Source organism: Coregonus lavaretus, assembly GCF_964263955.1.
Source record: "Coregonus lavaretus genome assembly, chromosome: 10".
Classification (NCBI taxonomy): domain Eukaryota; kingdom Metazoa; phylum Chordata; class Actinopteri; order Salmoniformes; family Salmonidae; genus Coregonus; species Coregonus lavaretus.
In genome coordinates, this window is record NC_139997.1 from 44632389 (window position 1) to 44692342 (window position 59954).

The window sequence follows — 59954 nt, forward strand, 5'->3', positions numbered from 1 at the left end:
TCTGTATTAACAGCCAGAAGAGGACTGCTTCCTCTCTAGATTTCTTCGTAGGTTCCTGCCTATCTGGGGAGTATTTCTTAGTCACCGTGGCAGCAAAATGTGAATACTGTGTAGACTTTCAATAGGCACTTAATTTGCTCATGGATGCCTTTGTCACCTTCTACCTCTCACTGCTGGTCATGTGTGGGATGTACCACTGCATCTTTCGGGTAGCACACGAACAGGTTAGTGTTTTCTTCGTTAACTTTATTTGTTGTGCGGTAGTACCATTACCAGTTTTAGTAGAGATAATAGTAATTATGCATTTAGCAGTATAATGGTACTGGAATAATGAGTAGTTTTACTGTTGCATCTATTTATTCAGGTTAATAGATACTGTCTTCCATCTGCTGACCTGTTTCTCTAACCTGTCATTATCCACCCATCCAGGTAAGGCCTATCCGAGCTGCCAATGCTTCATTCGCCCGCACAGCATCAGCGGCGGGAGCACAAGGCCACAGTGACACTAGCAGCAGTTCTGGGAGCCTTCATTATCTGCTAGTTCCCCTATTACCAGTGCTTAATTTGTAAATCTGGAGGTCCTGGAGCACAAACACAACGTAGCAGCCAAGTAGCCTACTATCTATGGTGGTGAAACGGACAGCACTCTCCAAGGTGCTAATTAATTCAAGCATGCCCACATACTTCAGTATAGCTGCGGGGCTTACACAAGTCCAAATTTCTTATAGCCTAATTTTCTAGACATCAATGTACAGCAACATTTTTAAAGGACACTGCAGAACACCCGCCATATACACACATACTCAGCTGTGGGGCTTACAAGACCCGAATTTCATATAATTTTCAAGACATCAATGTAGCAGTAGAACAAATATCACAATATCGGAATACAACTTCAAATAAAATAAATCAATGTAGGCTACAGCAGAACACACATATGAGAATATATAGGCCTCCTGCCTATAAGATAATATGAAGCACATTACCTTCACAGCACAGAACAAGTTTGTAAAGGAAAAGAAACGTCCTACCTTAGTTTTCAAAACATCCCACAATGACTTTCCCCATGTCAAGTCCATTTAACTCCTGAGAGTCAACTTCTTGCTGAAAGCCATGAGCGGGTTTCTAAGGCTGTTCTGAAGACTCTGGCTGTAGTGTCTATTTTTTTCTTCATTTTGAGTGTTAACCTGGGTGGCCTCTTTAGCCTTGTCTACATTGATGCCACCAAATGTGCCTTAGTTCAGGCATGTTCAAAAACCTTTTTCTGAGGGCTCTTTGTTGTTTGTTTTTTAACGTCTGATGCATAGGATGTTAATTTACTGTACATTCCACCCACTCTTTTGCTAGTTTAATCCCTCCAGTCGTTTCTAGACCCAAGCTCCCTACCTTTTTGCATGTTGTACAGACCAACTTTGAATTCTGCATGACAAGCCAGGGATTATACGTTTGCTTGTTCTTGAACTGCAAATTGCACCTGCTCCGAGCACTTTGTTGGTGGATGCACAACCCCCCTCCCCCACAGCTCCCCGTCTCCCTCTCCCACTGAGTCTGACTCGCTAGTAGGCCTACTAGATAATGGAGGTGCTGGTGGTGATGCTGAACTGGCGGGATTAGCAGCGCTGCTAGCTAAGGCATCGCCATCATGAACAGTTTGCCCCTCACTCCTCTCCTCCGGCACTGACAGTTCTCTGGCTTGTTCTGGGTTTGATTCACCATCTTTCTCTTAATTTTTGGACTTGAAAAATGTCAAACTGCCTTTTCTTATCCATTTTTAATTTGGCTTTCCCACAATTCAAATTCAGTAGGGAGACGACTAGACTAGGCTATGTGACGTGATTACGTACAGTGCCTTGCAAAAGTATTCATCCCACTTGGCGTTTTTCCTATTTTGTTGCATTACAACCTGTAATTTAAATTGATTTTTATTTGGATTTCATGTATTGGACATACACAACATATTTCAAATTGGTGAAGTGAAATGAAAGAAACTTTTTTCAAAGAATTATAGAAAATAAATAGCGGAAAAGTGGTGCGTGCATATGTATTCACCCCCTTTGCTATGAAGCCCCTAAATAAGATATGGTGCAACCAATTACCTTCAGAAGTCACATAATTAGTTAAATAAAGTCCACCTGTGTGCAATCTAAGTGGCACATGATCTGTCACATGAGCTCAGTATATATACACCTGTTCTGAAAGGCCCCAGAGTTTGCAACACCACTAAGCAAGGGGCACCACCAAGCAAGCGGCACCATGAAGACCAAGGAGCTCTCCAAACAGGTCAGGGACGAAGTTGTGGAGAAGTACAGATCAGGGTTGGGTTATAAAAAAATATCAGAACATCCCACGGAGCACCATTAAATCCATTATTAAAAAATTTAAAGAATATGGCACCACAACAAACCTGCCAAGAGAGGGCCGCCCACCAAATCTCACGGACCAGGCAAGGAGGGCATTAATCAGAGAGGCAACAAAGAGACCAAAGATAACCCTTAAGGAGCTGCAAAGCTCCACAGTGGAGATTGGAGTATCTGTCCATAGGACCACTTTAAGCCATACACTCCACAGAGCTGGGCTTTACAGAAGAGTGGCCAGAAAAAAGCCATTGCTTAAAGAAAAAATTAAGCAAACACGTTTGGTGTTCGCCAAAAGCCATGTGGGAGACTCCCCAAACATATGGAAGAAGGCATTCTGGTCAGATGAGACTAAAATTGAGCTTTTTGGCCATCAAGAAAAATGCTATGTCTGGTGCAAACCCAACACCTCTCATCACCCCGAGAACACCATCCCCACAGTGATGCATGGTGGTGGCAGCATCACGCTGTGGGGATGTTCTTCATCGGCAGGGACTGGCGGATGATGGATGGCGCTAAATACAGGGAAATTCTTTAGGGAAACCTGTTTCAGTCTTCCAGAGATTTGAGACTGGGAGGGAGGTTCACCTTCCAGCAGGACAATGACCCTAAGCATACTGCTAAAGCAACACTTGAGTGGTTTAAGGGGAAACATTTAAATGTCTTGGAATGGCCTAGTCAAAGCCCAGACCTCAATCCAATTGAGAATCTGTGGTATGACTTAAAGATTGCTGTACACCAGCGGAACCCATCCATCTTGAAGGAGCTGGAGCAGTTTTGCCTTGAAGAATGGGCAAAATCATGTGCCAAGCTTATAGAAACATACCCCAAGAGACTTACAGCTGTAATTGCTGCAAAAGGTGGCTCTACAAAGAATTGACTTTGAGGGGGTGAATAGTTATGCACGCTCAAGTTCTGTTTTTTGTCTTATTTCTTGTTTGTTTCACCCCAGAGAATATTTTGCATCTTCAAAGTGGTAGGCATGTTGTGTAAATCATATGATACAAACCCCCCAAAAATCCATTTTAATTCCAGGTTGTAAGGCAACTAAATACGAAAAATGCCAAGGGGGGTGAATACTTTCGCAAGCCACTGTAGGGACATCTTCACTAGCTGACTACCACTACCAAGAACTGTGTCAAGATAAGTTACTTACCCCACTTGCCCTCCCCATAACCTCTATGTACAAATAAGAGACCAGGTCTGGAATCAGTGTGGCAGTATAGGATGATTACACAGAAGGATCACCTTGCTTTTACATGATGGTCTTTCTGGGGGCGGGAGAATAACGAGGAGGCAACTTGATTTAATGCTGATTGCTTTTATTAGAATGTCTACAGTGAAATAATTAATAAATCATGCCGCGAGTGGTACCAGATCCGGGAAAATAGGTGCTTGAACAAACAAAGTCAAATCTGAGAGGTACAGGATCTGGCAGGATCCGGCTCAAATTAAGCACTGCCTATTAATCCTTTATCTGAATGGGCATCGGGGCAGAGACTAACCCTCCTACTACTGCCCACTCTGTGGTGATGTGGCTGGGCTACTTTAACTCCACTGTCAACCCCATCCTATACCCGGCCCTGAACAGGGACTTCTGTAAGGCCCATTGGGAGCTGCTGCGGTGCAGGGGGCCACGGTGTAGACACGTCCACAACTATCTGTTTGTACCTACACAAACAAGTGTATCTCTCTAACGGGCACGGAGACACTCATCTGACCAATGGCCACAGAGACGCCCTCCCCAGGACAATCAGCCGGAGGGGAAGAGCATCACCCTGCAGGAGAGCAATGGCAGCACCATCACTGACCAGACCAGGTAAAATACACTGTTCATCACAGAATAGTAACATACTGGATAGGGATCAGGTAACACATATAGGACACATCATAAAAGTACATCAGACAAACAGTGTTATGTTCTTATTATGTCACCAACAAGAGACCCTCTCTCTGTTTCACGTCCTAGCTCACCTTCTACTACCTGGCGTCTACCTGGTGACAGGTGAGACACAGACACATAACAAAGGTGAGACAAACAGACACAGTCACACTGATGTATGCAGAGGTTTAAAAAGAATTATACAGAAAAAAATCTCCACTGGACAAAAGTGAAGGAGACATACAAACGGTGCAGTTGTGCAACAGCTTGTACACTATGTCTGACTGATATGTCTGATAAGTCATCACCTACTTATAAAACCAAGGAGGGTAAAGGGAACAAACTAAGAAGATAAAGAGAACATAGCCCGAGTCTATATTAACAGTCTGAATAGCTGTGTCCAGGCTGATCATTTCCCCAGCTAACTGATAGAGATGTACAGTCGTGGTCAAAAGTTTTGAGAATGACACAAGTATTGGTCTTCACAAAGTTTGCTGCTTCAGTGTTTTTAGATATTTTTGTCAGATGTTACTATGGTATACTGAAGTATAATTACAAGCATTCCATGTGTCAAAGGCTTTTATTGACAATTACATTAAGTTTATGTAAAGAGTCAATATTTGCAGTGTTGACCCTTCTTTTTCAAGACTTCTGCAATCCGCCCTGGCATGCTGTAAATTAACTTCTGGGCCACATCCTGACTGATGGCAGCCCATAATCAATGCTTGGAGTTTGTCAGAATTTGTGGGTTTTTGTTTGTCCACCCACCTCTTGAGGATTGACCACAAGTTCTCAATGGGATTAAGGTCTGGGGAGTTTCCTGGCCATGGACCCAAAATGTCGATGTTTTGTTCCCCGAGCCACTTAGTTATCACTTTTGCCTTATGGCAAGGTGCTCCATCATGCTGGAAAAGGCATTGTTCGTCACCAAACTGTTCTTGGATGGTTGGGAGAAGTTGCTCTCGGAGGATGTGTTGGTACCATTCTTTATTCATGGCTGTGTTCTTAGGCAAAAATGTGAGTGAGCCCACTCCCTTGGCTGAGAAGCAACCCCACACATGAATGGTCTCAGGATGCTTTACTGTTGGCATGACACAGGACTGATGGTAGCGCTCACCTTGTCTTCTCCGGACAAGCTTTTTTCCGGATGCCCCAACAATCAGTAAGGGGATTCATCAGAGAAAATGACGTTATCCCAGTCCTCAGCAGTCCAATCCCTGTACCTTTTACAGAATATCAGTCTGTCCCTGATGTTTTCCTGGAGAGAAGTGGCTTCCTCGCTGCCCTTCTTGACACCAGGCCATCCTCCAAAAGTATTCGCCTCACTGTGTGTGCAGATGCACTCACACCTGCCTGCTGTCATTCCTGAGCAAGCTCTGCACTGGTGGTGCCCCGATCCCGCAGCTGAATCAACTTTAGGAGACGGTCCTGGCGCGTGCTGGACTTTCTTGGGCGCCCTGAAGCCTTCTTCACAACAATTGAACCTCTCTTGATGATCCGATAAAATGGTTGATTTACAGTGGGGGAAAAAAGTATTTAGTCAGCCACCAATTGTGCAAGTTCTCCCACTTAAAAAGATGAGAGAGGCCTGTAATTTTCATCATAGGTACACGTCAACTATGACAGACAGATTTTTTTTCTCCAGAATTTTTTTAAATTAATTTATTTGTAAATTATGGTGGAAAATAAGTATTTGGTCACCTACAAACAAGCAAGATTTCTGTCTCTCACAGACCTGTAACTTCTTCTTTAAGAGGCTCCTCTGTCCTCCACTCGTTACCTGTATTAATGGCACCTGTTTGAACTTGTTATCAGTATAAAAGACACCTGTCCACAACCTCAAACAGTCACACTCCAAACTCCACTATGGCCAAGACCAAAGAGCTGTCAAAGGACACCAGAAACAAAATTGTAGACCTGCACCAGGCTGGGAAGACTGAATCTGCAGTAGGTAAGCAGCTTGGTTTGAAGACATCAACTGTGGAGGCAATTATTAGGAAATGGAAGACATACAAGACCACTGATAATCTCCCTCGATCTGGGGCTCCACGCAAGATCTCACCCCGTGGGGTCAAAATGATCACAAGAACGGTGAGCAAAAATCCCAGAACCACACGGGGGGACCTAGTGAATGACCTGCAGAGAGCTGGGACCAAAGTAACAAAGCCTACCATCAGTAACACACTACGCCGCCAGGGACTCAAATCCTGAAGTGCCAGACGTGTCCCCCTGCTTAAGCCAGTACATGTCCAGGCCCGTCTGAAGTTTGCGAGAGTGCATTTGGATGATCCAGAAGAGGATTGGGAGAATGTCATATGGTCAGATGAAACCAAAATATAATTTTTTGGTAAAAACTCAACTCATCGTGTTTGGAGGACAAAGAATGCTGAGTTGCATCCAAAGAACACCATACCTACTGTGATGCATGGGGGTGGAAACATCATGCTTTGGGGCTGTTTTTCTGCAAAGGGACCAGGATGACTGATCCGTGTAAAGGAAAGAATGAATGGGGCCATGTATCGTGAGATTTTGAGTGAAAACCTCCTTCCATCAGCAAGGGCATTGAAGATGAAACGTGGCTGGGTCTTTCAGCATGACAATGATCCCAAACACACCGCCCGGGCAACGAAGGAGTGGCTTCGTAAGAAGCATTTCAAGGTCCTGGAGTGGCCTAGCCAGTCTCCAGATCTCAACCCCATAGAAAATCTTTGGAGGGAGTTGAAAGTCCGTGTTGCCCAGCGACAGCCCCAAAACATCACTGCTCTAGAGGAGATCTGCATGGAGGAATGGGCCAAAATACCAGCAACAGTGTGTGAAAACCTTGTGAAGACTTACAGAAAACATTTGACCTGTGTCATTGCCAACAAAGGGTACATAAGAAAGTATTGAGAAACTTTTGTTATTGACCAAATACTTATTTTCCACCATAATTTGCAAATAAATTCATTAAAAATCCTACAATGTGATTTTCTGGAGAAAATAAATCTCATTTTGTCTTTCATAGTTGACGTGTACCTATGATGAAAATTACAGGCCTCTCTCATCTTTTTAAGTGGGAGAACTTGCACAATTGGTGGCTGACTAAATATTTTTTTCCCCACTGTAGCTACCTAGCTAGTTAATTCACTTGCTGACGTTAGCCTAATGTTTATTTCACTATACCTATCCGGTGTATGTGACAATAAACAAATATTTAAAAATTGATAACTTACATGGCTATCTAGCTAGACACAACACCATACATTGCAGCATAGCCAGAAATCGTTGGGCCTACAGAAATATGGGAGGGGTAAAGATACAAATCTCATGCTATGCTATTGTACATATTTTGCCATGAGGTTGAGAGAAAATTTGTTTTAAAGCTAATTTCCTGCAATTCTACACATTTTGCCATGGGGCAGAAAGGAACATGTGCAGTTTTATAGCTAATCTCATGCTATTCTACACGTTGCCATTTGGCTGAGAGAAAATGTTGCATTTTTAAAGCTAATTAAAGCTACAATATAGGTGTGTTGACTGTGATGAAGGCACTGGATTATGAGCTGTCTTGTTTCCTAAATGAAATGAAATGAACAAATGAAGTAGGCAATGTCATGGTGCAAATAACCATAGAAGCACAGTGACATATGCCTCAATGCGGTCATATTCGTGGCTTATTGGGGGTATGGCTGTCAGTTATTTTTGGCCACCCATAACGAGAGTGAATGTCATTCCAGTTCATCTAAATGTCATTCCAGTTAGTCAAGGCTGCTGAGAGGAGGACGGCTCATAATAATGGCTGGAACGGAGCAAATGGAATGGCATCAAACACATGTGTTTGATGTATTTGATACCATTTCACCTATTCCGCTCCAGCCATTACCACGAGCCAGTCCTCCCCAATTAAGGTGCCACCAATGCCCTGTGATTCCAGTGCACGGCTTGCTATGAATTATATCGGATGGTGTTTGCATGTTTAGGTAAAAATACAAAAAATGCCCCATTTGGAACATTGACAAGTAGAGAGCATATACATACATATATGTATATATATACAGTTGAAGTCGGAAGTTTACATACACTTAGGTTGGAGTCATTAAACCTTGTTTTTCAACGACTCCACAAATTTCTTGTTAACAAACTATAGTTTTGGCAAGTCGGTTAGGACATCTACTTTGTGCATGACATAAGAAATATTTCCAACAATTGTTTACAGACAGATTATTTCACTTATAATTCACTGTATCACAATTTCAGTGTGTCAGAAGTTTACATACACCAAGTTGACTGTGCCTTTAAACAGCTTGGAAAATTCCAGAAAAGGATGTCATGGCTTTAGAAGCTTCTGATAGGCTAATTGAAATCCTTTGAGTCAATTGGAGGTGTACCTGTGGATGTATTTCAAGGCCTACCTTCAAACTCAGTGCATCTTTGCTTGACATCATGGGAAAATCAAAAGAAATCAGCCAAGACCTCATTAAACAAATTGTAGACCTCCACAAGTCTGGTTCATCCTTGGGAGCAATTTCCAAACGCCTGAAGGTACCACGTTCATCTGTACAAACAATAGTACGCAAGTATAAACACCATGGGACCATGCAGCCGTCATACAGCTCAGGAAGGAGACGCGTTCTGTCTCCTAGAGATGAACGTATTATGGTGCGAAAAGCTAGACTACGGTTTTCAACTGCACATGGGGACAAAGATCGTACTTTTTCGAGAAATGTCCTCTGGTCTGATGAAACAAAAATATAACTGTTTGGCCATAATGACCATCGCTTTGTTTGGAGCAAAAAGGGGGCTGCTTGCAAGCCGAAGAACACCATCCCAACCGTGAAGCACGGGGGTGGCAGCATCATGTTGTGGGGGTGCTTTGCTGCAGGAGGGACTGGTGCACTTCACAAAATAGATGGCATCATGAGGAAGGAATATTATGTGGATATATTGAAGCAACATCTCAAGACATCAGTCAGGAAGTTAAAGCTTGGTCGCAAATGGGACTTCCAAATGGACAATGACCCCAAGCATACTTCCAAAGTTGTGGCAAAATGGCTTAAAGACAACAAAGTCAAGGTATTGGAGTGGCCATCACAACGCCCTGACCTCAATCCTATAGAACATTTGTGGGCAGAACTGAAAAAGCGTGTGCGAGCAAGGAGGCCTACAAACCTAACTCAGTTATACCAGCTCTGTCAGGAGGAATGGGCCAATATTCACCGAACTTATTGTGGGAAGCTTGTGGAAGGCTACCCGAAATGTTTGACCCAAGTTAAACAATTTAAAGGCAATGCTACCAAATACTAATTGAGTGTATGTAAACTTCTGACCCACTGGGAATGTAATGAAAGAAATAAAAGCTGAAATAAATAATTCTCTCTACTGTTATTCTGACATTTCACATTCTTAAAATAAAGTGGTGATCCTAACTGACCTAAGACAGGGAATTCTTACTAGGATTAAATGTCAGGAATTGTGAAAAATTTAGTTTCAATGTATTTGGCTAAGGTGTATGTAAACTTCCGACTTCAACTGTATATTCACAGTGCATTCGGAAAGTATTCAGACCCCTTGACTTTTTTAAAATGTTGTTACGTTACAGCCTGATTCAAAAATTAATTACATTACATATTTTCCTCATCAATCTACTCACAATACCCCATAATGACGAAGTGAAAATGGGTTTTTAGAAATTGTAATAATAAAAAAATAAAAACAATTATACCTCGTTCACTTAAGTATTCAGACCCTTCGCTATGAGACTCGGAATTGAGCTCAGGTGCATCCTGTTTCCATTGATCATCCTTGAGATGTTACTGCAACGTGATTGGAGTCCACCTGTGGTCAATTCAATTGATTGGACAATATTTGGAAAGGCACACACCTGTCTATATAAGGTCCCACAGTTGACAGTGCATTGATGGTCACTGACAGAGCTCCAGAGTTCCTCTGTGGAGATGGGAGAACCTTCCAGAAGGACAACCATCTCTGGAGCACTCCACCAATCAGGCCTTTATAGTAGAGTGGCCAGATGGAAGCCACTCCTCAGTAAAAGGCACATGACAGCCCACTTGGAGTTTGCTAAAAGGCACCTTAAAGGACTCTCCGACCATGAGAAACAAGATTCTCTGGTCTGATGAAACCAAGATTGAACTCTTTGGCCTGAAAGCCAAGCGTCAACGACCCTAAGCACACAGCCAAGAAAATGCAGGACTGGCTTCGGGACAAGTCTCTGAATGTCCTTGAGTGGCCCAGCCAGAGCCCGGACTTGAACCCGATCGAACATCTCTGGAGAGACCTGAAAATAGCTGTGCAGCAACGCTCCCCATCCAACCTGACAGAACTTGAGAGAATCTGCAGAGAAGAATGGAAGAAACTCCCCAAATACAGGTGGGCCAAGCTTGTAACGTCATACCCAAGAAGACTCGAGGCTGTTCTGAGTAAAGGGTCTGAATACTTATGTAAATGCGTTATTTCAGTGTTTTATTTTTAATACATTTGCAAAAATGTCTAAAAACCTGTTTTTGCTTTGTCATTATGGGGTATTGTTTGTAGATTGTTTTCTTTCCTCGTCAATGTAATCAATTTTAGAATAAGGCTGTAACGTAGCCACTGTGGAAAAAGTCAAGGGGTCTGAATACTTTCCGAATGCACTGTAGGCCTATGCATATGCATAAGCCTCTAATATGCTGTATGGGGGTTAATTAATCATCACCTTAGAAAGCACTGTCCATTTCGTTGTGTTTGGATTTGAAACAACATCCACAACAACCATGTTTTCCACTCAATTTCAACCTGTGGTGAGTTTTAAAAGCATGATACTGTTTTGATGATACTTGTTTGACCTGATTTTCGATTGCATTTGCATTGATGTCAGAGTGGTTAGAGGGACAATAGAGCGCTGAGTACCAGGCCACTAATGACCATTGTTAGCGAGTTGTGGCGGTAATACGTCACCGCAACAGCCCAACACGTGGTCCACTTATATCAGTGCATTCGTAACAACATAACCATTACGAAACTTCTATTCAATCAAATAAGCCTTCCGTACCAAATTTGGCACACTCATTGACCTCCATATAAAAATTCCTCACTTCGTGGACTTATTTTTCGTGGACAGATTTTGGGCAGAGTAAAACCTCTCGCTTCGCATCTTCCTCTCTGGATTAGACCTTGAGTCAATCGTGCCTCAAACATTTTGCTTTAGTTTACATGTTTTCTTTGCTGATCTGGCAAGCAGTATCTGGGATCAGCTGATCACTAGCTAGCTGCTGCTACAAGTCTGAAGTTGCGCTAGGGGCACTCCCACTATTGCCTGGCTACCCAGACTCCTTGCTTCAGCTAAACGCTACACCACGCCCACAGACGTTAGTTTACAGAACAGCAAAATAATTGAGTGTTAGTCTTCAGGCTACTCTCACTATCCTCCTGCTCCTGCTCAGAGACATTTAATTTAATCTATGTTCCAGACCGTCTACAAGGCAATCATGCTGCACAAATAAATACATACATGACTAATCTGGCATGATGTGAGGGGTAGGGATTGTTTGTATGGTACTGGATACATTTGTTTTCAGCAATAGTCCGGTATTTTGTTGGAAACTAACATTTTGTTAGACTTGGAATGATCAGACGTTATGAATTGAATCAAACACTGATTTATTTATTTTCTTATTCTCTCCACCCCACTTCAGCTTAGTATGTCCATGGGTAATACAATTCCATCTCCTGCCATTCCTAGGTTCTGTATGTGCATTATAAGACAGGTAATGGCAGACTTGCACTTTGGCCACATAGTCTGTATTCTGCTTCTGATTCAGTGGTAGGCTTTGTGCAACAAAGGGGGATGACATTATGACATTATTAGTTATCCTTTGTGACATCACAGAAGTCTGTGACAATTTCAGTTGACACAGTGGCACTATTTCACTGACACCAACAAGGTAGGTTTTTAGGGAATTCACAATATGGACACATATTGGTAGATAATACATTCTCTCCATACTTGATCACCATTCTGCACAGTGCCTACATTATCTCAGGCTAAAATAAATAAATATTTTCAGGGACACATCCCACCACCCCCTCCCCAGGAATGATGTTGCCCAGCTTGCAGAACTATGTGGACAGGTTGATGTTTGAGGGCCAGTGTGCAGACTGTGCGTTGGTGAACGTCCGTACCCGCAGGGTGATGGCGGCCACCCCAGGGGGATCACTGGAACACCTGACCCGGCGTGAGATTAGGAGGATACTGGCCAGAGAGAGAGAGGCCATCCAGACACAGGGAGTGAGCCTGGGGGGGCTGCGCTGTACTCTGTTGAGGGACAAAATGGTCACCCCAGGAGAGAGGTCCATGGACCTGCGCACCAAGCAAAGGCCCAGCCGGGGTGTCAGCAGCGAATTCCTCAACCACAAGGCCTATCAGATGGCTGCATGCCTTCGCAATGCAGGATCATCACAACTTGCTTGAATGTACTGCTTACCTGTATGTACTGCTTACCTGAACTATTGCTTGGGACGACATTCCTGTGTCATGGACAATATGGGATTTATGACGGAGTAAACTGAGTTGAAACTGTCTACACTGTGTCCCGTAGTTTGTGACATATTTGTGCTTCTTTAATTGTAGTGACCTAGAATACAGTGACCTAGTATGCAAGACAAGTACACACACACACAAGTCTGTATTGCCGGGTCCCACATTGTCATTACATTATTACATGGTCAGCCACAGACCAGGATAAACAGGCAATGTGACAATAACTGGCAAAAATACAGTTTAAGGGTTAAATGTCAGACACTCAGTTTAACAAGTAGTAAGCTAATTATGCTTGTTGCTTGGAAAACTAGACACCAATAGCAGAGTAAATACGCACCCTGTCAAGAATCTTGGAGAAATGGTTGCATATTGTGTTCATAACTTGCATAATAGCATAACCTGAGTCTAAGGTCAATATACTTTCAGAACAGAATGTATTAGAGACGTGAACAATTAAGGAAGAAATGTGACTCATGCATGCTGTGCCTGAAATTAACATAATGTAGTAGAAATAAAAAAGGGAATATGCTCAAAATATGACTTCAACCTGTCACGCCCTGACTCAGGGGACTCGTATATGTTGAGTCAGGGTGTGTAGTTTCTATGTTGTGTATTTCTATGTTGTAGTTCTAGTATGTCTAGATCTATGTTGGCCGGTGTGGTTCCCAATCAGAGGCAGCTGTCGCTCGTTGTCTCTGATTGGGGACCATACTTAGGCAGCCTATTGGCACTGGTGGGTTGTGGGATCTTGTTCCGTGTTAGGTATGTTGTTTGTGTACCTTGGACTTCACGTGTCGTTTGTTGTTTTGTCGTTGTGTTTATTAGTCAAATAAACATGTATGCATATCACGCTGCGCCTTGGTCCGTCCCGTCGATGAACGAACGTGACAGAAGATCCCACCAAACTAGGACCAAGCAGCGTGCCCAGGAAGAGCGAATAGCCATGTCACAGGTGGGCAAATGGTGGTCATGGGAGGAGATATTTGCGGGGAAAGGGCCATGGGCGAAGGTAGATGCCCAGGCAGGAGAGGTGAAACGGCGGCAACCGTGCCGACGACGGAGACCCGAGAGGCAACGGGGTGGATGACGAGGCTACAGGGGGCTAAAAGGGAGAAGGAAAGCGTAGAGGCACGGCGAGAGGAGCTGGTTAGGCAGCAGAAGGAGCGGGGGTTAATAAAGGAACCCAGTCCCGCTCCTCGCACCAAACAAGTGGTGCGTGTCGCCAGTCCGGTCCGGCCCGTTCCTGCTCCCCGCACTAAGGCAGTGGTGCGCGTCGCCAGCCCGGCCCGGCCTGTTCCTGTCCCTCGCACCAAGCCAGTGCTGCGCGTCGCCAGCCCGGCCCGGCCTGTTCCTGCCCCTCGCACCAAGCCAGTGGTGCGCGTCGCCGGCCCGGCCTGTTCCTGCCCCTCGCACCAAGCCAGTGGTGCGCGTCGCCAGCCCGGCCCGGCCTGTTCCTGCCCCTCGCACCAAGCCAGTGGTGCGCGTCGCCAGCCCGGTCCGGCCTGTTCCTGCCCCTCGCACCAAGCCAGTGGTGCGCGTCGCCAGCCCGGTCCGGCCTGTTCCTGCCCCTCGCACCAAGCCAGTGGTGCGCGTCGCCAGCCCGCCCCGGCCTGTTCCTGCCCCTCGCACCAAGCCAGTGGTGCGCGTCGCCAGGCCAGTCCGGCCTGTTCCTGTCCCTCGCACAAAGCCAGTGGTGCGCGTCGCCAGCCCGGCCCGGCCTGTTCCTGCCCCTCGCACCAAGCCAGTGGTGCGCGTCGCCAGCCCGGTCCGGCCTGTGCCTGCTCCTCGCACCAAGCCAGTGGTGCGTGTGTCCAGTCCGGCACGGCCCGTGCCTGTTCCACCGGTGCCTGGTTCGGCACCGGTCAGCTGCTTTACTCCGGAGCCAGAGCAGTCCGCTCCACCGGTGCCTGATCCAGCTACAGTCAGCTGCTCCACTCCGGAGCCAGAGCAGTCCGCTCCACCGGGGTCCAGTCCAGATCCGGTCAGCGGCTCCACTCCGGAGCCAGAGCAGTCCGCTCCACCGGTGCCCAGTCCAGCTCCGGTCAGCGGCTCCAGTCCGGAGCCTGAGCAGTCCGCTCCACCGGGGTCCAGTCCAGATCCGGTCAGCGTCTCCACTCCGGAGCCAGAGCAGTCCGCTCCACTGGTGCCTAGTCCAGCTCCGGTCAGCGGCTCCAGTCTGGAGCCTGAGGAGTCCGCTCCACCGGTGCCCGGTCCAGCTCCGGTCAGCGGCTCAAGTCCAGACCCAGACGTCAGCCCCTCTCCAGGTTCGGGGTCTCCCACACCAGGGTCCAGACAGGGCTTGGAGTATAGTGGGAGGAAGGAGAGGGGAAGCAACGCGCCGTTGTGTATTTCTATGTTGAAGTTCTAGTATGTCTAGATCTATGTTGGCCGGTGTGGTTCCCAATCAGAGGCAGCGGTCGCTCGTTGTCTCTGATTGGGGACCATACTTAGGCAGCCTATTGGCACTAGTGGGTTGTGGGATCTTGTTCCGTGTTAGGTATGTTGTTTGTGTACCTTGGACTTCACGTGTCGTTTGTTGTTTTGTCGTTGTGTTTATTAGTCAAATAAACATGTATGCATATCACGCTGCGCCTTCGTCCGTCCCGTCGATGAACGAACGTGACACAACCCTTAGTGTTTGACAAGGTGTTTGTCTACAGTGGAGTGTGCTTAAAAGTAAGTAGCTAGCGCAGGCTGACGCTGTACTGGTTATTGAACATAATTGCTTTGAACTACACTAATAACTTCAAACATTTCTATTGGAAAGTTCAATTATGGAAAACCTGTTTGCTAGAGGGTACTCACATGGCCATGGGTAAAGTTGGGTATAGCTGACTGGAGCTCCAGATGTGCGAGTATACACTTCAAGGTACATTTTAAGCACAGTAGGCTCCCACACGTATGAGTTTATAGAGAAGAGCAGCCATCACTGTTCACTTCTATATTTTTTATACAATTTCTGCCAGTTGATTATATATTTTGTCCGTCTTGTTACAGTTTATGGATCTTTGAAATAATGTAATACCATTGTTTACTGTCATGCAAAATGTTTGTAGTTTTCCAGCCAGCTAAATAGAAGATAGGGCACATCTGTTTTGACTCACAGTTTTCACATACAGTACTGTAGGCCTAAACACACACACAGGCACACACATTAGGGATTAACTGATTCCCAGAACTAAGCATTATAGTAAAGTGGATTATTAACAACCTTTTTCTGCTCAAGAAGCAGGACTGCACTGCAGTTACAACCCTAACTTCTCTACACAAACAATCAGAGGATAGAGTGACCATGGCTGGCCTGCCTTAGTTTCCTGACTGTAGCTCTGACGTCAGAGGGGGTGTTTAGAAGGGGGCCCACAGAGCACCCCTGCCTATCTGGGATGGAGCAACAGAGAGGCCGCCTCCTCACCAGCCCCTTCCTTTCCCACAATCAACAGGAAGACTGAGCCGAGTCAGAGCGGAGACCAGAGAGAGAGAGAGGAGCCAAACACTCAGGAGAAGGAGGACGTCTAAGAAGCTGGCAATCTACATTTTACATTTTAGTCATTTAGCAGACGCTCTTATCCAGAGCGACTTACAGTTAGTGAGTGCATACATTTTTCATACTCTAGCACAAAGAAACGAGAAGTCTGACAAAAGGAATGAACATAACAAGTAAGAATCACAGAGAGGTGTAGAAACTCCAGTTAACGTCTCCACACAACGTCAAGGTGGAGAAATCAGACAAGAAAAGTTCCAAATACTGGGAGGGGGAGCTTCCAAAGCAAACTACAAAGGAAAAGCCAAGGTCGTCTAGTATGGCTGGGCAAGTATCCAAGAGCTCAGCACAGCGACTCAGCCGAGACCTGACCTGTTCTATCTGCCTGGATCTCTTCAAGCATCCTGTCTCCCTGCCCTGCGACCACACCTTCTGCCAGGCATGTATCGCTGGCTACTGGACGGGCCCCAGAGGCCAGGTCCAGGGGGGGTCCGGATCCTGTCCCCAGTGCAGGAAGGCGTTCCCTGGCCAGAGCTACCGGCCCAACCGCATCGTGGCTAACATAGTGGAGAGCTACTGCCAGGGCCTGGAGGAGAGTGAGGGACTGCTGGGGGACGTGGGGGTACCAGAGAGGAGCCCTGCCCCTGCTCCTGCCCCACGCTGTGGCCGGCACCGAGAGGAGCTGAAGCTCTACTGTGAGGAGGACCAAGAGCTTTTGTGTCTGGTGTGTGGACTCTCTCAGGAGCACCGGAACCACACCATGGTGTGTGTGCAAGAGGCACAGCAGAGATACAGGGTAAGTCCAAATTCTATTTGACTTGTATTGCCTTTTTACACTCTTACATTTTTCAAAGAATGCTTGTAAAAGGCTTAGCTCTAGGGTTAAAAAACAACTAAGCCAAGGTTCCCAGTTGGAGGGGAAATTGAAGACAGGTGGTGCTATGGACTGAGCAGTAGAATTATGCTTGGGAGTAATTTAAGCAAAAAAAGTTGATTTGATTAAATGTGGCACAAAATAACTTAAAGTGACTTGGCATCAACAACTACAATGTCAATGATTTGTCACAACTTTACATGTCACTTTTTTTCTGTCCGACAAACTGCTCATTATTCTCCCCACATTGTCTGGTTTGGAGGTGCATCTGGCTTGTTTCCCATAACATTCATTTGCCAGCTCACTCCAAGAGCAGATTACTGTATTTACCGTAAGGCCTGGTGTAGAGAACAGAAGGCTGATGCCAACTTAGAGTCATGCTACTGCTTTGTTTTGGCCATGCAGGCGTCTCTCAACAGTTCCATGGACTCTCTGAAAGGGGAGCTGAACACGGCCCTGCAATGTGAGAGAGAGACTGAGGACGAGGTCAAGAAGCTCAAGGTGAGACTCTCTAGTATCTTCACCTGGTAACAATCTATACATTGCACTTAAGCCTTGAGTGTCTCATAAACCTCAACCCTCTCGAACTAACTGCCATTGCTAATGATCCCCCACCCCACACACTTTCTGTCCCCCCAGGAGCACACGGCAGACCTGAAGCAGCGCATCGAGGCCCTGTTCAGCGACCTGCACCAGTTCCTGTACCAGGAAGAGAAGCTGCTTCAGGTGAAGCTGAAGACAGAGGAGCGCAGGGAGCTGATCAGGCTGGACGAACACAAGGCCCTGCTCTGTGTGGAGGTCTGCCGTCTGCAGAGGGCCCTGAATGAGATCGAGGACAAGCTGAGAGAGCAGGACACCTTTACATTGCTGCGGGTGAGAGACAGAGCAGGGCTACTGTTTACCTACTGAAGTTATTCTAGCCTGGTGGAATTTCACATGGGAAGTAACTCAATGAGCATCCTTGATGGGGAATGTGAAAAATACGATAATGAGTTTCACACTGAAAAGTTTTAGGTTAGATTTTATGTTATTTTGCTTGTGCTGTTTGAAAAGAATGTACTGGATGGGAGGACAAAACTAGCTTGCACACTTCTAGACATTTACATCTGCAGTAATAATGTAGAAAGTAACCATTCTAGACATTCTACAGGAAGGTCTTGCTGATAGCAATGAGTAGAGTAGTACTTAATTGATCCCAACTTGGGAAATTCACTCAGCATCATCAATAAATTACAAGGACAAGACCCATATCAATGACAAACACATAAAAGACACACAATGGCCCCCCAGAGTGCAGGGAGGAACCCTTCAGGGTGGAGCACAGGCAGGATGTGGGCCCATGACCTCACTCCTGGTCGATGGTGGGGATAAGGAGATTATAGGGACAGGCTCAGACCCAGGGACTTTCCCCCAACCACTGTGAGATCCCAGAGGGCCGGGATAGCGTGAGCTCAGACAGTGATGTCATGTGGAAAACTGCTTTCTCTCTTTTTACCCACTACCAAAATTAATCAGCACTCTCTCCTCTTTTCCTGTCTCGTCCCAGAATATCAAGACCCTGCTCCAGAGGTGAGAGCGTGGTGGGACGTGGGCCGTTTTAGATTGTTATTCCATAATGGAGTTTTCCTGTTTCTGATATGTATTGTCTGAAGCTTGTGTTGTCTTTGGCAGGCCGTCACCCAAGTTTGAGAAGCCTACTCTCACGGCTCCCAGTCTGTGTGAGGGTCGGTTCGCAGGGCCCCTGCAGTACCGAGTGTGGAAATCACTGAAAGGAAGCATCTACCCAGGTACTGTAAGGCACTCAACTTTACAGTGGAGGCTTGCTGAGGGGAGGACGGCTCATAGTAATGGTTGGAATGGAGTCAATGGAATAGTATCAGTCACATGGAAACCACGTTTGGTACCATTCCATTGACTCCATTCCAGCCATTATTATGAGCTGTCCTCCCCTCAGCAGCCTCCACTGAACCTTTAGTAGAGTGAATTACAATTACAGCACTCATGAGCAATAATTCAGGAGCTTTCAGCAACTATTTTTGCTCTGCAACATACATTAATTGCCCAGAATTTACTACTTGATGGTTGTTCTCTTATTTAAAATGGAAAGTTGAAGTTGAAACTGCTACTGAGAATTATACTCTGTTCACATTGTAACGCTGTGTATCTGTGTCATGGCATTTAAACCATACGATACCTAACTTTACCACCTCGGTTTCCCTTATTCTCAGTTCCGGCCGCCATCACCTTCAACTCGAGCACGGCCAACCCCTGGCTTAGCCTGACCTCCTCCCTCACCTGTGTCCGCTACCAGACCTTCAACCACTCTGTCCAGGACAACCCCAACCGCTTCAATGCTGCATTGTCCCTGTTGGGCAGTCAGGGCTTCACTCATGGCCGCCACTATTGGGAGATCGAGGTCTACAGCAGCACTGTGTGGACCGTGGGTGTGGCTAGAGAGACTGTATCGAGGAAGGGAGTAATCAATGCCTTGCCAGCCAATGGCTTCTGGACCCTGTCCCTGTCCTATGGAATACAGTACATGGCCTGTACATCGCCCCCTACTGTGCTGTCACTGGAGGAGCCTCTGGCTAGGATAGGGGTATATCTGGATTATAAGAGGGGTCTGGTGTCTTTCTACAATGCAGAGAGCATGACACATCTCTATACATTCTGTGAAACCTTCACAGAGACGTTGTATCCCTACTTCAATCTGGGATTCCTGGATAAAGTGCATGAGAATGAGCCCCTCAAAGTCTTCCTTCCCAAAATCTGACAGCCGCGGCACGTATCTATACCCCGCAAAGAGTCGAGCCTTACACTGGTGTGGTGCTAAAATGCCCTCAAAATATAACTGTCAGATAATAAGATACGTAAAAAAACAACTGACACAAAATACTACGGTCATATTGTTTTGAGATGTTAGAAAGAGTAAGTAGTACATTTTAAAACTGTCATCTTGATGTGGGCCAGAGCTTCACCATCAAGGTTTGTTAAATGTTTTTGTTATCATTCTTATGTATGCGCAATAACCTTTTGCAGTATTACAGCGTAAATTGTACCTGACTGCCGTAAACGGAATGATGAATACAAAATTGCCTTATCGTGTACAATGTACAGCAGTTCAGTATTTTGAGACAAAAATGCGCCAACAATTTGAATAAGTAATTTTCAATGCATAATCATAATGTATTTATGAATTTTGGATATCATCAGAATTTCAAACGTACACCTCACGATACCGTTCAAAATAAATAACAATTCGTTTTGTGTCTGTGTTGAAATAGAACCTGTTATTTGATCTGCACAGTCTCAGCAGAAACAGTAACAGGCATAAACACACTTCTGCATGGTGGATTTGTGCATATCAGAGCACAGGAAAGAGGAAACTCACTAAGAGGTCATTTGAAGAGAGTTTTCTGTGTGGTTGTGTCACTCTTTCTTCCTGTGATCCATTTGGCTTAGCCTACAGTACATTGAACCGAGCTGAGTTATGAGTCAAAATGGATGGACCATTTCCTAGAAATCCCTGATAAACCTCTCTATCAGCATCCAGGAGCGGTAACGGAGATGGGTTGGTAACACGGTCCGCAGAACATCACAAGACATTCATAAAATGGAAGCCTGCAACGCAGCAGAGGTTCTAACACAACAACTGGTGAATTACTTGTTTTGTTTCTTTGGGATACAATAAAACAAGTACCACTAGCACCATATCAAGTACCTTAGTAGTACCTGTGGAAACAGTACAATACCATAACATTTAGTGCTACCCACTTTTTACACAGGATCAGCATGTCAGACTTCGAAGTTACATAATCTCCACAAGAGTACATTTCATATGCTCTTCTCCCCTCTCATTTACATATTTAAAGAATATATATTATTCTAAATTTAGTTTTGGAAGGAAACTGGCCTTAACATAATGGCATAGGCCTACGCTATTATCAGTGGAGCAATCTGAGCAGAGTAGCTCCTACAAGGCCTTCCAAGGGCATAAATGATGTATCAATAAGTCATTACTTCATTGGATTTAATAGACTAATCAAGAAAGCGAGGGAGAGAGAGAGAGAGAGCATTTTAAACCTGCACAGTGATGTTTTTTGTATACCATTAGCAGTAGCACTTTGAGGAAAACATTCTCATTCCACCATGCAGGCTGATACAATTACAGTGGGGAAAAAAAGTATTTAGTCAGCCACCAATTGTGCAAGTTCTCCCACTTAAAAGATGAGAGAGGCCTGTAATTTTCATCATAGGTACACGTCAACTGTGTTAGAGCGTGCCGCTTGCAACACCAGGGTTGTGGGTTACAATTCCCACGGGGGATCAGTATGAAAATGTATGCACTCACTACTGTAAGTTGCTCTGGATAAGAGCGTCTGTAAATGTAAAGGAGCACTTTTTATGTGAGGGTATTTTCATACACACATGTTTTACCGTTTAGAAATGAAAGCACTTTATGTATCTAATCCCCTCCCTTTGAATGCATCTTGAGTATTTGGACAAATTCACTTTTAGTGTATTAAATTAGTCAAAAGTTGTATTATTTAGTCCCATATTCCTAGCACCAATAACTACAACAAGCTTGAGATGCATTTGCAGTTTGTTTTAGTTGTGTTTCAGATTATTTCGTGCCCAATAGAAATTAATGGTAAATCATGTATTGTGTCATTTTGAAGTGACTTTCATTATAAATAAGAACATAATTTGTTTCTGAACACTTCTACATTAATGTGGATCCTACCATGATTACGGATAACCATGAATGAATCATTAATAATGACGAGTGAGAAAATTAAAGAGGCATAAATATCATACCCTCCAAAAAATGCTAACCTCCCCTGTTATTGATTATGGTGAGAGGTTAGCATGTTTTGGGGGTATAATCTTTGTGCCTCTAACTTTCCCACTCATTATTCAGGACTGATTCAGGATCATCCGTAATCATGGTAGCATCAACATTAATGTAGAAGTGCTTAGAAACATATTATATTCTTATTTACAATAAAAGTGACTCCAATGACACAATACATTATTTACCATTCATTTCTATTGGGCACAAAATAATCTGAAACACAACCAAAACAAACTGCAAATGGTTCCAACAAGTTTGTAGAGTCACAAGCTTGATGTAGTCATTGTGCGCTAGGAATATTGGAGATTATAATAAAATGTTTGACTACTTTAATACATTATAAGTGCATTTGTCCAAATACTTATGACACCTTCAAATGGGGGGACTAGATAAATTAAGTGCTTTCATTTCTAAACTGTAAAAGAGATATGTATGAAAATACCCTCAAATAAAAAGGTAACATTCTGTACTGTCGCCTCATATAAAACATTTGATCTCAAATCCAAAATGATGGAGTGTAGAGCCAAATTAAGTGTTTTAGCTTCACTGTCCAAATAAATACGTAGGGGAGTCTATATTTGGGACAAATCATAAAAACAATTGGAAAAGAACAGACCACCACCTTACACTATATTTATCTATATTTATTAGCCTTTGAAACGAATAACAACACATGTTCATTTTTCTTGTCCTGCTAACATCAATCATGTGGGGAAAGAAAATATCATCCCTATTCTGCATTGGAGGACCATACTAATTACAACTGTGTGCTCAAAACAAACTCCCCGGTTCTATCCGTTTTTCCTAGTCATCAATGTGCAACCCTCAATGATACACAGTACAGTGCCAAGAATTAAGTCAAAAGTAAATAGACATATTTAGGAACCAAGGCAAGGTGGGAAGGTTAGCTTCCCAAGAAGTTAGGGCTCAGCTGGACTTCAAGTTAGGAGGTGGTCGGGGCACTGGAGAGTATTCCCTAAAACCCTGACCATCCTGTATCCTATACCGTTATACCACCATCCCACTGATCCTTACAGGCCTGTGGGATCCTTTTTGTTATCTTGAGGAAATTACACACTTTTGGGGAATTCAATTCAATTCTCCCCCACATATCCACCCTCTCGTCCACCCTCCCTAATCTAAATGATACAAACTCGAAAACGCTCTCTACTGCTGCATGGCTTGACTCCTTACAGCTGGCTTTGGGCGGAGTGGGGTATGGGGGGTAGCTATCCAAGCCTCTGCTCCTCTTAGGGAACTGGGAGTGTCAACACTTTGGGGTGCACAGTCTGCTCCTCTTAAGTCTTGGTAAAGAGGGGTTCACTTGCTTGTGTGCAATGTGTCTTGGAACTTTGTGCTCGTGTACCGTACATGGAAGCCCTTCTTATTGATGGTGTCATCAGAATGGAACTTTATAACGATGGCATCCCCAGCAGAGTAGATTTCCTCAGGGGGCTGGAAGATCAATAAAAAAAGAGAAAGAGAAAGAGAAAGAGAAAGAGAAAGAGAAAGAGAGAGACTTACACCTCTAAAATGGGTAAGTACGCAAACACCCCTGGCATTTTGTGAAGTGCTACATACAGTAACACTATCTATGTACAGTAGCTGTATGTACAGTCTAGTAGGTGTACTGAAACCTTTGTTCGTCCTTACCCCAGATCCACAGTAGCGGCCAAGCCTTGGGGCCTTAACATCAGCACCGTCAAATAGTTCCATGTAGTCGTAGCCACAGTCTGCCTCTTCCTCAATCTCAAAGGTTTGGAAGATGAGCTCTACTCCGTAGCCCTTTTCAGCGGAGACCACCCACTGGCAGTCAGACGCCCCTGGGTAGTTGTTATCCCCAAACTGGGCGTGGGAGTAAAGATCTTTGGTCTTGACCTCAGCTTTCAGGCTTCCGCCACACTCTGAGAACGCACAGCCACAAAATTAGGGACAGAGCCTCAGAGAAGGAACTCATTGAGATATGGAATGTGCAATTTATCAACAAATAATTATCTGAGAGGCAGTGTTTTTCCTCTACATTCCATGTGGGATTGTGCATCTGAAAAGGCTGACCTATTGTCCCTTTGTTTTCTTAGTTGAAAGAGACCACAAATCACAAACCCAGATGGCAACATGGCCATTGTCACCACCAATCATACTAATGAATTCATATTTAACTCATTTAGGATGAATTCCTTCAGATGAATCATCTCATTATTCAGGGGACCTGACAAAACAATAGATGTTGTCACGCTGCATGCTGAATCACACATTACAAACATAATGTATTGTATGTTAGGGATAATGTAATACCAAGACAAGATGAGAGTCAAAAACCAGAGACATTGACATCAGCATACAAGAAGACATTTGCATCAGTAGACACAGAGCGCTGATCATCAACGATGGAGGTTAACAATGGTCCCAGGATCAAATCCTTTTGGCACATCCTTTTCAACCTACCAGTAATTAGAGTTGTCTTTTGGGAAAACGCAAGTCTTTTTGATTGATCTGAGAGACAAAATGAGCCCTACCTGGATCAAAGGTCTTGGTAAGATGAATGACTACCACTGGTCTGCTGGGGTTTAAGGATGATTTATTATTATTCATATCTTAAATAGGTTATGGCAGTGGATTGACCAGGCCTACATGAAAAAGGTTGAATAATGTATTATACAATCAATATTAGTTGATTATTCTAATTTCTCTGAAATCAAAACAACATGTTAGCAGTTCGCCCATCTCCCTGTATGCACCAATGAGAATTATCCATTTCAATCCTTTTCTTTCTGGTATCACAAAATGCTAGTGCTAATGCCAGTGTATGTGTCGCCCACCTGCACTGTGTGAAGCCTCAAAGCCTCTCTTCTGGACTGAGTTGTCAGAGAAGAAGCGCAGGAACATCTCGTTGCCACTGGAGATGACTGGTGAGGGTTTCTTGATGCCACAGAAGCGTCCCAGACTGGGGGCCCGGCCATCCTTTCCATCGTAGATCTCCAGGTGGTCGTAGGCACACTCCAGATGAGCCTCCATGTCCATCTCATTGAAAGCCTTAAAAGTGGATGTAGATTCAGTGAGGTAGGTGGTGAGCTATTAACAACGGTAAAAATCTACATGAACCTTCTTCCGCTAATGACTATGTACTGTTACAAGGTAAATTATAAGCATAAGAGGTGTCATTAAAACTATGCCAATCCCTACCTAAATGTACATATCTACCCCATTTACCTCGTACACCTGCACATCAACTCAGTACTGGTACCCTGTGTATATAGCCAAGTTATCGTTAGTCATTGAGTATTTATTCCTCGTGTTATTATTTTTCAATTATTTCTCTCTGCATTGTTGGGAAGGCCCATAAGTAAGCATTTCACTGTTAGTCTACACCTGTTGTTTGCGAAGCATGTGACAAATACAATTTGATTTGATCATGACACTAGCAGTAAACATACCATTTTGATGCGGTGGCCTGGGGTGGTGGAGAGGGCCCAGGTACAGGCCTTCTTGCTGGGGTATTTCTCAGGCCAGTTCGGACTGGTGATGGTGCCTGACACACTGCTCACCACATGATCACAGCCAGCTGGAAGAGAAACATTGCTGATTCAATCAGTAATCCAAGAGCACATATCATATCCCCAACTCTTTGATGTCATAAGGCATGTAAAATATGATGTCAAGGGCTGTATGTAAATACTGGATGGATGGATATGGATACGTACATGTATGGACAGAAAGAACTCTATGTAAATGTATGGATAAATTCATTAAAATAAGAGTTATCCTGTACCTTCCTTGCAGTCGTGTTTATTGTCATGCAGCACAAAGCCACTGCGACACTGACAACTGTAGCTCCCAAAGGTGTTGACACACTCGTGTTGGCAGCCTCCATTCTCCTTAGAGCACTCGTCCTTGTCTGCATGGGAACAGAACATTGTCAGATATTGCTAAACCCATCTACAGTAAGCCCTTAGTGACACTATAATGTTTGAGCCTTTGACCATGTGTAAACATACTTTAAATGTATGTTTGTTGCAACCCAAAAAAATTCAAGGCTTACCAGAGAAGAATTGGGCTTTGAAGCCTTTCTTTGACACTGTGTTGTCTGATTTGAACTCAATGCGCATGTTGTTGTATTGGGAGGTGACGGTTTCTGGTTTCTCTGTTCCACAAAACTTCCCATGAAGCCTGGAGTCAGCGGTCAGTCCACTCCTCACCTCCACATAATCATATTTACATACCTGAGGGAAGAAGAGACCACATAGGACGTCAGACACACATCAAGAGGAACTGGATCAAGTACTATGGAATAACTCAAAGTAAACCACAGCACACACACACTGGCTTACTGGACTAGACAAATCATTTCCCTCATGAGGAAAGATCTTCATTGTCACTTTCACTGCGAGGCCATTGTAAATGCCCATTCCTGCCCACTCACAACATTTGTAAGCATTATTGGGTGTTCTCAGGCTATAATGCTTACATCGTTGCCCTCGGTCTCAAAGACATCAAACAGCAGGGTGATGCGGTAATGTGCAGGGGCCACCAGCTGCCAGACACAGTTCTTGTTGGGGGGGTATTCTTTGGGCCAGCCGGGAGTGGTGATGGAGCCATTCAACTTGGTAATGAAGCCTCCACACGCAGCTGCTGGGGGGATACAGAGTTGACATTAGGGAAGGACACGTGGCCACGAGGCAACACACCTCATACCACATCATAACAGTTATAGTTTAGGGAAGGTGGAGAGGTAGGTAAAACTGGTTCACAGTTCAATAAAGTATGAAGCAGGTGAATGTGATTTTTGCTCTGTTGCAAGGTCACAACACTACTCTGAGGTCATAATACTATTCCCTAGGTTTCAATCTGCAACATTAAGTGAAGCTAATAAGAAAGTCAGGTTCTACCTATGTAGTCCTGTTATGAAATATGTACAAGGGTTTAAATCAAAGCTCTACAAAATGAAATAAGCATCCACTAGGTATAGCAATTTCGAATAACCATATTTCGAGTGGCAGAAGGAAATAAAACGCACTTTAGCACTTGCAAGTGACAGGTTTATACCACACAAAGTGAATTCATGTCATCTTGATGCAAAAGGAAGTAAGAAACACCAATTAATGTAACCTCCCATACGGAAAGGTAATATATGGCCATATATGTCCTTATATATATCAAAGAACGAGACAGATATTTAAGCAATAAGGCCCGAGGGTGTGTGGTATATGGCCAATATACCACGGCTAAGGGCTGTTCTTAAGCACGACGCAAAGCGGAGTGCCTGGATACAGCCCTTCGCCGTGGTAAATTGACCATATACAGTGAGGGAAAAAAGTATTTGATCCCCTGCTGATTTTGTACGTTTGTCCACTGACAAAGACATGATCAGTCTATAATTTTAATGGTAGGTTTATTTGAACATTGAGAGACAGAATAACAACAACAAAATCCAGAAAAGCACATGTCAAAAATGTTAAAAATTGATTTGCATTTTAATGAGGGAAATAAGTATTTGACCTCTCTGCAAAACATGACTTAGTACTTGGTGGCAAAACCCTTGTTGGCAATCACAGAGGTCAGATGTTTCTTGTAGTTGGCCACCAGGTTTGCACGCATCTCAGGAGGGATTTTGTCCCACTCCTCTTTGCAGATCTTCTCCAAGTCATTAAGGTTTCGAGGCTGACGTTTGGCAACTCGAACCTTCAGCTCCCTCCACAGATTTTCTATGGGATTAAGGTCTGGAGACTGGCTAGGCCACTCCAGGACCTTAATGTGCTTCTTCTTGAGCCACTCCTTTGTTGCCTTGGCCGTGTGTTTTGGGTCATTGTCATGCTGGAATACCCATCCACGACCCATTTTCAATGCCCTGGCTGAGGGAAGGAGGTTCTCACCCAAGATTTGACTGTACATGGCCCCGTCCATCGTCCCTTTGATGCGGTGAAGTTGTCCTGTCCCCTTAGCAGAAAAACACCCCCAAAGCATAATGTTTCCACCTCCATGTTTGACGGTGGGGATGGTGTTCTTGGGGTCATAGGCAGCATTCCTCCTCCTCCAAACACGGCGAGTTGAGTTGATGCCAAAGAGCTCCTCTGAATCATTCAGATGTTCATTGGCAAACTTCAGATGGCCCTGTATATGTGCTTTCTTGAGCAGGGGGACCTTGCGGGCGCTGCAGGATTTCAGTCCTTCACGGCGTAGTGTGTTACCAATTGTTTTCTTGGTGACTATGGTCCCAGCTGCCTTGAGATCATTGACAAGATCCTCCCGTGTAGTTCTGGGCTGATTCCTCACCGTTCTCATGATCATTGCAACTGAGATCTTGCATGGAGCCCCAGGCCGAGGGAGATTGACAGTTCTTTTGTGTTTCTTCCATTTGCGAATAATTGCACCAACTGTTGTCACCTTCTCACCAAGCTGCGTGAGTGGTATATGGTCTGATATACCACGGCTGTTAGCCAATCAGCATTCAGGGCTCGAACCACCCAGTTTATAATTAAAAATATATGATAATATATTTAAAACTCATATATAAATGTGACATACATTTGAAAATATATGATCATATATTTTAATAACATATCTAAATCTCACACCCACATAGAAAAAATTATAATAATTACATGTATTTTCATCATGCAAAATGTACCCAGAATTTTTTTTTTTATTCAATGTATTTATTGCTTTGAAATGTATTCCAGAAATTATTTTCTTTTTTACATATTTAAAAAACAATACATTTGGGAAACTATGCAGACCACTTGACTTTTTCCACATTTTGTTACATTACAGCCTTATTCTAAAATGGATAAAAAAATTATAATTCTCCTCAATCTACACACAATACCCCATAATGACAAAGCAAAAACAGATTTTTAGAAATGTTTTACGAATAAAAACGTAAATATCACATTTACGTAAGTATTCAGACCCTTTACTCAGTACTTTGTTGAAGCACCTTTGGTAGCGATTACAGCCTCGACTCTTCTTGGGAATGACGCTACATGCTTGGCACACCTGTATATGGGGAGTTTCTCCCATTCTTCTAAGCAGATTCTCTCAAACTCTGTCAGGTTGGATGGGGAGCGTCGCTGCACAGCTAATTTCAGGTCTCTCCGGAGATGTTTGATCGGGTTCAAGTCCGGGCTCTGGCTGGGCCACTCAAGGACATTCAGAGACTTGTCCCAAAGCCACTCCTGTGTTGTCTTGGTTGTGTGTTTAGGGTCGTTGTCCTGTTGCAAGGTGAAACTTCGCCCCAGTCTGAGGCCCTGAGCGCTCTGGAGCAGGTTTTCATCAAGGATCTCTCTGTACTTTGCTCCGTTCATCTTTCCCTCGATCATGACTAGTCTCCCAGTCCCTGCCGCTGAAAAACATCCCCACAGCATGATACTGCCACCACCATGCTTCACCATAGGGATGGTGCCAGGTTTCCTCCAGACGTGACACTTGGCATTCAGGCCAAAGAGTTCAATCTTGGTTTCATCAGACCAGATAATCTTGTTTCTCATGGTCTGAGTTCTTTAGGTGCCTTTTGGCAAACTCCAAGCGGGCTGTCATGTACGTTTTACTGAGGAGTGGCTTCCGTCTGGCCACTCTACCATAAAGGCCTGATTGTTGGAGTGCTGCAGAGATGGTTGTCCTTCTGGAAGGTTCTCCCATCTCCACAGAGGAACTCTGGAGCTCTGTCAGAGTCACCATCTGGTTCTTGGTCACCTCCCTGACCAAGGCCCTTTTCACAATTAATGACATTTAATCCTAGTAAAAATTCCCTATCTTAGGTCACCACTTTATTTTAAGAATGTGAAATGTCAGAATAATAGTAGAGATAATTATTTATTTCAGCTTTTATTTCTTTCATCACATTCCCATTGGGTCAGTAGTTTACATACACTCAATTAGTATTTGGTAGCATTGCCTTTAAATTGTTTAACTTGGGTCAAATGTTTCAGGTAGCCTTCCACTAGCTTCCCACAATAAGTTGGGTGAATTTTGGCCCATTCCTCCTGACAGAGCTGGTGTAACTGAGTTAGGTTTGTAGGCCTCCTTGCTCGCACACGCTTTTTCAGTTCTGCCCACACATTTTCTATAGAATTGAGGTCAGGGCGTTGTGAAGGCCACTCCAATACCTTGACTTTGTTGTCCTTAAGCCATTTTGCCACAACTTTGGAAGTATGCTTGGGGTCATTGTCCATTTGGAAGACCCATTTGCGACCAAGCTTTAACTTCCTGACTGATGTCTTGAGATGTTGCTTCAATATATCCACATAATATTCCTTCCTCATGATGCCATCTATTTTGTGAAGTGCACCAGTCCCTCCTGCAGCAAAGCACCCCCACAGCATGATGCTGCCACCCCCGTGCTTCACGGTTGGGATGGTGTCCTTCGGCTTGCAAGCACCCCCCTTTTTCTTCCAAACATAACGATGGTCATTATGGCCAAACAGTTCTATTTTTGTTTCATCAGACCAGAGGACATTTCTCCAAAAAGTACGATCTTTGTCCCCATGTGCAGTTGCAAACCGTAGTCTGGCTTTTCTATGGCGGTTTTGGGGCAGTGGATTCTTCCTTGCTGAGTGGCCTTTCAGGTTATGTCGATATAGGACTCGTTTTACTGTGGATATATATACTTTTGTACCTGTTTCCTCCAGCATCTTCACAAGGTCATTTGCTGTTGTTCTGGGATTGATTTGCACTTTTCGCACCAAAGTACTTTCTCTCTAGCAGACAGAACGCGTCTCCTTCCTGAGCGGTATGACAGCTGTGTGGTCCCATGGTGTTTATACTTGCGTACTATTGTTTGTACAGATGAACGTGGTACCTTCAGGCGTTTGGAAATTGCTCCCAAGGATGAACCAGACTTGTGGAGGTCTACAAAACATTTGCTGAGGTCTTGGGTGATTTCTTTTGATTTTCCTATGATGTCAAGCAAAGAGGCGCTGAGTCTGAAGGTAGGCCTTAAAATACATCCACAGGTACTCCTCCAATTGACTAAATGATGTCAATTAGCCTATCAGAAGCTTCTAAAGCCATGACATCACAAGCTGTTTAAAGGCACAGTCAACTTAATGTATGTAAACGTCTGACCCACTGGAATTGTGATACAGTGAATTATAAGTTAAATAATCTGTCTGTAAACAATTGTTGGAAAAATTACTTGTGTCATGCACAAAGTAGATGTCCTAACCGACTTGCCAAAACTATAGTTTGTTAACAAGACATTTGTGGAGTGGTTGAAAAACGAGTTCAACTGTACCTAAATGTGTGGATACATATATGGGCAAATATGTTTCCACCATATACAGTGGGGAGAACAAGTATTTGATACACTGCCGATTTTGCAGGTTTTCCTACTTACAAAGCATGTAGAGGTCTGTAATTTTTATCATAAGTACACTTCAACTGTGAGAGACGGAATCTAAAACAAAAATCCAGAAAATCACATTGTATGATTTTTAAGCAATTAATTTGTATTTTATTGCATGACATAAGTATTTGATCACCTACCAACCAGTAAGAATTCCATCTCTCACAGACCTGTTAGTTTTTCTTTAAGAAGCCCTCCTGTTCTCCACTCATTACCTGTATTAACTGCACCTGTTTGAACTCGTTACCTGTATAAAAGACACCTGTCCACACACTCAATCAAACAGACTCCAACCTCTCCACAATGGCCAAGACCAGAGAGCTGTGTAAGGACATCAGGGATAAAATTGTAGACCTGCACAAGGCTGGGATGGGCTACAGGACAATAGGCAAGCAGCTTGGTGAGAAGGCAACAACTGTTGGTGCAATTATTAGAAAATGGAAGAAGTTCAAGATGACGGTCAATCACACTCGGTCTGGGGCTCCATGCAAGATCTCACCTCGTGGGGCATCAATGATCATGAGGAAGGTGAGGGATCAGCCCAGAACTACACGGCAGGCCCTGGTCAATGACCTGAAGAGAGCTGCGACCACAGTCTCAAAGAAAACCATTAGTAACACACTACGCCATCATGGATTAAAATCCTGCAGCGCACGCAAGGTCCCCCTGCTCAAGCCAGCGCATGTCCAGGCCCGTCTGAAGTTTGCCAATGACCATCTGGATGATCCAGAGGAGGAATGGGAGAAGGTCATGTGGTCTGATGAGACAAAAATAGAGCTTTTTGGTCTAAAATCCACTCGCCGTGTTTGGAGGAAGAAGAAGGATGAGTACAACCCCAAGAACACCATCCCAACCATGAAGCATGGAGGTGGAAACATCATTCTTTGGGGATGCTTTTCTGCAAAGGGGACAGGACGACTGCACCGTATTGAGGGGAGGATGGATGGGGCCATGTATCGCGAGATCTTGGCCAACAACCTCCTTCCCTCAGTAAGAGCATTGAAGATGGGTCGTGGCTGGGTCTTCCAGCATGACAACGACCCGAAACACACAGCCAGGGCAACTAAGGAGTGGCTCCGTAAGAAGCATCTCAAGGTCCTGGAGTGGCCTAGCCAGTCTCCAGACCTGAACCCAATAGAAAATCTTTGGAGGGAGCTGAAAGTCCGTATTGCCCAGCGACAGCCCCAAAACCTGAAGGATCTGGAGAAGGTCTGTATGGAGGAGTGGGCCAAAATCCCTGCTGCAGTGTGTGCAAACCTGGTCAAGACCTACAGGAAACGTATGATCTCTGTAATTGCAAACAAAGGTTTCTGTACCAAATATTAAGTTCTGCTTTTCTGATGTATCAAATACTTATGTCATGCAATAAAATGCAAATTATTTACTTAAAAATCATACAATGTGATTTTCTGGATTTTTGTTTTAGATTCCGTCTCTCATATTTGAAGTGTACCTATGATAAAAATTATAGACCTCTACATGCTTTGTAAGTAGGAAAACCTGCAAAATCGGCAGTGTATCAAATACTTGTTCTCCCCACTGTATGTCCATATAAAACATAAGTAATATACATATACCTGTATTGCCATATATAACTTTTCCATATGGGCTCAGATGCCCATTAAAGCTTGATGGAGAGCTTTTCATAATGTACAGGTCTTGTTTCTCTGAAATGTGTGAAAATACTCTTTGCATGTATCCTAGCTTTTTCTAAATCCATTTAGCGCCTCCTTGTTCTTAATAGACCAGCGATGAAGTGGTCTGACTGTAATAAAAACACACTTTCCTCCGATAAAGGATGATTAAACCATTGTTGAGGTGGCAGAAGACACTGAGTATATAAATCAGTGTGTGTCTGGAGGCTCCTTAGCTGTCTGTAATGTGAATGTAGCCTACAGAGGATGAAGACATACAGTACTAAGCACTAGTCTGCATACAATGGGCACCATTTCTCCATCCTCCAACCATGACTGAAGTTCCACAGTAAGCATCTGGCACATTGATGTCCAAGTGATAAAGAATATCAACATTTAGTTAGAAGACAGATGAGTGCTTTTCAGCTACACTGGTGTCAATATTGGGATATTTTTCTCCTTCTGAGAAGCTCATTATTCAATTATGACAATAGCACAGATGGTTATTTTGTGATGTGAGACTGTGGATTGAGTTGTCTATAACCTTGAGACTGTCCAATGAGTGGGATGGTGAAGTTGTGTGATTCATACTACATGGATGGTGTTTTTAGGAGATGGATAAGTAATCACCCCATGCACTCACCCTCACAGCTGCGTCTGTCTGAGGCGAGCTCAAAGCCAGGGTCACAGGCGCATCGGTAGCTTCCCAGGGTATTCACACAGCGCTGCTCACAGCGCCCATTATCAGGCTTAGAACACTCGTCCATCTCTACCACCCACAGACGCCAGTGTGATATGCAATTAAGAAGGAGAAAGGAACCGTAAGAAACCATCAGTTCTACTGCACATTGTATAACTACTTCCACTTCCTTCCCTTTGTATGTTCATCATAGTCAACTTCTTGCAAGCACAGACGTCGTCGTAATATGCCATGATGAAAGAAGAATGAGAACATTTAGCAAAGCATTCTAGGAAACCATCAATTCTACATCCTTCCCTTTGTATTTTCAGTCCACAGAAATAAAGAGTTCATCATATACTCCATCTATTTCACCCAGAGGTCATGACATCCCATGAAGGAAGAAAGAGAAAATGTAGCAAAACATTTCTAAGAAACCATCAGTTCCACTTCCCTCCCATTGAAGTAGTGTACCCTATTAGTCCACAGAAAAAACAAGTACATCATAAAGCAAATGGCCAAAGTAAAGCTATTAAAATGTTGAATTACACACAGGTGCACTGGATATGCACTGGATATGCACTGGATATGCACCTGGATATGCACCTGGATATGCACCTGTGTGTAAATAAACATTTTAATAACTTTACTAGCCTTCCATGTAAAGCCCACAAATACTAAGTATATCAAATTAACTTATATGAGGAGGAAGACACAACTCTAGTTTATCAATTCAAAATGCCCTCTTTTACTGTCCATCATCAGATAAGATGTGCAAAAATATACAGCTGAATAAAATATGACAATTTAAACTGACAAACGAGAGTTGTGCCTAATTTCCCTCATTTATACTCAAGGTCGCTGTCTCACCCAAAAACTGTATAAAAATAAAAAGTCTCATACCTTGGAACATTTTCAAAATAATAATGATGTAACCCAAAATGTACCAGCAATTGTCAAGTGATGTCAATGTGAAGGCCTGGGATACAGTTTAATTATCAGAAGATGGTTGCACAGATGTGAATGTGAACTCCTATATTATTAAGCATAATTCTTCCCTGGTACCACATTTTATAAAGGATTTTTGTGCCAAATATTACCCAATCCTGTGTCATCATTAGCACTAGTCACAGATGGACAATATTCTTGACCTCTGACCTTTGAAGAAGGTGGCAGCAAATCCGGCCTTGTTCACTGATCCATCAGACACAAATTTCATCCAAAGCTGCTTGGAGCTGCTCTTGATGTCGTCTGGTTTTTCGTGGCCACAGAAGCGGCCCAGCAGTGGACTGCTCTCTGAGTTCCCGTCTCTCACTTCCAGGTAGTCATAGGCACAGCTGTCATGCCTCTCAATCTATGGTAGAGATAAGGCAAGGAACATTGGGGAGGACGTTGACACAGGATGCCCAACTGTCCTACAAACTCACAGCTCATCTACAGTGAGGGAAAAAGGTATTAGATCCCCTGCTGATTTTGTACGTTTGCCCACTGACAAAGAAATGATCAGTCTATAATTTTAATGGTAGGTTTATTTGAACAGTGAGAGACAGAATAAATAAAAAAATCCAAAAAAACGCATGACAAAATTTTTATACATTGATTTGCATTTTAATGAGGGAAATAAGTATTTGACCCCCTCTCAATCAGAAAGATTTCTGGCTCCCAGGTGTCTTTTATACAGGTAACGAGCTGAGATTAGAAGCACACTCTTAAAGGGAGTGCTCCTAATCTCAGTTTGTTACCTGTATAAAAGACACCTGTCCACAGAAGCAATCAATCAATCAGATTCCAAACTCTCCACCATGGCCAAGACCAAAGAGCTCTCCAAGGATGTCAGGGACAAGATTGTAGACCTACACAAGGCTGGAATGGGCTACAAGACCATCGCCAAGCAGCTTGGTGGGAAGGTGACAACAGTTGGTGCGACTATTCGCAAATGGAAGAAACACAAAAGAACTGTCAATCTCCCTCGGCCTGGGGCTCCATGCAAGATCTCACCTCGTGGAGTTGCAATGATCATGAGAACGGTGAGGAATCAGTCAGAACTACACGGGAGGATCTTGTCAATGATTTCAAGGCAACTGGGACCATAGTCACCAAGAAAACTATTGGTAACATACTATGCCGTGAAGGACTGAAATCCTGCAGCGCACGCAAGGTCCCCCTGCTCAAGAAAGCACATATACATGCCCGTCTGAAGTTTGCCAATGAAAATCTGAATGATTCAGAGGAGAACTGGGTGAAAGTGTTGTGGTCAGATGAGACCAAAATGGAGCTCTTTGGCATCAACTCAACTCGTCGTGTTTGGAGGAGGAGGAATGCTGACTATGACCCCAAGAACACCATCCCCACCATCAAACATAGAGGTGGAAACATTATGCTTTGGGGGTGTTTTTCTGCTAAGGGGACAGGACAACTTCAACGCATCAAAGGGACGATGGACGGGCCATGTACCGTCAAATCTTGGGTGAGAACCTCCTTCCCTCAGCCAGGGCATTGAAAATGGGTCGTGGATGGGTATTCCAGCATGACAATGACCCAAAACACACGGCCAAGGCAACAAAGGAGTGGCTCAAGAAGTAGCACATTAAGGTCCTGGAGTGGCCTAGCCAGTCTCCAGACCTTAATCCCATAGAAAATCTGTGGAGGGAGCTGAAGGTTTGAGTTGCCAAACGTCAGCCTCGAAACCTTAATGTCTTGGAGAAGATCTGCAAAGAGGAGTGGGACAAAATCCCTCCTGAGATGTGTGCAAACCTGGTGGCCAACTTCAAGAAACGTCTGACCTCTGTGATTGCCAACAAGGGTTTTGCCACCAAGTACTAAGACATGTTTTGCAGAGGGGTCAAATACTTATTTGCCTCTTTAAAATGCAAATCAATTTATAACATTTTTGACATGCGTTTTTCTGGATTTTTTTGTTGTTATTCTGTCTCTCACTGTTCAAATAAACCTACCATTAAAATTATAGACTGATCAATTCCTTGTCAGTGGGCAAACGTACTAAATCAGCAGGGGATCAAATACTTTTTTCCCTCACTGTATGTCGGTTTTAAATATGATTATTTCAAACCGACATAGCAGTATCCTCCTATAAGTGATAAAGAAGAAGTCTCCATCACGTCCATCATCTCCAAGTATCTGGACTTTATGATTGGCAGCAAGATGATGTGCTGCTGTCATCCCAGATTGAATGCAAATTATTCCTTCTGCTCAGCAGTATCTGGGTGTCTCATACAAGTACAGGATTGAGTGAAAATTACATTCCACTTCCCTTTCCACCTCACAGCCTTTACCTCAAATGACTGGAAGGAGAGGCCCACATGGAAATCCTGCGCTACTGTGATCTTCCACACGCACACTTTGTTGGGTCGGTAGTCGTCAGGGTAGTTGGGTGACTGGATCTGGCCATTGTCCCTGTTCACCTCTCCCCCACAGATGGCTGGTGAGAGAGGGAAGGAGAGGGAGGGGGTTACACCTTCCATGAATTCTTCCAACAACAATATCAACTTCCCCCTTTTCCCCTTCTTTTGAGATCATGAGAATATAGTGGTAAGCATGAGTTTTCTGTGTATAGAGTTTACGTAATTAGAATTTTGCAGAAAACTAAGGCTTTTTTCAAACACTAAAAAATGAAAAATATATTATATATATATATATATATATATATATATATATATATATATATATATATATATATATATATATATATATGCAGATATATATAAACCAAATATAAACAATATGGTCTATGGTGAAATGGCTGATGTTACCTTCATACACGGCTGAGAAGCCCTTGCCCACCCAGTTGCTGCTGCTCCTGAACTCTATCCATAGCCGACTGTCCGTGGAAACGATTGGGCCAGGTAGACTGTCCCCACAGTAACGGCCTGATGCAAAACATAAAACAAAAACACAACAACAACTCCAGGGTAATGACTAATAACACTGAGGCAGGCAGCTCTTAGGCCGGGATTCATTCTGATCTGCATTAGATCCACCTTATTGTGCGATTTACATTTAAAGGTCATTTCCGAGTGTGCCGACAAAAACAAAGTTTACTGTGAATGCGGTCTCCGTGAACGAGGGAACATTGCCTTTAAAAGGTGCCTAGCAGAAAAGGGGCGATTGAATCCGAGGCATAGTTTATCACTATTACACAGACAGCTGGCGATGTCTGATCTTTATGCATCAGTCTATTATTCTGAACATATTGTACATTCTAACCATTCTGTTCTGCTCTAGGATTTCAAAATCTCAGGTGAACATTGACTTAATTGGATGTTTTCTGAAAGAGTTATTGGCAGATGTAGATAGCAGGCCTCTCTGGAGAGTTCTCTATGGATGGCTTTTACTCTAAATCTTCTTCCATGTAAAGACCTTTCAGAGGGGCTTTTCTCCCGAACCCGTCTCGGACCTCCACATGGTCATACCAGCACAAGTGACTCCTGTAGAGGTCCATGGCGGTAACGTTCAGAATTATCTGTGAGAGAGAGACAGACAGAGAGACAGACATGCAGGCAGACAGAAATGAAGATGGGGAGAGATAAAAGAAAGAAAGGAGTTTTTTACAATTCTAAACAAAAAGACTGTAGCCAATAGCCTGACTGCCCATCCACATCGCTCAGGTCAAACGCCCACAAGCATTTCTTCTCGAGCGATCGATAGAGCAGTGGAATTAAATTCAGGATGAGTTGTCAGGCAATGTAGCCAATGCACCTCACTTGAATCCAACCAGAACTATCCTCCCCTTCGTTATAGGATATGGTATATTTGCTGTCAAGTGAACTGATTAGAGGTTGCAAAGTTTACCAGTAAACTACCAGAATTGTGGAATCTTTCAAGGATTTTATGTAATCTATCACAATAGCTCTAGTGGCTCTTTTGGGTACTTCAGATTAGGCGTCTGTAATCATCTCTGGCCTTCTGTGTGGCTTTATCAATTTAAATATATCAAATAATTAAATAAAATGATTTAAAAAAGTAAAATATAATGAGCTGTAAAACATTGTCCTAAATATAAACCAGCAACTTAGTGAATATCACTGGTGTTTTATATGAGGGTTTCTGCATGGAATATCATTTTTATTTTAATTTACAAACTTGATTTATTTTGCTATGTCAATATGTATTTGTTGTCAATGTTTTAGTGTCAAACTGGTGGCAGTTGTGAAAAAAGTCAATAGTTGGAAGAGTTGCAGAGTTAATTGAAAATAATGCCATTGTTGATTAAATACTTTTTCCATTAATTAGGCTATTTTCTCTTCAACCATATGGTATATCTACTAGAAACTCATGGACAATATGTGACTAGTTTCAGGAAACTAGGCATATGTCGCACGTCACTACTTCACAAGAGCGGCATTTGAACGTAAACATACATTTTTTTTATCAAAATGCGTTTTTTGGCAGAAATGCCTTCTGGAACATGTGACCTTTCATGTGCCTTAATAACAAACATGTATTCCATCCATAAATACGAATACAATTGTTACATTACGAGCCTAGTTGGTTTAGCCACGGAAAAAGACAGGAACCTTCCCGCTAGCCATGATTGGCTGACATAATGCATGGGCTGGATATGTTTGAATTGGTTTGCCATTTATTTAACTAGGCAAGTCAGTTAAGAACAAATTCTTATTTACAATGACGGCCTACACCGGCCAAACCCAGACGACGCTGGGCCAATTGTGCGCCGCCCTATGGGACTCCCAATCAGGGCCGGTTGTGATACAGCCTGGAATCGAACCAGGGGGTCTGTAGTGACGCCTCAAGCACTGAGATGCAGTGCCTTAGACCGCTGTGCCACTCAGGAGCCCATGTAGCATGCTTCTGTCTATAACGTGAGCTGTTCAGTATGTGTTGACAGTCCTTTCTACCGCACCGTTTTTGAAAGATATAACGTTAGCCATCGAGAACTACAAAAGTTTTGCTACTTCTCTCAACAACATTGAAGCCCTGAATTTAACAGGTGCTATCGACAGATCAGTTAGAAAAAGTGATGGGCTAATTTCTGCACACGCCACGGAGTTAAATGGTTCCAGTCTGCCATGAAGCGTTCATCCATGTATACGGGTAAGAGTCTAGCCACCTTTTCAGATATAAGTTTCTAATTTAGTCAGAAAGTCGTTTTTATTGCAAGTTAAATCGTACTGTTAGTTAGCTAGCAAACATTAGCTTGCTGGCTCGATAGCTAACGTTACGTGTACGATCTGTGTAGTAATATTATTCGAATCAGAAAATCATTTGCATTGCTAGTTTGTTGGCTTTAGCTACCTGCAGATTCATACTACAGCTATCACAATGTTTGTATTGGTAGTAGTATGAGTTGGGATTATGCCGGTTCATTGTTTAGCTAGTTTGTCTAAACAAAAGACTCCATTTCGGCCAGATTATTACATGACCCATCAAATTAGCCAGGTGTGTCTGGGGGTGATTATGGCCATCTATTGTATTTCATGAACATGTGTACATGTCTAGACAATAGTGACCCATCCACTTAGCTAGATGTGGCTGGGGGGTGGTTATAGCATTTCCTTCACATGACCCATCAATTTAGACAAGTGTTTCGGGTAAGCGTCATCTAATAACGATAAAATATTTATAAACTATTTTTATCTGGACACTTTCTGTTTTTGATATTGCTGCTATGCAAGTAACCATTTCACTGTACCTCTTACACCTTCTGTATCCTCTGCATGTGACAAAGAAACTTTGTTATAGTGTGTGTTTACCACATGGCCTCACGTGAATCCTTAAAGAGATGGGTGGGGCTAAGGCTTAAGAGGGAGTGAACGATGCTGAATATGTGTAGACAAAGAAGAGCTCTCCAGTAGGTGTACCAAAACATTCAAGGGCCATTTTCTCAAAAGTGGGGTTAAATGTTTATCAACTTTCAAAGCAGAATTACTTTCCCAACTTTGTTCCTCAACTGCAGTGTATGATATACCAGTTTCTAGCTCTGAGTCTCTACTTTTATCAAATGTAAAAAACACAATTTCAAATGTTGCTACATAAGACCGAATCGAGGCGGTCGGTCACATATGGACACAGATATAATAAATGAATACAATACATGAATAAAACATTTTTTTTAAAGTTATTCAAATATAAATTACAAAAATTACGATAAATTGCCATATATTTTCTGTTAATTACCAAAATTACTGAAGATTCTGGTAACTTTAGTAAATTACCAGTAGCTTTGCAACCCTAGAACTGATAAAACTCACTGAGAAACTCAGTGTGAACTATTTCCACAAGACAGAGTTTGATGGCTAGCCCTTGGATGTTTTCAACCCACCTTCTCTCCAGGTGTGACAGAGATCCTCCAGATACAGTGGACATAGGCTGCATATCCATTGGGATAACCAGGAGAGGAGAAGTTTCCACTACTGTCCTGTAGGCTGTCCCCACACCCTGCCCACAAAATATGGTAAAAAAAGAAATGGACTCAAAACACACCACAGGAATGGCATAAGCTACAATAGAGAAAGAAGGCAGTGTGCAAAAACAAACCATTGCTGGGTTTCAAAAAGACAAGCTTTCGTTTCGGAAGTCTCAACATACTGTAGATTTCCCTTAGCCTCAAAAAGGAGGCACAATACCAAGCACTTGAATGGTTGCTGATTTATTGGTTGTTGAATTGTAATAACGTTGGCCATTCCTGTGGCTTGAGTTCTCCAGATTACAACAATAAACTGAATTCCAATTTTTGGAAACAAAGAACCAATCAATCTCCTTTCGACCATGACAATGCAATTCCATTCATCTACTAATGTCTCAGCTTTGTCATCATGGTCTTGTCTTCAGAAAAATAAACACAGTAATCATTAGTCGTCATCTTTTGAATCGGCAGGGGTGGTAGTAGTCAGACCTTGTGCAGGGTTTATCAGCATGTTCTCTCAGACATTTCACATGGTGAGAATCCTACACTCTTAGAAACAAAAGTGCTATCTAGAAGCTAAAAGGGTTCTTTGGCTGTCCCCATAGGAGAACCCTTTGAAGAACCCTTTTGGGTTCCAGGTAAAATGGAAGGGTTCTACCTGGAACCCAAAAGGGTTCTACCTGGAACCAAAAAGGGTGCTCCTATGGGGACAGCCGAAGAACCAGCAGTCAGGGGGCCTGCCAAGTCGGATATGTCTTACTTGTACACTTGTAGAGTTTGCGAGCTTGTGTGATGTCCCCTTTGCTCAGCCTTGTCCTCTGGCCAATGGGTGGCCTGACTCCATTGACATCATAGCGAGGTAGAATGGTGTCTAAGAAGATGCCTCTGTAGTTCAGACACAAACAGAAACACACAGGGTCAATAAGAGAGACCTACACCTATTCTCTCTTTGCAGAACTTAAGTTTTCATTTGTATTAAGATGGACAAGAAGAAACTTTGGTTTTACCGCAAAAATTCAAAACCATTCATCTTAGATATTACCATCATTAACAACAGTTCAATCGAGTACAGGCTTAACTAAATGAACAGCAAAGACAGAATGCAATATGACATTTAATTAAATAGTTTGGGGAATGGCCTCATCTCTGAGGGAAGATCCTCAGCACCAGATGATGTGATGGCAGGTAGCCATGTTGGCATCGAACCCCAAAACTGTTGCTGAAAAAGCAAGTGAGAGAACGAGGGTAAGTTGACATACAAATACATCCCAAGATTTGGTTGGTTGAGAGAGAGGAAGGTGATAATTGCCAGAGTGAACCCATGGGTTAAACAACAAGCGTGAGTAATGTGCATTATTGTGCTTATACAGATGTAGGATCTTAATTTGATCACTCCTTTGTTGCTGATACACTTGAGGTAAAAAAAACCGCTTCTCTCTGGTCCAGCTGTACATTTCGATGAAACATGGTGAAGGCCCAAAATTGCCTACCATGGAAGCCTGTGTTTCAGAAATAAGGAAGTGGATGGCGGCAAATGTTTTACTTTTAAACTCGGACAAAACAGAGATGCTAGTTCTACGTCCAAAGAAACAAAGAGATCTGCTGTTTGATCTCTCTCTTTCTCTCGCTCTCTCTCTCAGCAAACTGGCTCCAATTAAGATCCTACATCTGTAGGTTAAGGTAAATAGGTGAATCACATTCCGCACATGGCTAATAGGAAAGAGGAGAAGAAACAAGACGCTATGCTGATGATGATACATTTGTATTCATTCCCACTATGCCCGTAGCCTTCCTGATTAAACTTTCGTAAACTACATTTCCACTGGAAAAGCAGTCATGAGTTGGGACAGCTGAGGAGTATGCCATAATAAGATATTTTCACATGGGGTTCCTGTTTGACACTTTGCTACTTTATTGAACTCCCTTTCTGTCCCCCAGCAGCCAGTTGGGGAGCTCACCATCACCCAGTTCCCATGGCGATGCACCCTTGAATGGCAGGCATGTGCAAACAGAGTGTTCTGAACGAGGGCTTTAGGCTGTGCCAAAGGGCTCTGTGGAGCCCATCCCTGAATGCCAGAGAACAAGGCCACTCCAGCCCAGATTGTCACATACAAAGAACCAACTGGCAGCCCTATATTTACCTTGGCCCGCCTCCACGACCCTGGCCTGCAAAGTGTTGGTGGAGGTAAAAAAGTAAAACACAGAAAAAGCAACAGGGTAACACCATGCACGAGACTAAAATGAAAAGACGTCTGTCTTCTGCGAAATCATGCCAATCCCAATCAGGACCCAATCCCCATGGCTTCCCATGGTTATTTGCAGGATAACTATGTGCAAAGTGTTAGTTTTGCTGGAAGACAATCAGTTCCTGACTGTGACATTGTTATTCTAACATGTATACTAATAAGAGGATTTATCATGCACAGGGGGAGGGGGATGCCTTTAAAAAAAAATGCAAATATGATCAATTTACATAACTTAATAAATGGCACTATTCATTTATTGTATACCAGACAACTAATATGCAGATTCTTTGGAGATGCTTAGTGCATAACATGTCTATTCGACCTGACTAGATTGTCAGGGGAAAAGCAAAGTACTTGTGTGAATAATACTTAACTGAAGGCCAGAATACATTAAATGTAGATCCTGAGGAGTAGAATGTCCAACCAGACAGTACCCAATGGACCAAACAGAGCCTTTGATTAATCAGTTGCTTTGTACCAACCTGGAAAAGGTATTCCGTGCGTAATGCATGATGCTGTCAAAGTCGTACATTTCCCCAAGAGAGTCCACCTCCCCTGGCTCCATCTTCAGGAAGTTATACTCTTGTCCTGGGACAAATGGGAAGAATAACAATTTGACCTGTCAGACTCAAATCAGGTATTATTAAATAATGTGACTAAACAGCCAGGCAGCCAGACAGAGACAGACAGAGAGAGAGGGACTTACCTGGCTGGATGTTATCTCTGATAATACTGACATGCTCATCGCGGTCAGGACGTGTATGCTCATGCCAGAAGCCGATCACGTGGCCCAGTTCATGCACAACGATCCCAAACTTGTCACAGTTCTTTCCTATGGAGATGGCCTGGGGACCACCGCCCCTCCTGCCCACGTAGGAGCAACACCTGCAGAGGGAGACACAGTCTTTCAGGGGGATATGCGCTTGGGCGACAGTGGGCCTTTTCCCACGGATTGTGTTTGATTAACATTTACTTCAGTCAATTCAGCCCACAAATAACTTGTTATTACATTTATTGAATTGAAAAACTACCCATTGATTTGTGCTTATTGCTTTTCTTTCAGTTCATAAGTTGACTTTAATTTGTCCCCTGAATTGACTGAATGAAAATGGAATTGACCGTTTACCCCGCACACTTCAATAACCCAGTATGGTCAAACTCTGCAACTGGAGAAATACAATACAGCTCTAGCTCTGTGGTCAGTCACACATGAAAGCCCAGATTTAGAAACTGACGAAAGACTTTGCTCTGAGGCACTATTCCAGGTTTTCTTTTTTGTCACAAGCAATTTGTGACGATCTCAGCTAGTTTTGGAGCGGGGGGGACGTGGCAGTAGGAGGCGCAAAAACACTCAAAACATACAGTAACACGTTGAAAAAAAATAACACAGCACATGCAGGCAACAAAATATGTTTTTATCCTATATTTTACCAGCGGTCACATTTAGATATACATCTCTTTTACAAGTGAGACCTGGCCAAAAAACAGTGTACTTACACACTGTCTAGAATCAAATCCTCTGTATAGAATAACTACCTCACAGCATTGCTCCTAGTCTTTTATTTTTTTATTTTTTTAAAGAGAACAGAATTTCAAACTCCTTTCATATTTGTATTTATTTGTGAAATGACAGGAGCAGAGAAGCTGGGAGAAAGAGGAGCGGGATGCCAAATGCATAGGGCTGATGCGGGGATCGAACCGGCATCTATATGTGGTTCCGAGGATGAGCGTGTTACTGCTAGACTACATATTTGTAGCCAGTGCTAATCGGTCTTAAGCAAAGAATATGAGAAGCAAGCGCAATTAGTCCTGCAGTGTGCAGTACGAACCCTGTCTGAATGGCAGACATTGTGAAAAGGTTTAAGGGCAATGGGGAGGCACGTAGTTGCTGCTCATGGAGATAATCACCAGGTTTGAAACCACAGGAGCTGAAGATATAGGCTAAAATGAAGCGTTCCTGCCTGAAGTGCATTCTTTTGCATAGGAAAAACATATTTTCTGTCAAGGACAGCTTAGCGTAGATGGCCACAACCCAGAAGCAACTGGCAATGTTCTGCTGTGATGGAGCTGTAGGGATCGGTACTGATGAAAATCAGGAGAGAGCTGTAATTTACCAGCAGGGACTTCTAAGTAGTAGGTGCGTGCATTGAGCTTTCCTGGAGAGACAAGAGAAGATTTGGTATCCTAATAGACGGGTTGGTTGTTTAGCAACAAAACCGACGTGGGCGCAACTATGGGGCAAAACAGACGGAGTTGGCTTAGGTTGTTGACAACATGTACACTATATTTCGTCTCCAATGTCTATTGACAACATAAGTTGCACAATGAGAATTTGTCTCTCAAATACATCGTTACAGTTGTTGGTTAGCTAGCTAGCGAATTTTTGCCATATTAGCATTGACGTTCAGTGAAAAGAACAAGATAAAACTAGCTGAAACGAGTCACTTAAAATTCCCCACATCGCAGTTTCTTCTCATTGTTGCTATCTATCTGGCCATCCAGAATCACAACACACGGCCTTCTGCCGCATTGAAGAGTGAGCTTAGTTTTCGTGGCGTTCTCAGCTAAAGCGTCTATAGCCTATTGCAGGGTTCTTCAATCCCGGTCCTGGAGGGCCGAAACACTTCTGTTTTTTATTTCTACCTGGTAGTTAATTGCACTCACCTGGTGTCCCAGGTCTTAATTAGCCCCTGATTAGAAGGAGAGGATGAAAAACAGAGGTGTTTCGGCCCTCCAGGACCGGAATTGAAGAACCCTGGCCTATTGCAACAATGGCCTGTCACTCACCCGCACGGCCGGTAGGTGAAGACTATGTAGCTCTCCTCCGATGTCCTCTCAATGAAGGTCACGCACGTGTGCTTCTCCCAGTGACGCATGGCCTGACGGAATATCGCTCGCTGGCTGCCTAAAAGGGAGGGTGGTCCTTCAAGTGCCCTAATCAAGGACTGCACTGAGAGTCTCAGTGGATTGAATTACTGATGTAGTACATTAGTAGACAGCTTATATGATTGGACATCAAAGACAAACAAATACTTATTTATTCTCTATAATGCTACAAAGTTATGGTATGTAGCTATACTGTAGATATATACAGACTGATGGAGAGACGTTAACAATCAATGAAGCATCTGAAAATCAAGTCAATATAAGGTCTCTCTATCTCCTAGTCAGAACTCACCACTGAAATTCCCACTGATTACGTATGGAATGACCCCATCTGGCCACACCCTCTCTGGTCTGGAGGTGGCAGCCCTCCTCCTGCGACTGAAGCCCTGGCCATAGCTGTCTGGAGACATGTCATTCCTATTGCTCTCACTGGACAACGAACCATTCACTGGAACAAACACATGCAAACAGATATGTAACCCCATGCAGGGTTGAGGTCATTCAATCAAATTTAACTCAATCCCTTCAGAAAACAAATGTAACCCCTCATTTCAAATTCATACATGGTTTTGCAACTCAGATGGCAGTCATATGTGAACACACCCTAAATCGACCCAAATCTTGAATCCTCCATGTCCAGCATGGCTCCTGTACTGTACCTGCATCTGTGTCGTTGAAGGTCTGGATGGACCTCTGAATAACATCCAGAATGCGGTCCACCTTAAACATACGCAGATCCTCCTCATCCAAAGCAATGTCTCCCAGGAAGGCAGCTAGAACAGACACACAGGCACAAACAATAATTCATCCTGCAGCTGAAACGTTTGCTTTTAATGCGATTCACAGTTTGCAAAAAAGTTTGCAAAACTAGAGAGATACTTATTTAGACAGGCAATCAAGACAGAAATGGAAAAAGTGAAAGGGAGACAACTACTGTTTTTGGTAAACCTTTATTTATTTGTACTGAAATATATAGCTACATGGTAGTTGGGAGAACCTGGAAGTAAAGGTGGGGATCTGGTATATTAAAAACATAAACATCTACAGTAACTTAGCATGTACGCATTTGAATTCAGCTGACAGTATATCACCTACAGCATGTAAAGCTGCTGCAGTGCTTTTGGGGTATGTTTTGGTCAGGTCCCTCATTTTTGACATGTGTGAAGCTATGCAGTAAGGCCCACACCCTGCCTGCTGGCTATGGTGTGTGAGCTGATGTGTGATTGGTGCTTCCCTCTCCCCCAACGGGAGGCCCTCAGGGCTCTGATAGCCTACTGTTTGACAAGCACACACAGCTCCTGCATACTGTATGCACTGCAAAATAACCCTCACATACCCACTAACTGTCACGTGTGTGCGCACATAGAGTGCATTCACACTTAAACAGAGATGCCCAATAGAACACAATTATACTGAACAAAAATATAAACGCAACATGCAACAATTTCAAAGATTTTACTGAGTTTCAGTTCATATAGGAAATCAGTCAATTGAAATGAATTCATTAGGCCATAATCTATGGATTTCACATGACTTGGCAGGGGTGCAGCCATGGGTGGGCCTTGGAGGGCATAGGCCCACCCACTTGGCAGCCAGGCCCACCCACTGGGGAGCCAGGCCCAGCCAATCAGAATGAGTTTTACCCACAAAATGGCTTTATTACAGACAGAAATACTCCTCAGCACCGATCCCGCAAGTAAAAGTCGCTCTGGATAAGAGCGTCTGCTAAATGACGAAAATGTAAATGTAAATGTAAAGAAGCTGGATGTGGAGGTCCTGGGCTGGCGTGGTTACATGTGGTCTGTGGTTGTGAGGCCGGTTGGACGTACTGCCAAATTCTCAAATGGCGTTGGAGACGGCTAATGGTAGAGAAATTAACTTTCAATTCTCTGGCAACAGCTCTGATGGACATTCCTGCAGTCAACATGTCAATTGCATGCTCCCTCAAAACTTGAGACATCTGTGGCATTGTGTTGTGGGACAAAACTGCACATTTTAAAGTGGCCTTTTATTTCCCCCAGCACCTGTGTAATGATCATGCTGTTTAATCAGCTTCTTGATATGCCACACCTGTCAGGTGGATGGATTATCTTGGCTAAGGAGAAATGCTCACTAACAGGGATGTAAACAAATATGTGCACAAAATCTGAGAGAATAAGCTTTTTGTGCGTATGCAAAATGTTGGGGATTTGTTATTTCAGCTCATGAAACATGGGACCAACACTTTACATATTGCGTTTATATTTTTGTTCAGTGTACATAAAGGGGTTGAAATATACGTGCTTTCTATATGTGGCCCCTTTTTCCCCATGACATATAGTAATCATATCAATACTTTTTCCAAAAATACATTTATAAATGTGTACTTCCAAATGAAGGAAGATCATGTATACATCCAACTCCACACAAACCTTATGGTCATGTTCCAATACCCACACTACCACATAGATGGGCATGATGGTGTGCAGCAGTGTGCAGATGTAGAGCTGAGAGGCCATACTCTTTGAATACCCAGACAGGCTGCTACTTGTCAGTTAGCGTAACTTGTCAAAGCATAACAATCGGAAGACCTAATTAGCATAGTGGGTTGAGAGAAATTGTTCAGGTAAAAGATTCAATACAACCTGCCATGACAAATCGAGCCTTTAGAGCCATAAAGTGGCTGATGCATGACATGTAGACTGGCAAATGTCAGATGTGATATTCATAGTTCATAATTAGGTAGTCAAAGCAATATGGTAAAGTAGATGTCTTCTGGGAATTTGCTGACTTCTGTCCAGAGGGAATGAGTCTAGTGGGATTAATCTACACTCTGCCTTTTTCTCCCTTTTCCCTTGTGGCTCCCCTCACTCTGTGACATGTTCAAATAAGGTCCATGGAAAATGATATGGAATAGAAAAAAGTTAGCACCTTGATGTAGCTTTCCTTCCACTGATTAAGGTTTATTGAAGCTAACTGCACTCTTATAACCACCTACAATATATTATATAGTTGGGATTGCTATTGCACCATTCAAGCCTTTTGTAAATGGTCCTGTAGGAAGAGAGAACGGTCTCTTGGTGTGGGAGTAAATAAAGAAGTGAGGTTGCCAGGCAATGTAGAACTGAGAGGACGAAGTAGAAGAACAGAATACAGACAGCAGTGGTACAATATCCAGTCCACAGGGGCCAGTGTCTGTGGGTGTTCATTTCCATTTGTTTCTCAGGTTTAAATCAGGCTCTAAATCCAACTCGAAACCATGAGGAAGGAATGAATACATCATCAAGAGGTGTGAATAAAAGTTATTCCAAGAATATGCTCTTTCATATTCCAAGAATATGTTCCTCCAAGAATGGACTTACATGTGTAAGAAAAAGAAGGTTAAATAATAAATAAATAAAAGCCTTTGCAGCTACAAGTGAAGTTACATTCCATGAAAACATATTTCAACTGTATGCTATCCATTCAAATGCAGCCTACAGTATGAGCTAGTGCTGCATGTCTGTACAAGTATTTTGTGTAACAACTGCATTACTGGGCAGTACTAATCATGAATGTTTCTTTGATATGTAATTCAAACTATTGACAAAATTAAACTGCATGATATATCACTAGGAATTCCAGATATCAATATCATTCACTATTCAGGGTCAGTGGTTTCGTTTTGTTTAGTACTTTTGTCATTAATACTGGAAAAAAAATGTTCTTGTAATGTCCTGTGATTTACCGCAATTAAATATCACTTGGGGGGATTTTGATGTATATGATATTAGTTTATTTTGTTACCAGTGCCAAAATCAGTAGAATACAAAATCTTTCTCATATACAGTGCCTTCAGAAAGTATTCACACCCCTTTACTTTTTCAAAATGTTGTTAGGTTACAGCCTGAATTTAAAATTCATTAACTTGAGAAATTGTGTCTACACACAATACCCAATGATGTCATTGTGGAATGGAATTTTGTTTGGAGAAAATGTTCTAAATTATTATTTTTTAAATAAAACTGAAATGTCTTGAGTCAATAAGTATTCAACCCCTTTGTTATGGCAAGCCTAAATAAGTTAAGGAGTAAAAATGTGCTTAACAAATCGCATAATAAGTTGCATGGACTCATTCCGTGTTCAATAATAGTGGTTAACATGATTTTTGAATAAGTACCCCACCTCTGTACCCCACACATACAATAATCTGTAAGGTCCCTTGATCAAACAGTGCATTTCCAGCACAGATTCAACGTCAAAGACCAGGGAGGTTTTACAATGCTTCGCAAAAAAGTGTAAAAAAATATCCCTTTGAGCATGGTGAAGTTTTTAATTAGGCTTTGGATGGTGTATCAATTCACGCAGTCACTACAAAGATACAAGCGTCCTTCCTAACTCAGTTGCCGAAGAGGAAGGAAACAGCTCAGGGATTTCACCATGTCCAATGGTGATTTTAAAACAGTTACAGAGTTTAATGGTTGTGATATGAGAAAACTGAGGATCAACAACATTGTAGTTACTCCACAATTCTAACCTAAATGACAGAGTGAAAAGAAGGAAGCCTGTACAGAATCAAAATATTCCAAAACATGCATCCTGTTTGCAACAAGTAATACTGCTAAAATATTGGCAAAAAAATTAACTTTTGTCCTGAATGCAAAGCGTTATGTTTGGAGAAAATCCAACACAACAGATCACTGAGTACCACTCTTTATATTTTCAAGCATGGTGGTGGCTGCATCATGTTATGGGTATGCTTGTCATCGGCAAGGACTAGAGAGTTTTTTTTAAATAAAAATAAACGGAATACAGCTATAAGCACAGGCAAAATCCTAGAGGAAAACCTGGTTCAGTCTGCTTTCCAACAGACACTGGGAGACGAATTCACCTTTCAGCAGGACAATAACCTAAAATACAAGGCCAAATCTACACTGGAGTTGCAGGAATGTAAAACGTGTAGTGTATTTGAGGTTTAAAAGCCTTTTGAAGTTTGCAATTTCCACTTTGAAATTTCAGACTTGATTTTCCCTTAACAAAAATGTATAAACCCCTACAAAAATGTCAATTAATTATAATCCACATAATAATTCACATTTCCTGTTGCTGCAGGATTATTTTCCTGCTGCAACAATCTGGCTCAAATTAAGATCCTACATCTGTGTATGGGTGATGATGCACCACTTCATGGGGCAAGGGAAAAGTACAGTATGGAGAAGGGAACTTCCAATTCCTGGGTGTATGTAACCCTAACAAAGTACTTCGGCAATAAGCCCTGGTTGTCCCTGCCTTTGAAGCAAAGTCATTCATGCAAAGAGTGACTGTAAACGACTGCAGACCTAGGCCTACAGTGCACAGCACATGCCTTGCAGCCAGTGGGATTTCACCGGCTTCCAACCGAGGACTGCTCTGGCATGGCCTCAATGACCTCTGGTCTCCAGGCAACGGAGAGACGGATAGAAGGAAGAGGACGTAGATGATATTAGGGGGGAGAGGGAAGAAGGGAACAGGACAAAGGAAATAATAAAGAGTGGAGAGGGAAAAGTAAAGATGGGGAAGGTTGGGAGGGTAGAGAGAAGATGAGAGCAACGTGATAGAAAAGAGGTAGAGGACAGGGAAGAAAAAAGGAGAGTTGAAAGATGTGGGGAACCAGATAGTTGAACACAATTGTAAACTGGGTCTCCAAGAAGAGGGAGCCTGTTCAGTACACCACCAATGTATTATGAAATACCAATAAAAAGCATAGAAGTGGTCATATTGGTGCTGTGACCCAAGTTTGATCTATTGATGTCTAGTCTGTTAGCTGCTGGGGTCATTGTGAAGAGGAGGAAGAGGCCAACGACAGTGAAGTATGATGGAGAGGGTTCAGTGAACCACGCTCACGTGATGAGTAACCTTGCCTGAGTGTAAGCTTTCTGAGCACGCTCAGTGGGTTAATACAACCTCAGATGACCTGGGTTCAAACTAGGGTTGAATGGTGGAAACCGGTTCCCGAGATTTACCTAAATTTACCGCACAAAACCACTCCCTTTTCCCGGGATAAATAACTCTGAGAAACCAGTAAATTGTAATAAAATATTATAATAATTTATATGAACATGATGTGAAATGGAACTGTTAAATTATATGCAATGTCTAAATCTGGATTCTCTATATCCTTCTCTCTGGTAACTGCATGATCAATGCTCAGGGTTGGGACCGAGAGCCCATCTCAGTATGTAGACCTATCATCTCAAAATGGTAACTTTTTTTTATTTTGACAGGTAGACCTACATTTGCTGCAGCATAGCCTATGCTATAGTAGTATAAAGACCGAATGTGCGTCTAATTTACACATCTCCATCTGGCTTTCGGGGGTCAGCTTATTTTTTTATTGCAGCTGTAGAGTTTTAAAACACTCATATATCGATGCTTTAAATCAGTGCATGAGCGAGCACTCTCTCGCAGTCTTTCTCTCTCTCCATCAATTCCATTCAAATTGCATCCAAAATAGATAATCCTGTTCAAGATTGATATATAGCCCTATATATAGATGTCTTAGCTTGCGTCTTTCTAAATGCAGTATTAGCCTTATATTTAGCTAATGAATGATGGGTAATGCATAATAAGCTTCTAACTTATAGCCTCTGTCTCTTGCGCAATACACACGCACATTTTACATTTTAGTCATTTAGCAGACGCTCTTATCCATCTTATTTATTCTAAAGATAAGGACAACAAAACTTATTTCATTTAACTGTTGAAAGCGAGGAAGGAATGAAGCACCACTAGAGAGAGAAAGAGGAGGTAGGCTAATAACATTAGGGGAAATATTCTGAAAAATTAGAATCAAATTCGCTATACTTTGTAGGCCACATGTGCTGCACCAGAATCGCATGTTCTCTCTGCTTTATTATGATTTGAACGAGGTGCGTAATTCCAGTCCATATAATACAGTATAATACAATACAGTACAGTATTGCTTGACGCATTGATAAGTTCCTTTCCTGAGGATGGCTCACTCCTCACAGTTCTGGTGACTTTAACCTCCCTTCGTCTGCCTTTGACTCATTTCTCTCTGCCTCCTTCTTTCCACTCCTTTCCTCTTTTGACCTCACCCTCTCACCGTCCCCCCCTACTCACAAGGCAGGCAATACGCTTGACCTCATCTTTACTAGATGCTGTTCATCTACTAATCTCACTGCAACTCCCCTCCAAGTCTCCGACCACTACTTTGTATCCTTTTCTCTCTCGCTCTACTCCAACACTACTCACTCTACCCCTACTCAGATGGTAATGTGCCGTCGCAACCTTCACTCTCTCTCTCTCCCGCTACTCTCTCCTCTTCCATCCTATCATCTCTTCCCTCTGCTAAATCCTTCTCCCTCCGATCTCCTGATTCTGCCTCCTCAACCCTCCTCTCCTCCCTTTCTGCATCTTTTGACTCTCTATGTCCCCTATCCTCCCGGCCGGCTCGGTCCTCCCCTCCTGCTCCGTGGCTTGACGACTCATTGCGAACTCACAGAAGAGGGCTCCGGGCAGCCGAGCGGAAATGGAGGAAAACTAGACTCCCTGCGGACCTGTCATCTTTTCACTCCATCCTCTCTACATTCTTTTCCTCTGTTTCCGCTGCTAAAGCCACTTTCTACCACTCTAAATTTCAATCTCTTCCTCTAACCCTAGGAAGCTCTTTGCCACCTTCTCCTCCCTGCTGAATCCTCCTCCTCCCCTCCCTCCTCCCTCTCTATGGATGACTTCGTCAACCATTTTGAAAAGAAGGTTGACGACATCCAATCCTAATTTATTAAGTCAAATGACACCACTGGTCCTGCTCACACTGCCCTACCCTATGCTTTGACTTTTTTCTCCCCTCTCTCTCCAGATGAAATCTTGCGACTTGTGACGGCCGGCCGCCCAACAACCTGCCCACTTGACCCTATCCCCTCCCCTCTTCTCCAGACCATTTCTGGAGACCTTCTTCCTTACCGCATCTCGCTCATCAACTCATCCTTGACCGCTGGCCATGTCCCTTCCGTCTTCAAGAGAGCGAGAGTTGCACCCCTCCTCAAAAAACCTACACTCGATCCCTACCATGTCAACAACTACAGACCAGTATCCCTTCTTTCTTTTCTCTCCAAAACTCTTGAGCGTGCCGTCTCTAGCCAACTCTCCTGCTATCTCTCTCAGAATGACCTTCTTGATCCAAACCAGTCAGATTTCAAGACTGGTCATTCAACTGAAACTGCTCTTCTCTGTGTCACGGAGGCTCACCGCACTGCTAAAGCTAACTCTCTCTCCTCTGCTCTTATCCTTCTAGACCTATCCGCTGCCTTTGATACTGTGAACCATCAGATCCTCCACTCCACCCTCTCCGAGCTGGGCATCTCCGGCGCTGCTCAGTCTTGGATTGCGTCCTACCTGACAGGTCGCTCCTACCAGGTGGCGTGGTGAGAATCTGTCTCCGCACCACGTGCTCTCACCACTGGTGTCCCCCAGGGCTCAGTTATAGGCCCTCTCCTATTCTCTCTATACACCAAGTCACTTGGCTCTGTCATACCCTCACATGGTCTCTACTATCATTGCTACGCAGATGACACACAATTAATTTTCTCCTTTCCCACTTCTGATAACCAGGTGGCGAATTGCATCTCTGCATGTCTGGCAGACATATCAGTGTGGATGTCGGATCACCACCTCAAACTGAACCTCGGCAAGACGGAGCTGCTCTTCCTCCCGGGGAAGGACTGCCCGCTCCATGATCTCGCAATCACGGTTGACAACTCCATTGTGTCCTCCTCCCAGAGTGCAAAGAACCTTGGCGTGACCCTGGACAACACCCTGTCGTTCTCCGTTAACATCAAAGCGGTGACCCGATCCTGCAGGTTCATGCTCTACAACATTTACAGAGTACAACCCTACCTTACACAGAAAGCGGCACAGGTCCTAATCCAGGCACTTGTCATCTCCCGTCTGGATTACAGCAACTCGCTGTTGGCTGGGCTCCCTGCCTGTGCCATTAAACCTCTACAACTTATCCAGAATGCTGCAGCCCATCTGGTGTTCAACCTTCCCAAGTTCTCTCATGTCACCACGCTCCTCCGCACACTCCACTGGCTTCCAGTTGAGGCTCGCATCTACTACGTGGTCCTCTGTAGCTCAGCTGGTAGAGCACGGCGCTTGTAACGCCAGGGTAGTGGGTTCGATCCCCGGGACCACCCATACACAAAAATGTATGCACGCATGACTGTAAGTCGCTTTGGATAAAAGTGTCTGCTAAATGGCATATTATTATATTATTACTACAAGACCATGGTGCTTGCCTACGGAGCTGTGAGGGGAACGGCACCTCCTTACCTTCAGGTTCAGATCAGACCCTACACCCAAACGAGGGCACTACGTTCATCCACCTCTGGCCTGCTAGCCCCCCTACCTCTACGGAAGCACAGTTCCCGCTCAGCCCAGTCAAAGCTATTCGCTGCTCTGGCACCCCAAAGGTGGAACAAGCTCCCCCACGACGCCAGGACAGCGGAGTCACTGACCACCTTCCGGAGACACTTGAAACCCTACCTCTTTAAGGAATACTTGGAATAGTGTAAAGTAATCCTTCTTCCCCCACCCCCCATAAAAAAAGGGGCTGTCCCACGGGCTATCATAAGTTGAATGCACCAATTTGTAAGTCGCTCTGGATAAGAGCGTCTGCTAAATGATGTAAATGTAAATGTAATACAGTTCACACTCAAAAAGATTAGCCTACTGGAGATTGTTTCAGTTATTTATCCAAGAGAGCATAGCTACATCTATATGCTTTTATGTTTTTATGTCGTGCGTAATGTGCAGTAGCCTATATATCATATAGCTTATATATTGGATAACGGCACAATAATTTGGGCTTTTTTGGGCTTGGGCTCATTAAATGTCTTTAATGTAGGGTTCATAAAATGTATTTAATCAGGTTCAGGTTGCATCAGGCTTGAATTTTCGATCAAAGCTCTATACAAATCAAGACATAGGGCTATTTATATGCATTAAATGCTTTTGAATGACACTTCCGGTTTTGGCAGAAAATACCGGGTTACCCGGGAGAAAAGTGATTTATTCTCGGGATGGAACATTTGTAAATTACTGGGAAAATATTCAACCCTAGTTCAAACCCAGGTGGTTACAAATACATATAGCATTGTGGATAACAGTCGTCTGGCTGAGCAGACCCTTTTGCAAAATGAAGCACCTTGTGTGTTTAAATTGATGGATTCAATTAAAGGGAAATTTCACCTAAGCTCTGCCACTGTATACAGTCCTTACTATATTAACAACATTACGTTTTGTCATAAACATCAAAAATGTCCTCACCACAAGCTAGAACGAGTGCATTTTCATTTCACCGGTAGAATCAGCAAGTTTCGACTTCCTGTGTATTAGTCTGCTTATAGTGTACCACAAGGTCCTGCATTCATAGCAAATGTACGATGCACGATGGGGCCAGAGCAGGAAGCACCGTCTTTCAGAGGCTGAGAAAAAATGTGGCACCTTAACAATGAACATGTCGATAGGAACATCGCTGAAAAACATCCAATGGCTCCATCGAACAAGGACAACCATATAAAGTATACACGCACACAAACGTATAGAACGATTGTCATAACATAGAGGCTTTGTGAAATGCCACAAAGCAGGACTACTTTAATTTTCAGATCTCATCCACCTGGTCAAAACACCGGATGCGGTCACCGGGTGTATCATTCGGTGCGCGAAACCCAGACATGCCTTCTTGGTGGCCAATATGTGTGAGAAACATCTCATTGACCTAGAAGTGCATCGGACACGATCATAACAAACCCAGAGTGATATTAAGGAGAAATGTCCCTTTAAAGCTTTCTCCCCCGTTTTGACTATCATCTTGCCCCCACTTGACATGTTCCATGTCTATTTTTTAAAACAGTTTCATAGCTATTCCAGCCTCCAATTTACAGTAGCTTAGGTACAATGTTATGTCTTATATATATATACAGTGGGGAGAACAAGTATTTGATACACTGCTGATTTTGCAGGTTTTCCTACTTACAAAGCATGTAGAGGTCTGTCATTTTTATCATAGGTACACTTCAACTGTGAGAGACGGAATCTAAAACAAAAATCCAGAAAATCACATTGTATGATTTTTAAGTAATTAATTTGCATTTTATTGCATGACATAAATATTTGATACATCAGAAAAGCAGAACTTAATATTTGGTACAGAAACCTTTGTTTGCAATTACAGAGATCATACGTTTGCTGTAGGTCTTGACCAGGTTTGCACACACTGCAGCAGGGATTTTGGCCCACTCCTCCATACAGACCTTCTCCAGATCCTTCAGGTTTCGGGGCTGTCGCTGGGCAATACGGACTTTCAGCTCCCTCCAAAGATGTTCTATTGGGTTCAGGTCTGGAGACTGGCTAGGCCACTCCAGGACCTTGAGATGCTTCTTACGGAGCCACTCCTTAGTTGCCCTGGCTGTGTGTTTCGGGTCGTTGTCATGCTGGAAGACCCAGCCACGACCCATCTTCAATGCTCTTACTGAGGGAAGGAGGTTGTTGGCCAAGATCTCGCGATACATGGCCCCATCCATCCTCCCCTCAATACGGTGCAGTCGTCCTGTCCCCTTTGCAGAAAAGCATCCCCAAAGAATGATGTTTCCACCTCCATGCTTCACGGTTGGGATGGTGTTCTTGGGGTTGTACTCATCTTTCTTCTTCCTCCAAACACGGCGAGTGGAGTTTAGACCAAAAAGCTCTATTTTTGTCTCATTTTCTGGATCATCCAGGTGGTCATTGGCAAACTTCAGACGGGCCTGGACATGCGCTGGCTTGAGCAGGGGGACTTTGCGTGCGCTGCAGGATTTTAATCCATGACGGCGTAATGTGTTACTAATGGTTTTCTTTGAGACTGTGGTCCCAGCTCTCTTCAGGTCATTGAACAGGTCCTGCCGTGTAGTTCTGGGCTAATCCCTCACCTTCCTCATGATCATTGATGCCCCACGAGGTGAGATCTTGCATGGAGCCCCAGACCGAGGGTGATTGACCGTCATCTTAAACTTCTTCCATTTTCTAATAATTGCGCCAAGAGTTGTTGCCTTCTCACCAAGCTGCTTGCCTATTGTCCTGTAGCCCATCCCAGCCTTGTGCAGGTCTACAATTTTATCCCTGATGTCCTTACACAGCTCTCTGGTCTTGGCCATTGTGGACAGGTTGGAGTCTGTTTGATTGAGTGTGTGGACAGGTGTCTTTTATACAGGTAACGAGTTCAAACAGGTGCAGTTAATACAGGTAATGAGTGGAGAACAGGAGGGCTTCTTAAAGAAAAACTAACAGGTCTGTGAGAGCCGGAATTCTTACTGGTTGGTAGGTGATCAAATACTTATGTCATGCAATAAAATGCAAATGAATTACTTAAAAATCATACAATGTGATTTTCTGGATTTTTGTTTTAGATTCCGTCTCTCACAGTTGAAGTGTACCTATGATAAAAATGACAGACCTCTACATGCTTTGTAAGTAGGAAAACCTGCAAAATCGGCAGTGTATCAAATACTTGTTCTCCCCACTGTATATATATATATATATATATATATATATACACACACACACATACACATAGGTTTAATGACCACTATTGTTCCCAATGTTGTTTAGCACTCCTAGATTCATCAAAAGGCCATGTCCTCTGTCTTTTTCATCATGCCCCAACTTGACATGTTCCATGGCCATTCTATCAAAGTCTTCCATAGCGCTATCCCAGCCTCCTACATACACTACAGTAGGTAAAATAGACAACATGATCTTCACATAACAGAGAACATTGCATTGTATTGAAGCAAGCTCAAAGTGATGCTTGATTGATTAATGGACAAAGGCTTTTCAGCCGTCTGGAATTGACAGCTGTCTGTGTGTTCCATACAATACCCCAAACCCCCCACTGTGGAACAATGGCCCGGCGCACCATGCACGACATGGTTGGCCTTGGCCTCGAGTTTATTATAATTTCTACCGTAATTGATTTCAGTAACTTTACACGCTGTTGCTATACTATGTAAGTGTTGTGCATCACCTTCGAGCGGCGCGCTTGTGAAAACAAGTTCAACTCATTGCCTGTCCCTTTAAATCAACCATCACTTTGGGTTTGCCCAATGTGCAGTCACTGATTATCTATAAATGGAATCCAGATAAAGAAAACTGTAATTAATTATCCCATATAATATGAAAAATAGTAACATTACCAGCTTTGCAGGGATCTTTGTAGTCGATTACTTCTGGGGCGCTTAGGTCAATGAAGTTGCTTGTTTCCACCAAATCCAAATCAACCGTCAGTAAAACGCGGAGACCTGATAGCAGTAACAAATAGCTCGGCATAAAAGTCATATTTTGAAGTTAATAAAAGCAGAGTTTGTGAAAATTAAAAGGAAAGAAAAGAAAGGAAAAGCGGGTAGACAGAGAGGATTTAGGGAAACGCAATCTTTTTTTTTTAGAGGGCGGGTTTATACACACGGTGCTGCCTCTCCACAATGTCTTTATTCTAGATCAGTGATTCGCTAACATACCCGGGCGCCAAGCCAACATCCCATAGAAAAGCTTACAAACTTAGCACACTGGAGGTCATGACACAAAGCAGCACACTGGCCACCAACACAGGCCAATTCAGTCTTTTTTAAATCAACACAATTTTGTAATGCAATCTTGTTGTAAGCTATACTTGTAACATGCCTATTTTTATGTATGAACCCATACAGCCTGGGGGCCGGAGGTATGTGGTTAGGGTTAGGATTTAGATAGGGTTAATTGTTGGAGTTTAGGGTTTCAAAATGATCCAATACTCTGAGTGAACTGAATAAGTAAGCTGCCCCATTTCAC

General features: G+C 43.4%; 3 protein-coding genes and 1 pseudogene across 4 annotated transcripts; 3 read left to right on the forward strand and 1 right to left on the reverse strand.

Moving 5' to 3' along the window:
* Positions 1–451: 451 nt before the first annotated feature.
* LOC311136352 (histamine H2 receptor-like) lies at positions 452–4177 on the forward strand (annotated as a pseudogene). Its single transcript has 3 exons — positions 452–566; positions 3837–4021; positions 4103–4177. The product of its transcript is annotated as a histamine H2 receptor-like (transcript).
* An 8133-nt stretch (positions 4178–12310) lies between these two features.
* LOC311136353 (profilin-2-like) lies at positions 12311–12682 on the forward strand (the record flags this gene model as incomplete). The annotated part of the gene is made up of 1 exon (XM_084170458.1): positions 12311–12682. One exon carries the CDS (start codon positions 12311–12313, stop codon positions 12680–12682), a length of 372 nt encoding a protein of 123 aa, XP_084026584.1.
* A 3526-nt stretch (positions 12683–16208) lies between these two features.
* On the forward strand, positions 16209–20725 carry LOC311136016 (zinc-binding protein A33-like). The gene is made up of 6 exons (XM_084170078.1): positions 16209–17028; positions 17512–17607; positions 17746–17979; positions 18653–18675; positions 18778–18893; positions 19335–20725. Exons 1-6 carry the CDS (start codon positions 16552–16554, stop codon positions 19877–19879), a joined length of 1491 nt encoding a protein of 496 aa, XP_084026204.1. The 5' UTR covers positions 16209–16551; the 3' UTR covers positions 19880–20725.
* A 1933-nt stretch (positions 20726–22658) lies between these two features.
* Positions 22659–59499, reverse strand: LOC311136012 (bone morphogenetic protein 1-like). Its single transcript, XM_084170074.1, has 20 exons — positions 59324–59499; positions 46790–46903; positions 46423–46578; positions 46032–46149; positions 43951–44129; positions 43727–43832; positions 41759–41883; positions 40915–41030; positions 37992–38094; positions 37385–37501; positions 36908–37053; positions 34773–34968; positions 33579–33704; positions 26427–26587; positions 26001–26181; positions 25731–25856; positions 25396–25523; positions 24781–24994; positions 23615–23865; positions 22659–23416 (listed from the first exon to the last, which is right to left on the reverse strand). Exons 1-20 carry the CDS (start codon positions 59463–59465, stop codon positions 23282–23284), a joined length of 2940 nt encoding a protein of 979 aa, XP_084026200.1. The 5' UTR covers positions 59466–59499; the 3' UTR covers positions 22659–23281.
* Between the last annotated feature and the right edge of the window lie 455 nt (positions 59500–59954).

What these genes read in the sequence shown, in the direction of transcription:
- LOC311136016 (XM_084170078.1), top strand. Translation starts at nt 16,552, where the DNA reads ATGGCTGGGCAAGTATCCAAGAGCTCAGCACAGCGACTCAGCCGAGAC. An exon ending in AGGCACAGCAGAGATACAGG is followed by an intron (nt 17,029 to 17,511) that starts GTAAGTCCAAAT and finishes TTGGCCATGCAG; the next exon opens with GCGTCTCTCAACAGTTCCAT. An exon ending in GAAAGGAAGCATCTACCCAG is followed by an intron (nt 18,894 to 19,334) that starts GTACTGTAAGGC and finishes CCTTATTCTCAG; the next exon opens with TTCCGGCCGCCATCACCTTC.
- LOC311136012 (XM_084170074.1), bottom strand. Translation starts at nt 59,465, where the DNA reads ATGACTTTTATGCCGAGCTATTTGTTACTGCTATCAGGTCTCCGCGTT. An exon ending in GAGAAAAGCCCCTCTGAAAG is followed by an intron (nt 37,502 to 37,991) that starts GTCTTTACATGG and finishes GTTTTGCATCAG; the next exon opens with GCCGTTACTGTGGGGACAGT. An exon ending in TGAGGCTTCACACAGTGCAG is followed by an intron (nt 23,866 to 24,780) that starts GTGGGCGACACA and finishes GTGCGTTCTCAG; the next exon opens with AGTGTGGCGGAAGCCTGAAA.